Source organism: Columba livia, chromosome 1, assembly GCF_036013475.1.
Source record: "Columba livia isolate bColLiv1 breed racing homer chromosome 1, bColLiv1.pat.W.v2, whole genome shotgun sequence".
Lineage (NCBI taxonomy): Eukaryota > Metazoa > Chordata > Aves > Columbiformes > Columbidae > Columba > Columba livia.
This window is the reverse complement of record NC_088602.1, coordinates 51610660-51682748: the sequence shown is the minus strand read 5'-3', so window position 1 is coordinate 51682748 and position 72089 is coordinate 51610660. Positions and strand designations below refer to the sequence as shown.

Genomic DNA, 72089 nt, shown 5'->3' with positions numbered 1-72089 from the left:
GATAAGTGTGTACTTTAAAAGCTACATTAACTTTATGCTCTAAAATATATAACATAAGACACTGTTTTAATTTGTGGAATCTGGACTTTCATTAATATAATGTTTTGCATTCACTTTCCATTTTCATCCAATGAATTGATTGATACATGAATCTTCATTAATTTCTTCCTTCTCCTAGATTTCCTAAACATGCAAATTGATCCTACTTGCCAGACAAGCTTATTAAATGCCTCTGGCTTTCTGGAACTGTAAGACATTTGATCACAAAATGAAAACACTGGCATGTAACTGGCATTGTTCTTTCTGGTTTGGCTGGCTTTTGTACAACATTCACATTAGCTCTGTGCCTACAACCTCAAACTGAATAATATTAGAAATGCATGATGCATGGATGAAGTTCAAGGGAAAAGTGCCAAGCGAATATCAGACTTTTATGTCCTTTTCTGTCAAGCACATGTTCAAGTTGGATTCAGAATAGAGAACAGATAGACAAATGCTAAATATTCTCAATGCAAAATGAACTTTAGTGTCTTAAAAACTAATATTTTTAATGGCAAATCCAACATGGTCATCCAACTCAATCATTTTTTTAACATCTTGGTCTGGATAAGATATAATTTACTGTAATAGGTGGTCATTTCCAACAGTAATGAGAAATATAAAGAGTAATTTTAGAGCTCAGATACAAAGCCAGTCAGAAATGAAACATTCAGAAGGACAGACTGATTTATACACAATTTAATTTGCCACATCTCAAAAGTGGGACGGTTACCCTTCATTCTGTTCAGAGTTATATAAAAAAAGGCTTTTATTTAGTTCAACATGGTCACAAACAGTAAGAACCAATCTTTGGCCTTTAATTTCTCATGGAATGTTTAGATACTGTGCAGGAGTTTTTTGTGCAGTTATTGATAGTAGTAGTTAATTTGTTTATTTAAAGGCAATTGACCCCACCTTTTCTAAAAAATGCTTAGAAATTTATACATTGGCCGATTCAGTCTCTGAAAAGGATGCAGGTATATGTCAAGATATTATTCGAAATGTGTATGCTTTCCTTCTCCTCTTCTGGTGATGCATATTGTCTCCCTGAAACCCATGAGGATCCCTGTGCAGCAAGTAGTCAGTGCAGCCCACGGACAGCACCATGCTGGGGAGGATATCCACACCGCATCTCACGGAGGACATAGCCACAGAAGCAGGTGGATATGCCGCTCCACTGTGGGTCATGGAGGACTCACACTGGAGCAATTTTTCCCCAAAGGACTCTGTATCCCCTGACAGGAACCCTATACCAGAGCAGGGAAATAGTGCAAGGAGTAAGGAGAAGCAGATATGAAGTGTTATGAACTGATCACAAACCTCTTCCCCCATATCCCCTGCACTGCTTGATGATGGAGAGCAAAAGAAACTGGAACGAAGGAGTGAAGCTGAGCCTGGGAAGATGGCAGAGATGGGGGGCATGATGTTTTAGTTTTTGCCTCTATTTCTCACCATTTTGCTCTTTATTTAATTGGCAATAAATCAAATTAATGTTTTGCAAGTCAAACATGGTTTTGCCATGATGGTAATTATTGAGTGTTGCCCCTGTCTTTTTCTCAACCAATTAACTTTTCCATCCTTCTTTCTCGTTCTGTCCTCTTGAGCAGGAGGAGTGAGAGAGCAGCTGGATGAGTGTCTGGGGGCCAGCCAAGGTCAGTAGACCATGAATATATTCCTAACACTCAGTAAAGTATGACTCCAATGTCAAATTGAACTTCTATGCAGTAGTAATAATACTGAAAAACTAGAGTAATACCAAGGGAACGTACATCAGGAAAAGTGGCTACAATCATATTAACAGTTTAACAACATTTGATCTAGACTTCTTGTTGCTTAACAGATAGATAATAGTTTTATGGGTGCAAGAAAAATAACTTGAGGTCCTGAGCTTCAATTAAAATATATAAAGAAATGTGACAGGGAAAAGTATCGTTGATCAAATCCTCGATTACTGTATGTATAAAATTTTTCACTGTGATTGTTTAATGTCCTAAAGGATATTAACAGCAGTGTATACTTTCCAACAAGTGCTTTAAAATATCTCAGAAAGAGTAAATTAGCAGAGATCACACTATTAAGATGTTAGAGAAATAAAAGTTTTGAATGGATGCAGAACAGAGGATAATTTTAACTTCTACCTTCTTGTACTCTTTTCAGCCTCTTGGCAACTAAGATAGATTAAAACAAAGGAATTTTAAGTAGTTATGAGGAGCACCTCTCTCTCCCCCTGCCTCCCTCTTCCCTCTTCTCCCTCTCTCCCTCAGGTCACTATCTGAGTTACACTTCTCATTTTTTGATTTTTTCCTGATGTATAGATGTCTATTTTCAGTCTAACACCACCAACATTTTCCGGAATTTTAAGGTGCCATATATTTAAATGGGTTTTTAACCACATGATTCACCATCTGTTTCATAACTCATCTAAAAATACTTTTTTCTTGTCTGCTTCTCAATGTTTGCCTTCTTTTACACTATTTTATTGTAGCCATAAAGGAGATATATGTTATAATTTATTTGGGGTATACATAACAAAGTTGCTTTGGGATTTATCTAACTTTATTATTATATTTTGAATATGTGAATTATCTTTTTTCTTCCCAACTGTTATTGTATAAATTACAATAACTTTTTCAGCTCCCTTTGTTTTCAACTGTTCTATATTGGGTTTTGGGTTATTTTTTTAATTATTTTCAATTCTACTCTGGTTATTCTGAAAATACAGATGAGAGAGACTTCTTCATATTTGATAATTTACACAGAATTGAAATTTCCCTAGTCCATACACTTTTCTGTTTCATTTAAATTTAAAACAGCTTAATAACAGAACCCAGTATTGCTTTTGGGGCCTTAGCGAGTCAAAAGACCTATGACTATAGTAAGCACTTTGCCAGAGTACTTAGAATTAGATGTAGCTTTTAACAGGTTGGCATCGGAAGTTCTGAGTCAAGGGCACCCTGCCTTATGAATTTCTGTACTTCTACCATGTATTTAAAGCAGTTTTTGATGTGAGGGTAGTCACCCTCAGATAAGTAGTCAGAAAAAATTTGACAATGTGTTTATGACTCCCCCACTGAAGGTTTAACTTTGAAGTGCCCTGCAAAGTTTATGAGGTCTGCAGACACTCCTGCATACAACTGCTACGGTGTTGTCTTGAGGTAGTTGTGTACAGAAAGTAAAGTCAATGCTTCTTATACCATCATTCCAATAATACAACATTAATCTCAGCTAGAATAAATGAGAAAATTACAGTTCATACAACAAAAGTTCATTTTGCAAAGGTATTATATTTTTAAAGAGACTAGGCAGCAATTCCCAAAGGCCAGGCTAGCAACAACAGAGGCAAAAACAGTTGTCCCTTTGTGTAGACAATCTGCATGAGCAATTACTGTTACTGTAGAGTCAAATCTGTAAATCATAATTCATACATCTATTTTTGTCATAATTGTGAACCCAGCTCTAGCATGTAGTTGTGCATGCATTTTCATATTCTGAATTGACTGCCTGCTATTTTGAGAATCACCCACCCCAGATTTTCTCATCCAGCAGAACAGTTACTGTAATTAATGCAATGTTTTATGGTGTTATACTGTTATCCCAGCAATAAGATTCAGCATAATCTTACTATAATAATAAAAGAAAAACTTGAATCACTGTGATGATATTTGAGAATTCACAAATAATATTTTTGGTTACTACAGTGCTATGTGTTTCCTTACCTGTCAAAAATATAGCTGCCTCAAGAATTTTGTAAAGCTGATATTCATACTAACTCACATTTACATGCAAGAGCATTACACATTGAAATAACCCCCAGAGAGAAGACCTGCCATTCCTTCATGTACTTTCCCTGCTTGAAGAAGAAATCCACTTTTTTGGGTAGCTGGAAGAAAGTTGTGGCAAGGGGATAATAGTACCTAGTGAAGGATAAAGACATAAATAAAATAACAACCAAGGGGGACACGTAATTTCTTTCCATTCCAGACAACAAAGCACCTAGATATGCATCTGAAGTATTTTTATAAAAAATGAGTCAAATTTAGGTGTCCTGACTGCCTGAGAGTAAAGTTGACATCACATCTTTAGTTTTATATGCAATGCAAATTTATGTGTTCTGTGTGTCATGCTACAGCTGTTTATGTGCACTGGTTGATGAAGAAATTGTTTTGTTTTGCGTTGCTCCAGAAGCCTGCTACATTTTTTTTTCATGAAACTGGTGTTTATTCAAGGCCATTTTCTTAAAACTGAATTTTAACCTTTCCAAAATTATTCCCTATTATGGGTTATAATGCAGAAAAAAAAGCCAGGGAGGAAAGGTGGAGATGAGGGGAAGAGGTAGAAAGGAAAGCAAGGAGAGACAGATGGAGGAAGGAAGGAAGGAAGGAAGGAAGGAAGGAAGGAAGGAAGGAAGGAAGGAAGGAAGGAAGGAAGGAAGGAAGGAAGGAAGGAAGGAAGGAAGGAAGGAAAGAAGGAAGGAAGGAAGGAAGGAAGGAAGGAAGGAAGGAAGGAAAGAAGGAAGGAAGGAAGGAAGAAACTATTCTGGAAAATATTTGTATGAAAAATCATGCACTTTAAAATACTAAGGTATAGAAATAATAGTATGAACAGCTGCCTTTTATGATTGGGAGATATGGGAATGTATAATGCAGGTACATGTAAGGAATTGTGGAAGACAGCAGTGAAAAAAAAAAGAAAAGGAAAAGAAGATGTGAACAGCAGAATGGCAAAGCAGAAAAATAAAATATTTAGTTCAGCTTCCAGACTGACAGGAAATGCTACAACTACTATAGAAGGATGACATCATACTTTCAGAGAATTTTAGATCATACATTCAGTCTAGACATTTAAAATATGGAGCTTAATCTTTCCTAAACAGTAATGATGGCCTGGCAAGACTGATCTGGTATGTTTGAAAAATGCAGAAGGGTTCTGCTAAGGTGTCAGATGAGCTAGTATCCCAGAGAACATTGCAAAATTTAGATGATAACTTTAAGAATACTGTAGCAAGTGTGAGAAAATCTTTGTGAAAACTAGCTTTTTTTCTCCTTCTAGCAACAAAAAAAACCTAGTTCTTCTTGAGACACAAAATTATACAGACTAGGAATGAACTGGTGTTAAAATGCAGTTTCCTCATAGACACAGGACAGGATCTTCAATATAGTAGAGAGCAGTGTCTGAGGTTCATCTTGGTTATATATCTCCAGTGAAGAGTGCAATGAATATGGCATTTCTAATTCATTTTAATCATAAATTGATTTTTACAGTAAAAATAACTTTCAGAAAACATGTTTCTATAGAATATAAAGGTACAATAACTCCTCTAATGAAAAATCACCCATAATCAACAAGACTAAGGGACTATTTTAATATATTTTATAATAGATACCATTTAACCATTTTTAATGTAAATCTGCCAGTTTACTCAAAAAGTGCCACTCTCTCTCATGTACATATATGAAACTTGAGTTATATGTTATGTAGTTGCAATTACTTGATGAGCTAGGAGAGAAGGAAAGGGAAAGGAAATTTTTTGCTATTCCCTGCTAGAAAGTAAAATATCTCTCATTTGTAACTTCCTCAACATTATTATTAAGCGATTGTAAGTCATGTAATCTTCTTGTCAGTGTAATTTATATTCTTGGCTTTAGTTTAAGCTGAACACAGAAGAATAATTATTGGAGAAGAATTCTGGAAGAAACCCCATGGATTGGCAGGTAGGAAGCCTCCAGCTTTCTTGATCAAGATAATGCATTCTGCAAAATAAAATTAATGTATTTTACTTATAAAGAAGGAGAAGAGTATCTTCTATAGCCACTTATGAACACAATGACAAGAGGTTTGGACCAGCATGAAAAAGTCAGATGACAAAAATGTAAAAGTTAGTAATACTGGTAATGTCAGCAGTTTTGGAAGGTAGAAGAGCAGGTGATTAAAAATATAGTAGGACACAACTGAGATAAATAGCATAGTCTTAGGTGAACATTTGAGACATTGATACACAAATGAAGAGACTACAGCAATTATTTGCTAGAAAGCTGTCAGAATTACTACATAATTTGAGTCACAGAGTTTTTGCTGGACACAAATAGAAAACATTTTATAGTTGAAAAAAAATATGTTCTTACAGTGAAAATCTGACAGTTCTGACAGAAGTTTAAAGATAATTTTGGGGTAAAAATAACAAGTCAAAAAAAAGAGGACATAATGTACAAAGGGTGGCTAATTTTAGACTTTTCAGGCAAAAGGAGAAAGGAAATAAGGTTCCTAATATAATAAACTATCTAACAGAAAGATTTTGTCAATAAAAATAATTTTAAATACCAAAGTATTCATTAGAAACCCCCTCATTGAACACACAAACTCAATACAGTTGAATTCACTGTCTGATTTGAACTGTAATGGGAAGAAATATTTAAGGAGATGAATGAAGTATGATGTAGGCAAATATTGTAGTTTTTCTTTTAAGTGAGATTTGAGTGAAAACCTACAAATATATAGGAATTTAGATAGATGTTCTTATGAAATTACGTAATTAAGAACTGTGAGACAAAGAAGATATAAAGCACAAAAGGAAGAAATTGAATTTAGAAAAAAATAAACTTCTGTAAACTTACAAAACTGCTCAAGTTATTCTCAGAAATATAATAAAAAAATAAAGATAAGGTAGCTAACCAGTTAGTCTATACTAACTGCTCTGGAGAAAACTATCCAGATATTAATAAAATACAGAAAATATACGAAGAAAATATTATGAATGGATTACCTCAAAATCAGAAAGGAAACATGCAAAAAGTTGGAAAGAAAACAAAAGGGAACATAACTAAAGCAAAAAGAATAGCCACAGTGGTAAAATCAGTAAGATTATTGTGCAAGGTGCATTTTAATTAACAGGGATATAAAGAGCAGTGAGAAAAGAATCTATCAATGTATAGCATACCAGAGCATAGCAGAGCATAGCAGAGCATAGCATAGTGTAATTAAAAAAAAAAACAAGATAAAGGAACAGTAACAAACATTATTAAGTAGAAGCAGAGAACATACAAAAGACTGTGGCACCGTTGCTTTCTTTACTTTCATCTTCTCTAAATGAAGACTAATTTTGATCAGGTCTTTAAATATACTAAACAGGAAGCAGGGATCCTGCCTGGATTAGTAAAGAAGCAGATTTTTAAAAGGATATATATAAATGATAAGAATATTTTGTTTGTCAATATGACCTTATGAAACTGGCTCCTTACTTTTTAAGAAAAGCTAGCCAAAACTGTGTCTAAATGATTAGCAGTTCTCTTACTTTACTTTTAAAGGGCAAAGTAGATCTCGAAGGACTAGAGAAAACAAATATGCCCTTAGTAAAGACAAAAAAAAAAAAACAAAACCAAAACAGAGTACAAAGGGGAATTGTAAACTGGATAATTTGGAATGAGGCTTTTCTGTATCTTAAATGATTTGGAAATTTTACACTGTTAATATCTTGTTCTTCACATCATATTCTGTGTAAATGTAGTATAAATAGAAATATCCACATGAAAAAATGGTTTCAAAAGAAGAGTTATAACTATTCACTGCCAACAGATAAGACAACTGTATAACTTTCAAGAGATTTGCCTGGATTCAGTCAGTATTTACACCAGCAACAAATTATATTCCCTTCAAATTAGAAGTGTAGATGACATAAAGCTATGAGAATCACTTAGGTTTAGAAGATGAGACTGGAATTTAAAATTATCTTGATTGCCTGTGGAGATGGCATAACAACAAGACAAAAATTTGTACAGACATGTTAAAGTCTATACCTGCTTAAATAAAACAAAGTTTAAAAGTAAGGGAAAGGGAACCTGATTCAGATTTCCAGTGTATCACAGATTATTATAGATGACTAACTGTTCTCCACAGTTTCTTGGAAACGAGCTTGAAAAGGTCAGTTGAATTTGAAACAAGGACAACTGAGACCAGAGATTACAAAATGCTGATAACACAATTGACTGGAAAGGCCTGCTGATAGGCACTGTGACATTTTCTGATATTAAACAGATAAGACAACATCTGGTACTGTCATCCAGGTACTCCTGGCCCTTTCACAGTTCATGTGTTGAACTAGAACTTCCTTCCCAGACCTAGAGTTCTACAATTTGGTGTTCTCTCAGGCTGTTTTCTCTGGAAAAACAAGCTTGGTGGTTAAGGAATCAAACAAAAAAGGAAAATATCCACAACTATACCCTGCCTTCTGTCTCATGAAAAAAATTATTACTCAAGACAGATGAACCTCAAAAAACAATTTAATTATATTTACTGAAAAGAAAAATATACTGAAGGAGAGATCAAAGTGGAAGTCTTAGAAACAGTTCTTGCATCTTATTCCATTACCTATGAAAAGGATTTTTTTAAAACATATTAAAATGAAAAGTTTATAACTTAAGAGGGAAAAAGTAATCTGGACTAGCTTCACCCAAGTGTTTCACAAACTATGAAATTGTTTTGATTCTGCTCTCAGACAAAATGTATCTATTTTGCTGCTGGTTTATTATTATCATTGTTGTTGTTTTTGTTGTTATCTCCCTGTAACAGAATATCATTAACTAAACTGATGATTTTTAAGTGGGGCAGATTATTTAGCTAAGTAGAAGTATATTTAGTTTTATTTTTCTAAGTATCTAGATAGAAAATCAAGACAATGTTTTAAATTTGAGTCTAGAACTTCCTGATGGTAGTCAGACACTTGTAAAAGGCTTACAGAAGTAACTATAATATCTGCTATTTAAATAGTAGCTCAAGTTGTGCAGAACTGTAAATAAAACAAGTATACTTCTTAAGAGGCCATTAGTCCTTCTTGTACTGGTAAACTTGTTTTCTTATTGCTAGACAACAGAAATGTCATGTTCTGATCTAGAGAGAAAACATTTTCCCACTCTTGGAAAAATCTTGAGAGTTCTCAAATGTTTCTATGTAGTGTTGGCCAGAAAGTTTGGATAAATTCATTGCTGGTGTATTTCTCACTAACTGGTATGATTGTAATGAGGGAATGTTCAAAGTTTTCAAGGACAAAACAAAACAAAACAAAAAACAAACAAAACAAAACAAACAAAACAAACAAACAAACAAAATAAAAATAAAAAATTAAAAAAAGAAAGAAAGAAAGAAAAAGAAGAAAGAGACCTAACTCCAAAGTGGTTAGTCCCTCTCTTCCTCCAGTTTTACCCAGGGTTTACAACACCCATACTTGATGTGGAATAGCCTACTTATTTTCTAGTACATAATTAACTATTTTATGTACAAAGTTGGTGAAGCATTTGGAGAGGAAGCTGTATGAGCAGCTGCTAAAGTCACTTGTTTTGTTCAGCCTGGAGAAGAGGACATTTAGGGGAGACCTCATTGTGGTCTACATCTTCCTCACAAGAGTAGGTGCTGATCTCTTCTCTTTGGCAACCAGTGACAGAACCTGAGGGAATGGCAGGAAGATGTGCCAGGGGAGGTTTAGTTTGGACATTAGGAAACGTTTCTTCACCCAGAGGGTTGTGGAGCACTGGAACAGGCTCCCCAGGTCTGGCCTTCAAATCAAGCATGACTATCAGGCTGACAACTGCGTATACTTAGTATTACTGTCATCCGTTGGAGATTTGTCCTGGAAAGAAGTAACTGGTATGGTACAAAGCACAGCCAGGAAAAGAGCTAGCACTAGAGTAATCCAATAATAAAATAATTTTATAACTTAATATAATAAACCCATTTCTGAAGGAATAATCACAGACCAAGTTATACCACAGCATGAATCATAGGTAAGCTTTGTCACTATCATCCATAGGCCATCTTCCTTCTGTATTGCTCAGTTAATTTAGAAACTAGCATAGTTAAAATAATGTGGCAGAATTAACTGTAATCTTGGATTATAAAGACAAAAGGGTATTGAGAAGAGATATTTCACTTTAAAAGATGCATATAAACTTCACTGCTGTTTGGTCATTTTTAGAACTGTTTCTCTTTAAGAGGCAAAATTTTATATTTCATAGGAATGATACACCACCAAATCAAGACAAGGAAATGATAATGCTCTCATTTTAACTCTGAAAATTGGAACATGTTTATGATCATGAATGATATTTATTACAGAAAGTCTGATTTTTGCATTCCAAATTGAGCTAGCCTACTCTTCCACGCTAATTAACTTAAAATTTCGTAGCAGCAGGGCATGCTTCATTATATGTTAATTGCAGGACCTAACTTTGTGTGTGCTGACATAAAATACAATAAAAGAAAACTGTTAGGCTTGGCAATGAATATGTATGCCATTTAAAATATTTAGTAGTTAGCAATTTAGTGTGCATGTTCAGTAGAACCAGACAAATTTGAAAATCTGAACACAGACATCTGAATATGATAAAATGTCATAACAAGTAGACTCTGAATTTTTTCATTCAAAAGAGTACTGAGTATAATTATACCTATTAATCAGAGTAGACAGATATTTGGGGTTATGTTTGTTTGTTTTTTGGTATGACTGCATGCTTATAACCAAAACAGAGCAGTTACTGATGCCATAAATTTGCTGGATGATATAGGAAAAACTAAAGTAGAATTCAGCAAGAATCTATTTTGACATGAAGATTGGCCCAGATATGTCCACACTAACAGCTACATGAGGAAAGGAACCTTAGAGTCACAAGCATTTAACAAATGAAAAGCAAAGGGTTTTTCTAATCTTCTCTTCCTCCTCTCTCACAAATCACATCATTAAATCTCTGGGACAAATAACAGTACAAGGTTTCAAAAATTGTCAGTTCAAAAATTCAAAATCTGAATGTCCAGTCACGCAATTAAGCATAGAAGAGAGAAAAAGGTACACCCTAGGAGTCAAATGGTGTAATTACTGTTAGAAACTCAAATTTGAATACAATATTAATGTTACTACTACTATAAAAATTAATATTATTAACATTAAATAGTTGCACAAAATGAACTTTAAAAACACAGAAGCTTATTACCCTTTAATAATGAGAACACTTGGATCAGATTTTTTTAATGTAAGGACACTTCCACTTGTATATTTAGAACAAATCTTCAGAATATACTTAAAATGTGTCAACCATAGCTTCCAGTACATTTTCCAAAACATATGTAAGTGAGAATGTAATAGACTTAATGATATATTTGTTAATCAAACCGGTCTAAATGGATACATTATCAGTGGCTGTGAAACCTGAGCATATAACATGATATTAGTACATGCTGCCATTAAACAATGCAACCTGTATGTAGTCTTTGTAAAAAACTTGTTCCACAGATATGTGTAAAAGCCTAATTTAGTGTAGCCTGCAGAACATTCAGTAAGAAACTGACAGAGATAAGGGCCCAGTTGCATCCTTGTGTGAATGACATAACAGGGGTCTTCAGCACAAAGCGGGAGGAAAACCAGCTCAAGCCGTTGGAACCTTGGCCAAACCCAGAGTGCTAGGCCAAAGATAAGAAGTGCACGACAAGATAGACTGCAGCCTTCATCCAAAAGACCCCCGCCCGTGACCACCCGGAGACACAGGCGCAACAGGAAAGAGCCAAAGGTGAAGACTATAGATATAATTCCCTGGAACTCATTTTAATAAGAACGGTCTTTTCGAGGAAAAAGTTATGAATATGTATAGGTGTTCCTGGAATAACCATAAATATGTAATCCTTTACCACATTTAACCAAGCTTGCTGCTACTGGAAAGGTGTGCCACGGTGGAACGGAGACTCCCCAGCCGCCCAGCGCTGTTTTGCCCACTTGCCGCTTGCTGCAATAAATTCTAAGCAATTTATTCCGACGAGTGTGTGCTATTTATCGTGATCATCTATAACAGAGAACCAGAGTAAGGTAATAAAATTATCCTACATGATTTATAAAAATAATTTATTAAGAATAATAATCTATCAACTCTTAATGATACAATACAAAATTGATTTGTCAAAAAAAAAGTGTTATTATTTCCCTTTCACATGTCGTTCTAAAATTTACTGATTAGATTATTAGTTGGTCTTTCTTCAGAATATCTCAGAAGGGAAACTTCGTGGAAAATCAAAGAAGAAAAAAAAAGTTATTATTGCTAATTTTGTGGAGAAAAGCCAGCTATTAACTTTTATCTTTGAGATTTCCTGTGGAAAGTATGCTGTACTTGTTGCAGTAAGTACTGTGTTATAATTTTATGAAGTTCTGTTTTTTCCCAAATCAATCTTGATAGCAATGAACATTTTAAATGGATGTTTAGAACTTGCTCATTGAAACACATGAGTTGTTTACAGCTTCTTTATTTGAAATGAATCAATGCATAAAAACATATGCTTGTTTCCTCCCTCTGAATTAACTTTGAAGAAACCGTTGTCAAAACATTTCTAATTAACAATGTGTTATACATTTGAGCAGTAGTTTAATCAAGGGACTGGACTTTCTAAAAAAAAATAACAGTATTATGCATAATAGTAGGATGCAGTCTGGAAAAGTTCCATATTAGTTTATTTCAGAGACATGTTTGTTCATATGTACATAATAGTTCACAAATTTTAACTTATTTAGATTCTGGATGTGAAGGGAGATGAAGGAGGTGGAAGTTTTGATTTAGATCTGATTAAAGATTTTCTAGTCAGTCTAGTTCCTAATCGTTGTTCCTGGGGAGATGCACAAACATAGAAAAGCACCTGCAAGACAGTTAAAATACCTAAGGACATTGCAAGTGACTCTAGACATTCAGTTGCCAGCAGTGAAATTAAGCTTCAGCAGTAGGGCAGAGGTCCCAGAGGTCCTCTCTTGTACCTGCCAGGACTTTCAAATAACATCGAACTTCTCAAATGGAACTAGAGATGGCAATGGAAATGCACATCAAGTGGGCAATTGAATCAAGCTCAAGTTGTTTCTGAATCGCGAGATAAATACCACCATTAATGACCAAAGTCCTTCAAAGAGCTTTCTTATAACACATCTACTGCAAAATAATAATCTAAAAAATAGTATTAATCTACAAAGTCTATTTAATTCAAATAAACAATGAATGCCATCAGTAAAACCACATTAAAAAACAAACAAAAACCAAAACCAAACAAACAAACAACAAACAAACAAACAAACAAACAAAAAACCCACAACAATGTGTGTGTAGCAGAATATGAACTTACCAGCAAGAAAATATTGGTTTCAGGGGGTGGAAAACCAGCTTCCATCAAGTTGGTATATTTATAGAGCAATCATCTAAACCAGCTTCTATCAAGTTGGTAAATTTATAGAGCAATCATCTGACAAGATGTCAAAACATGAGAGGAATTCCTGGAAATGAACACACTTACAGTGTGGAAGAAGTTTAAATGAACTTTCAAATTGTATAAACAGCAAACTCAAGAATTTGCCATTTTTTTTTAATTGCAAATTAAAAAAAAAAAGAAAAAATAAGCTGTCCATACTGATCTTTTCCTTCTGTGTAACTGAACATTATACTTAAAATAAGTAAATATTGAAGTGGAAATGCCTAATAAGTTTTTAAATTGAAACATAAGAAGCAGCCCATTAGTAATACACATGCATGACATAAGAGATGCATTTTCACTTCAGTGTCTACCTTAATGAAATCACAGATTCTTATATATGATACATGATCAAGATATGCTGCAAGAAACACAAATATATCTGACTTCTCAGCCTTGGAGAGGCTGAATTCTAATTTTGGATGAGCCACTTCTCTGTGCCTATGCAGTAGTTCATGAATCTCTATTCACAAATCTATGAAGAAAATAATTTTCTACAGAGACAAGATCTAAATTTTCAAACTTAATGTGGTTCAAACAGCCCTGCTGTGTGAACTTCTTCTCTACTGTGTTCTTCTCCAGTGTATAACATTTTGGAATATGTATAACATTGGAATGATAAAAATTGGCTCCAGTTAGCAGTTTATATTTTTATTGAAGAATTTAAAATCTACAAACCTTATGTTAGTTATAAAGACATTTTTTTTTAACTTTCTGTTGTAAATGCTGAACCAGAAAGATTAATTCTAAGGACCACTATCCAACTTGTAAGCAGAATTAGTAAACTTACAAGTGCTTTAAAATCCTTTAAACACTTTAAAGACAACAGGGAAAAGTGTCTGGCACTGCCTGCAATGACAATTTCTGTTGTCTAGACTCTCAGCTAGTTTTCGATGTATTGATTTTAAGCTCTTCTTTAATCTAGTTAATGAGAATCTCTATTCTAAGACTTCTGGTCTGTATAGAACATATAGGCAGCATTATGTCTGCTTAATATATACTCAGTAATATATACTACCTCATTATCTTTCTCTGATAGTTCTCTTTCTAAAAGGAATTACACTTCACACTAAATAAGATTGACAGTGTGTATAAATAAAAGCTAAATTATATACATAATAGAGCAGGAATAATATAGCACTATTAAATTAATTAGATTTTCAGGTAATTATTATAATGTTAAGAGAACCAGTAGGAGCTTCTGCAAGGTAGTGAAGGACAGGAAACACTCACCTATTGTGAAATACAACTTTGAGGATCTTTAAATTCTTTTCTCCAAAATTCAAAAGTCTTTGGTTTAATTAAAAAAAAAAAAAAAAAAAAAAGAAAAGTACCCAGTGAGTAGGGGGATGAGTTTTGTTTCCCTGCTCTTCTATGTCATACATTTAAAATCAGTTTGTCATCTCCTTAGGTTTGAGCAAGGGACCACATGCCACTTAAAGGTACTTGTTCTTCTCTTTGATCAAAGTCAGGAATTCTTACTGAGTCCTGAACAGCGTCTCTAAAGAAAGTTAAAGCTTATGCATAGTTGTGAGAGGTTGTTGTTCCTATCAAAAGATCAAAAATATTTTGTCAAATTCTGTATTAAAAATAGATCTTTTCACATGTAATTGAATTTTCCAGTTTGCAAGACTTTGTTGAATATGCAGGTTTCAGCCTTGGCAGCAAAAGTTCAAATAAGAACAATGCAAGATAATGCATTCAAGAAACACCAAAACCAGATATTCTCTGTTCTTCAATAGTCTCAGATCTATTTTTTTTTAATATTATGGGATTTTTTTGTCTTTATATGCAGTATATTATTATGCTATTATATCAATCATTTTTTAGTTGAGAAGGCTGAAAGTTGCTTATGATAATGTTGTAAATTTCATAATTATCTATCTTAGAAAGTGTAAATATTAATTCTACATTAATAGATAGTATAATTGACAGGTATCTTATTAAAATAATAATTTAAATGTTAGGTTATAATATATAAGAAGTTATGGTGAACATTCTAACATTGAACTGAGGTCTGCACAAAAGCAACACCACTATTTCTTGCTTAATTTACATTAGTCACTGTCATAGTAGAAATGTATGCCATCAGTCATGGTTTAAACCAATTTCCAATTTAAAATATCTAAGAGGTTAGTATTTCGGTTTAAAAATCCAAGTAATTTTTCTATGAAGAATTCATATTAAACAACTTTTACATTTTTATCACTTGAATTATGCTATGAAATTGCAATGAGTCCTATTGGTGCTAATATATTTAATGTTTCCATTTCAAATCCTTAAATCACATTCTCAACACCATCAAAAAATCTGTTTCTTTATCTTCTTTTAGTAATTGAAAAAAATTTGTGCAGAGGGTAGAATACATGAAAAGTAAAGTGTTTCATGACATACTATGCTTGGCAAAAATCTCTGTAAGAAAACTGTCATGAATTTTGCTCTTTTTGTTGCTGTTGTAAACCTTTTACAAGAACTCTAACATTCTAGATCATGTACTATCTTCATCACCCTGCTGATGCCTTCCCAAGTGCTCATTTCTGCATGTTGGTGACAGTAAACCTCTCCAAGAGAATCAGTTAAGATCAAGTTATCATAAATTTATTTCCTGATAATAGAGTTCCTTAATTATTTTTTACTAGTACCCACTAGGCAATTTTACTGAGATACACTGGTTTTTATTAAAGTCTATTATATAGTCCTATGAAGATAATTAGTAGCAAATGCAGTGCCCTAGTTGTACTGAGCTACTTGTGACGTATGCATCTACAGACGCTGCAACTGCAGCTAATTTTCGGTAGCAGGATAGTAAAAAACAAGGTGTAAACAGAAATACATGTATGGGCAACTCTGGAACTCCAGAAAAAAAAAAAAAAAAAAAAAAAAAAGACCAGGCTTTTGATCTGGATGAAAAGCAGAAATCAAAACTTGTTTAGTTCCCCTCTATCAATTACAGGTGAAGGTGGAAGACCGTCTTTTTCAGTCCATGTAATACACTCTACAACAACATCAAATCCAATGGTTTGTTTGATATATCCAGGTTTTTATTCCACATATGCTGGAAGGACTATTTTATGCTCATTTTTAGAAGAGCTAAAAGGTGCATACTTTAACTGTTGATCCTGGCTCTGGATAGGCAATAATTCTTGTTTTGCTTAAAACACTCTTTTATTCTTGCTGCCCTTTAAGTCTAAGGCATTATCACTATCTAATAACTGTAAAAATATAAATATTTTGGACCAGATATCTATCTAACTTTTTTTGGAAGCACTTTTTAGGTTAATGATTGCTGACACTGCATTTGAGTACATGGAATGTTGATGGATCAACTTCATCTTGTGAGGAGAGCAGCAGGAAGATACTGTTAATGAAATCTCCTGCAGATAACCTTAACCAGAGTATTTTTGCTTAGATTTATGTGACCTGTAAAAAATCAATCATATCTAACACAGCTAGCATTACATTGCTTCTTTTTTTTAATGGATTTTCAAATTATTTCTGTTTGATCAACTATTTACTATTGGATTGTATGGTTTATCAGTTATGTTTTTATACCTGATAATATTCACCTATTTAAGTCACTAATAAACTAATAGTTCTGCTTTCCTCTTCTGATATCTTATTTGAACTATTTTTTTTTTTGTTCCCTCTAACTAAGGAATAGTTTTTTTTCTTTTTCAGTTCACAGCACTGAAGTGTGGTCTAAATAAGTCATTTTGCTTAAAGTAATTTTAAATACAATTTATATACATGCAACTACCTGCCCATAAACTTATCACAGCAAAAAGTGCCACAGACAAAATTATCTGCAGGACTGACTTTAAAAACATATATCTACTTATTCATATTTTCCTGTAAATAAAAATAATTTGTCTTGATTGATACTAGTACTACTTTTTTGTTATGCTATCAAGTGACGTTTTTTCCATAACTAAAATTTTAAAATATTAATAAATATGCAGAGATTCACATAATTTAGAGGAAGGTGTGAGGAACAGGATACTTCTCAACTTCTCATTAGTTTTCAGGTATCATTAACATTACTTTGATTGTATATGTAATTGGTAACCTGAAAAAACTGCATATGCTATTTATATTATTTAAGGTTTGCATAGTTTAGGTTATAGATTAAACATTTCCTGCTTTCCCAGTAACTATTCCTTTCCCTCAATATCTATGCCTTTTCTGTCCATTTAAAGTTAAAGAGGTTATCAAGGTTTACTGAGAGTTACAGTGTCACCTTAGAAGAAAGGAAAAGAAATAGAAAGGTTCCATCAAAGTAGGTACATTGAGAAATACTTCTGACAAGACCCAGGCAGAAACTGACAGCAACTGGATTATGCAATCAGTTTATGTAACTACGTAAAGAGATCTTCAAGAGTAGGTGAAGGTATTTTTGCATTTTTTTATTGTATAACATCTGTGGATATGATTTCACTGCAAGGCACAAGGAAAGCTTTTATGTTGCAACACAAGAAAATGAAGATAGGTCTGCAAAATGCAAACCATTTATCAGGAAAAATAATTTGTTCTTTGCTACCCAGTATACATTAAAAAGTAAGAGCAATCAGTGAACATGCTGACTGATATTTCTCATGGATAACAGATGTGCAGTGGATGGACCCTTAAGGTCAAAAATCAATAAGGGGTAAATGCTTCTCTCTGGGTTTTCTTTTGCTGTTGCTATCCCTCCAAAGTGGTGATAGTAAACCCATTCAAACAGTGTTCTGGCAGCATTCTGACATTTTAAAAGATCAAAAACTACTATGTTAGATGTCAAGGGAGGCCCAAGACTGCAATAATACCAAAAAAAGAAAGGAATAAAGTAAGAAGCAAGCATATGGCATGCAGTTGCATTTCTTGCTATTGATTCTGAAACTCCTGAAGTGGAACTTCTTTATCAGCAGCTACATAATCACCAAGTCAAAACGTTGTATCTCTGAAAATACAGTAAAACTACTGTGTCAATTTAATCAAAAAGTATTAGTTAGAGAAAGCTGGAGAATTACTTGACATTACATACTGATGGGTGTAAGATTGTCAAGTCTGATAGCTGACAAGCTGGTAAATTGCAAATTGCCAAGAATTGTAATCACATTCTGTGATTTTGTGAATTATTAGACCAACAGATTTTTGCCCACAGTCATACACGGAAGTAGAGATCTGCCTTGCTGGAAATGAAGACAAAACTGATATTAGCAAATATCTGCTCAGTATGTGGTAAATATGTAGTCAAAGCAGCAATTACATAATAGTAATAAGGCCTTATCCTGTAGAATGTGAAATGTTCTTAATGTTCAGTAATTTTGCATTATTAGCCCTATGCCATACAGTAACAGGACTCTAGGCCCTATTAAAATACCATATAGAAATGTATCAGAGATTCTGGGCTCCTGCACATAACTAACACTGAGCAATTGATCTGTGATCGCCTCATCTATACATGTAACCAATATCAGAGGAAATATGTTAGATATATTCTTCTATACATTGTTTTACTGATGAGAACATTACATGGAAGGATCATTGCCTGTATCCAGTTATTAGTACATTACACTTGGAGTCATCTATGCTCCTAGCAGACACAAAACATAAGAATGTTTGGGCTTTAACATTCTGTCAAAACTGTCAAGATATCAGGATATCAAAGATCATCTGTACTGTGCTAACAACTCATCATTGTGTCTAAATACCTGGAAATTATATTTAAAAATACTTTTTTTGGACCCATGTGAATATGTAGTAAAGGGTGTCATTTGTTAGAGCTTCCTAGCATACAGAGGAAACACTTATATTGCTATACTATTTACCAAATAATTATTTGTACACTGTCTCAGAAGTGAGCCAGTTCTACCGACTCCAGCTGGTGTTGCTATGTCTTTGTCTCCTACTTTGTCTCCTACTTTGTCTCCTACTCCTTCCTTTTGTAGTGATCACCACAATCAGTGGCACCTAAGTATATTCACAACAAAACTTTGAGACAATTTATAAATCTCTAAAGCCTTTCTATCATAGAACATACTTTCTCACAAATTATACACAAGACCAGATGCAATTTGAGTTGTCCTCTTTTCTTCTTTGGGATTCAAGGTGGTTTGGCTTCCAGGATAAAAGAAATATATTACCAGATTATAACAAAAGCAAAACAGTCTACAGCAAGACCAAGATTAAGGAAAGAAGAAGAAGAAAAAAAAAAAATAAAAGGCTTCACCTAACAATATATTTAAATAAGTCAATATGCCCCATTATTCAGTGTTCATAAAACCCAAATTTTAACACATCAGCATTCCACTAGAAAAGGTAACTCCTTCATCAAGATTTGTAGAGGAGGATGACTGATGTCATCCTGCATATGAAATAATGCTCATGTGGCTGTACTGTGCAGCATGTTGCTATACAGTGTACAGATGAGACCCAAAGGCAGAAAAGTCACCACACTTCATTGCCTTTCCATACAGAATTGCAGAGAGATTAATACATCTATAGTATCATAACTAATGATATTTTTTAAAGGATGCAATAGTTCAGTCCTTAAAAAGCATTTCAGTGTGACACGTTTTGACTTTGCCTTATTTTATGCATAGAAGAAACAGAAATTAGTGTTCGGGTCAAGAATGCTTTTATTAACTCCTTTTTTCAAGTAAATTCATTATAGAAAGTTTTTTCATCTGTTGGTATTATTTACTTACGCTTTCAGACTATCATTTTATCAGGACTGTTTTAAATGACAGTAATTTCTTAGATGCACTGAATATAAAGCCATGTTTGAAAAAATATTTTTGTGAAGTTTATAGCTAATTAGAATTCAGATTGCAAAGGGCAAATTTGCAGAAACGAAAGAGGGAAAAAATCTTTCATTCATCCTTATAAAAACCCATTTTATTCTGTTAGAAAAACAACGTGTCTCTCAAAGCTGGTTTATGTGAAGGAACTGAGGAAACTGATTGCTGCATCTGCTGCATACAAAATAATATTAAGGGCTAGGACATTTGTGTTAGACATTGAACTTTACAGACTGCAATATATTACTTCATCAACTTGTTTTATGACTGTAAAAGCCTAGACTCACCATAAACCTTTTTGGGACTTTACAGGAGAACTTACTTGGTCTTCATAGGTTACAGCTGCAATAGCAGGTAAAGCAGCTTGGTAGAAGCAGCCATAGACTGAAATATTTTGTCCTGAGAAGTCTACACTAGATACCTTTCATATTTTATCTATTTATGTATGCATTTATTTTTTCATATCAGAAGTAACTTTGGATTATTCCACAGACTCAATGCTCATTTATTTGTGGCTAGATTTGGTCCTGGATGTCTTGCAGAAGTAATCCAATTAATGAGTATAGTGTTCATTCCATGATGTAAACCAAGGACAGTAAGTGGTGTGATAAAGAGATTTGCTTCAAAACCACACTCCTGATTCTTACCAAAATACTATTGTAGACAGTTGCAGCTACTCATCAGTATTATCTTCAATTTAGCTCCAACATGATGTGAAATTTGTCATTAAAGAATGATTGGGTAAATAAGAAGATAATTTTTGACATAAAGATAACAAAAACAGAGATGAAATGGTGGTGTCTATGCCTGTTCAAATCTCATAGACCTTGTTTAATAATTGTTTTTACTTCTTTCATTCCCACGGTCCTTTAAGAGTAGTTGCTCCTGGTGCCTTTTACATTTAGATTTCTTCTGAACTCTGATGCTTTGTTGAGACACGTGTGCTCTCAAGTTAACAAACAAAATCTTGTTGTTTTTCTCTTAAAACCACTTTTTGAATGTCTGAATTTGACTTTGGATACAGATTCCTAGCATTTCAGTTTTTGCATATTTGTATATTTATATGTTCTCTTTACTGCTTATGCTTACTTTTTTTTTTTTTAATTTTGTTTTGTTTTGTTTTTTTCTGGAAGTACTTGTCAAAAGTGGAAATTACCTTGTAGACCAATTTAAGTCTGGCTTGCTATAAATTACTGTCTGTATAACAGTCATATATGCACATATTTTCTTACACGTGCACACAAACACTTATAGTGACCACAGATACATTATTTGTGCCTAATATATATGTATATAATAATTCAGCCTTTGTATATGGCAGCATGAAATCCTCTGTAATATCCAGTATAAAAATTATAAAGGAACCTGTATCCTCAGTGCCCTCCTTTTTTAATGCTATTTGGTGTTCTTTTGTTTGGAATGCTGTTATTACTTTTAAGGTGTGGATGTTGCCATCTTTATAAGAAAAGTCCTATCTATAATCTCATGTTTGAGACTATGAACTTAGGCAAAAGTCTCAGCTTTACTGCAACATTTCTTTCCAACTTCAAATCTATATATCAACCTAACTGTCTGTTTCATCTTTTCATAATCACAAGCTATATGAGGCAAGGAAAATTCTGGGTCAGTACTGTGACAGTATGAGATATTAATTTATAATGTATTGTAAATATCAATAATAATAGGCCATAGTATAACTTATGCCCTTCATAATTTCAAGTTTGGAGACCAATGACTTTCTTAAAGTCACAAAACTCTCAAAGATATAAGGGAGGTCCAATCTATACAGTGCCTGCCCTTGACAAAAAATTTGGTATCTTCTGAGTTACAGCACTGAATATACTGACATAATGATGGCAGCAGCAGATTATAAATATCTGTATTTATACATAGCTCTAAACTAAAAGAGCAATAGCTTGCTTGAGACATTTTCTTAAGATTTTTTTGTGCTGTCTTTAATTTATTCCTTTCCCCATTATGCTCCAGAGAACCCTGGGCTTGAAGCTTTAAAAAGTATGATTCCTCAACATGAAAACAGACAGTTCTTAATCATATTTTAGGTGTTGTGGTTTCCAGAAAGAGGAGCGTTGGCTGTACGCTTGTCCTGTTCCTTAGCAACAGACCAAGGGGAGCTCAGGGACTCCACTGGTGGGAGCCTGAGCTGCTCACGTGCTGCTCTCAATATCTCTCTCCACCTGGCACAGTCTACGGAAGGACCAAAAAATCAAAACAAGCTTTCCAAGGAAAGGTTCTGTATATACGATTTAATACTACTGCATACCAAATGTGTGATAACTGAGCACTTGGTTAAGCATTCAGTTGTTGGGAGGGGGAAAAAAAAGTGACAAATATATACATTAAGCTCTCAGCTATGCTAGTTAAATTTTCTTATAAGTTTTGCAGGGTTTCTTTAAAATACTTTCTTGCAGTGAAGATACTGAGTAAAATCTCCCTAGTTCCAAGGACAGAAAATTTTTATAATTTCAATTTTCTATACATCCCAATTTGTACAGCTGTAGGAAGTTCAGCTTTCCGTTCAAAATGTAATTAACTTGTCAAGCCTTATGGTACTTCATAGCCAATGGGAAGGACATCTTTAATGTAATGTAATAATTTAAACAGAAGTAAAAAGGTAATAAATTAATAAATACCCCTTCCCCAAGGTTTTAAACCACTTTAGATTGGATTAATCCCACCTAATTTAGGGTACACAGCTGTGGCCTTCAAGAAGGGTATGATCCTATTCTCTGTATACAGTAAATGGAAACAATAATTCTGATTCCACACCCTGCACCCCTGCAGCACTGTGGCTCCCATGGCAGTAGTGACCTGTCAGGGTCTGGGCAATATCTTTTTCTTTAAAATGTTAATTGGGCTGACAGACGTTTTGTTTTCATATACATGGTTTGCACTCTCTTTTGGTCATAACAGGATTTTAAGTGTGACAGTAGGCAGAGTTATCCTCTCAGAAGACCTTTCAATTTTTTTCTCCCCTTAGAGGGAAACATAACAGAACTATTTTTTCAAATGAGGTTCCACTACCCCTTCCCTAAGTGTGTGGGATTAATTTAGGACTCATTTCACGATATTTTGAACATGGAGGTGCCAAAACTGTTTTTCTGGTTCCAGGTTCAGGCTCAAATGAGACACCTCCCTCCCTCAAAGAAAAAATTCAAACCACAAAAGGCACCATTGCTGAATAATATAGAGCAATAAATCTGACATCTTCCTTCTATACCCATCCTTTCAAGATGCCAAGAGAAGTGGAGAACTGTAGCCTGATGCAAATGATGGATGAGCCAACTAGGAGAGGAGCACGGCTGGATCTCATCCTCACCAACAAGGAGGGTCTGGTTGAAGCAGTAAAGGTTGAGAGCTGCCTTGGTTGCAGCAACCATGAAATGGTGGTGTTCGAGATCTCATGTGGCAGGAACAGAATAGCAAGCAGAATTACAACCCTGGACTTCAGCAGGGCAAACTTTGGCTTTTTCATGCATTTGCTAGGGGAAATCCCATGGGCAAGGGTACTTGAAGGTAAAGAGGCCCAAGATAGTTGGTTAGCAGTCAGGGACTGCTTCTACCAAGCTCAAGATCAGAGCACCCTGACACGTAGGAAGTCAAGGAAGGGAGCCAGGAAACCTGCATGGTTAAACAGGCAACTGCTGGGCAACCTCAAGCGGAAGCGGAGAGTTTACAGATCATGGAAGGAGGGGCTGGCCACTTGGGGAGAATGTAGGGAGGCAACTAGGAAAGCTGAGGCCTCCTTAGAAGCAAAGCTTGTGAGAGGTGTCAAAGACAACAGAAAGAGTTTCTCCAAATACATGGCAGATAAAACTTATACTAGAGGCAATGTAAGCCCACTGATGAATGAGAAGGGTGCCCTGGTGACAACAGATACAGAGAAGTCAGAGTTACTGAATGCCTAGTCTCTGTCTACACTGCTGGAGTCTGTCCTGAGGAGCCCCGTACCCCTAAGTCCCCAGAGGAAGTCAGGATAATGAAAGAGTCTGCCTTGGTTGATGAGGACTGGGTTAGGGAGCAATTGAGCAATCTGAATATCCATAAATCCATGGGTCCAGATGGGATGCACCTGCAGGTGCTGAGAGAGCTGACTGAGGTTATTGCTAGACCACTCTCCATCACCTTTGCCAAGTCATGGGAAACAGGAGAGGTGCCTGAGGACTAGAGGAAAGCAAATGTCACTACAGTCTTAAAAAGGGCAAGAAGGAAGACCTGGGTAACTACAGACTGGTCAGCCTCACCTCCATCCCTGGGAAACTCACGGAACAACTTATCCTTCTTGCCATCTCAAGGCATATGAAGGATAAGAGGGTCATCAGTCAGCATGGCTTCACCAAGCGGAAGTCATGCTTAACCAACCTCATAGCCTCTTATGAGGACATAACAAGGTGGATAGATGATGGCAAAGCAGTGGATGTGGTCTGTCTTGATTTCAGTAAAGCATTTGACACAGTCTCCCACAACATCCTTTCTGCTAAACCGAGGAAGTGTGGTTTGAATGATCACATAGTGAGGTGGACTGTGAAGTGGCTGAAGGAAAGAAGCCAGAGAATAGTGGTCAATGGGGCAGAGTTTAGTTGGAGGCCTGTATCTAGTGGAGTTCCTCAAGGGTCGGTACTGAGACCAGTACTATTCAATTTATTCACCAAAGACTTGTATGAGGGAATAGAGTGCACTGTCAGGAAGTTTGCTGATGACACCAAGCTGGGAGGAGTGGCTGACATGTCAGAAGGCTGTGCTGCCATCCAGCGAGACCTGGACAGGCTGGAGAGTTGGGCAGGGAAAAACGTAATGAAATATAACAAGGCCAAGTGTAGACTCTTGCATCTGGGCAGGAACAACACCAGGTTCCAGTATAAGGTGGGGAATGACCTATTAGAGAGCATTGTAGGGGAAAGGGACCTGGGGGTCCTGGTGGACAGCAGGATGACCATGAGCCAGCACTGTGCCCCTGTAGCCAGGAAGGCCAATGGCATCCTGGGGTGTATTAGAAGGGGGGTGGTTAGTAGGTCCAGAGAGGTTCTCCTCCCCCTCTACTCTGCCTTGGTGAGACCACATCTGGAATATTGTGTCCAGTTCTAGGCCCCTCAGTTCAAGAAGGACAGGGAACTGCTGGAGACAGTCCAGCACAGAGCCACGAAGATGATTAAGGGAGTGGAGCATCGCCCTTATGAGGAAAGGCTGAGGGAGCTGGGCCTCTTTAGCTTGGAGAAGAGGAGACTGAGGGGTGACCTCATTCATGTTTATCAATACGTAAAGGGTGAGTGTCATGAGGATGGAGCCAGGCTCTTCTCGGTGACTAGCAACGGTAAGACAAGGGGTAATGGGTTCAAACTGGAACACAGGAGGTTCCACTTAAATTTGAGAAGAAACTTCTTTACAGTGAGGGTGACAGAGCACTGGAACAGGCTGCCCAGGGAGGTTGTGGAGTCTCCTTCCCTGGAGACATTCAAAACCTGCCTGGACACATTCCTGTGCGATCTGCTCTGGGTGAACTTGCTTTAGCAGGTGGGTTGGACTAGAAGACCTCCAGAGGTCATTTCCAACTCCAATCATTCTATGATTCTGTGATTCTGTGGTCATTTAAACATTAACATCTAAGTCATTTAAACATTAAGGTATTTTTAAAGAGCTGAAATTATATTATTTAAATGTAAACAACCTTTGTCAAGGCTATTCAATCTGCTGACCCACGTGTGTCTGGAACCAGCATGTAGTTTTCATAGGTGGTCCTCTGTCAAAACAAATCACCACATACTGTATTTCCAGGGACATTTTTAAAAATTTTCTATCATACCTAGGCTTCGAAAATACATGTAAAAAAAAAAAAAAAATCATTATGTTGAGTTCCATGCGGTTCTTTATTTCACTTTGATTAGGACATGAAATGCCCTTATGATGCCTTGAAAATGTTTACTTTTACCACAACTGTTGTTACTGAATTGTTTTCTAAAATAAAGGACATTTGACTTGTCCATAATTGAACAGCTGTGTTGGAAATTTTTATTTTTTCTGTCTATTGAAGATTAGTTAAAACAGAAATCATTCTGCAGTATGAATGACCAGGTAGAATTACCACAGAAAGATGGCAGTAATATAGAACTAAAGAAAGCCTTTTTGTAAAAGAATTACCTTTCTATAAAATGTTTCAAGTTCAGAGACTAGAAAACAGAAAATGTTTTCCCTGCTATTACCTTACAGTAGTCCAATATGTTAGTTACTATCTACCTTAATAAGTAGTAGCAACAAAATGAGTTAGAAATTCAGGGGGATTTCCTTCTGCAGATTAGTTGGCTACCCAGAGGCAGAAAGAACAAATAAAAGAATAATTGCTTTACATAGAATTTTATTACTTGTTTTTAGTGCTTTGATTAAACCACAATATAAGTAAGCAGGTTTTACCTAAGTACATTAATTCTGTAATTTTATTCGGATATTAATCACTTCTTGTCTTAATCTACTACCTAATGATGTTATGAAGTTTTACAAAGCTGGCACATTTTGCCATAAAGGTGTTTGCATTTAAGTAGCATGTAAAATGACTCCTCTGCTCCATTCTCTCCACATGAGACTACTGTGTGTTTAATTAATTAAACTTTATAAAGCATTCCCATTCTTTGGATGAACTGAACAATGACAAGTGACAGTATTAAATAGCAGAATTTAACAAAATTTATCAATAAAATGTACTTTAAAAAGAAGTCTCTTTACTATGGTTTCTGCAAAAATTTTGCAGTTGTAGAGTACAAAATTCCATTCAGTTGGCAAAATATTATTCTAATACAAGGTACTAGCTCTAAACTAGTGAAATCATTTCAGGCTTAATCATGTAGTGAGCTGAGTGTAAAATACACTGTGTTTAATATGGAGATAACACTAGCAGCTCTACACAATTAATTTTATTTCAAAAAGTGGGATTTTGTTATGAATTTAATAGAAAAAAATAGCATTCTAATTATTATTATATGAGTCTAGAAAAAAATTAGTTTTGAACTTCCAAGCTCACAGAATGCTCCTAACCCCATTAAAAAAGTAGGAAAAAATAAAAATGTCACATTAACTCCCAGTGACATCAGTGAGAAATGAGAGTGCTTAGTTCCTCGCAGAAATTCTCTACATTTTGATACATTTTCAAGCAGCTTAACAGAAAAAGAAAGAAAAAAGAAAGAACAAACAAACAAACAAACAAACAAACAAAAGCCCACCACAACAGTGAGAATCTGTTTTTTACTACATGAGGTTTGCTCAAGAAAAGTGCATAGATTTTTGTGGTGTCACTGTTTACTGCAGGGTGACAATAAACCATGTCAGATGCTCTCTGTTAACCTCTGCCCTCCCCACTAAGGACAGGTAATAGGAAGAAAAGGGAGAGAGACTTACAAGTTGGAAAAGTTAAAAATGCTTTATTAATGCTACCAATAAATAGATAAATTAATACAAATATACAAAACCAATCCTGAATTTCCCAGGATTGCACAGTGACAGCCCACACACTGGAGCTGGTGTTGCTCCAGTGATTGCAGGACAGGTACCCAGAAGTCCTGGGCTGGACTCTGCAATAAACCGGACCTGGATTTAGGGATGCAGGGCCTGGAACCAGGCCTTGGATGGCAGGTAAGACAGGCAGGGTCCTCTTCATATGCCGATCATAGTCAAAGAGAGTGAGACCCTCATGATCTCCCACTTTTATAGGGTGTATGACATGTACGGGATGGAATACTTAGTTGGTCAATTTTAGTCACCTGTTTTGTTCACCGCTCCTTGAAAATACACCCCTCTCACTTACAGGACATGCAAAATGTATCAGTAACCTGGCTGCCATAGCAATAAGTCTAAACCTGGGCCTCTTCTGCATACCATTGCTACTGTTATCAGCTCCTGAGTGGACAGTGTTTGAAAAAGCATACAACCAAATTCAGAAAAGTGCAGTTACTTAGAGGAGCTTAGCTGAAAGGAAAATTCACTGAAAGAGAACTGGTCTTGCTTTTAACAAAATCAGGACATGTGGTCATCCCATTTGCTTCTGTATGTTGTCTCTTGAAGATCATTTTGTGTGCCCATGCTTCTTTGACAGACTTTCCATTTTCTCAGGTAGGCTTCCCTTCACAAAGTTATTTTGCTTTGCAAATACCATGACTCCAGGTCATCACAGTGCCTCATAAGCAGCTTTCCCAAGTGGCATACCATGTTTTGTACACCTTATTCATGACCATCTCTCTCTGGTGATGTCAGCATTTCTGGACAATGTTTTCTTAAACACCTGAATTTTCTCTTTATCTCAGTTTATAAATGATCTGTCATTGTAAAATCAGAATACTTTCCAGCTGCCTCTTATACACTGACCCTTCTGCACTTTCCTGTGTGTTTCTAATGTCTTAGAGGAAGAAATTCTGCTGCAGAATAGTTGATAAGATGCTGTAGGACATCCATACTTTGTATAAACTGACTCAATTATCTGCTTTATCTGTTCCCTAATATATTAACCAATTCACTTAGTGAAATAATTTTAAAAGACACTCTATCTTTGAATTATCTTAAACATACTTAATTTTAGTATAATGAGTTTATAATACGAATATAATCAATATTAAGAATGGGTGGGTGTTTTCAGGAATGTGGACTAAGTCTCCCTCAATGCTTAGAGAACAGGAGGAGAAAATATCTTCAGCCTACAGTTGCTTAAAACTAAATGTTGGAGTTCTCCTGCATTCTAAAACTAAACTGTTTCTAAGTGTGCTTTTTGACAAATGATCCTGCAGATTTCCCACCCACAGATGCTTAACACACAAAGGCAGCTACTGTGAAAAATTCCAAAATGCAAACTTGGAAGAATGCTGTGAAATAAAGTCAAAGCTAAAAACATTACCTGGATTTGAGTGTGAAAATGCCTACATTTCTTAAAGAGATCAAGACGGCACTTGATGTAAGATCTGTACAGAGGACACGTATCATGACTTCTCTGATCCGTTCTCTCTGAAGTCTTTTATTTTAACAAGTCTCCATGAATGAGTAAATCAGCATTCCAGCAGGACTTTACTATTGTGTCCTCTTGGGAATCCCTGCTTTGTAAGCTGCCCTCTCTTTTGTAATTTCTTCCTCAATTTCCATACACAGATTGGCTTAGAAAGAGTAGAAGACATTGTTAATGAAATATATTGTGTCATTGTAACAGGAAACTAAAAATATTCTATCACGGAAAGAGAAAGCTAGGTATTTTACATTATATACATTTGTTGTTTCGAATTAAGCTTCTGAAAATCATCAGAAACCTGAAGTTCAATTTCTTTCTTTCCTTCTTTTTCATTCACTTTTTCTTGTACTTCCTTTTCTTTCATTTGTCTTTTTTTGTTTGTTTTAATCTATGATAAGAATTACCAGTATGAAAGGGTTCAGGGGCAGTGTAAGGTTAAGACATTGATGGGTTACGGTCTGGATGAGCTTATGTTGGGATAGGAGCAGCTTTGGGTTGAACTTCCAGAGAAATGATAACATTCTGGGACTGTATTTGATCCCTATCAACATAGTCCACATTTTTCCCACCAAAAGATGTGTAATGTAAAAAATGAGTTTCTACATCCCTCTTCTACTCCTTCACTGGAAAGTAATCAAGAGAGCAGGAAAAACTAAATGCAGTGGAGTAAGCATTGATACAGTACCTCCCAAACAGTCATAAGTAGATGTTCTAAATCAGTCAGGAGGATTTTTAAATTTGGTGAAACAGCTTTATAAAAGGATAAGCTGAGATCAAAGAGTTTGGCTTTTCAAAAATCAGTTTTGGTTCTTATGCAGAAACAAATGAAGCAAGATAGAATAACAAATGGAAAACTACAAATGGAGAACTACAGTTACCATAAGTACCATAAATTATACAATTTAACAAAGGTCAAGAATATGCAATTTATTTTCCAGAGAATCAAAACATACAGCAGATATCAAATATGTTAAATACTCTGCTTATTTAGTCCTAGTATAGCAAAGAGAATTAACAAAAAATTAGTTGCTCCACACATTTTTTTATCTGAGGTTTACAATACTGTGAAGTGACAAGAAATTTACTTCAGAGTTTCTTAAACTATGAAATTCTATCCTTATACATATATGTAATTTACTTTTCAGTAATGCTGAAGGGTTAGGAGTTAGATTTCACATAAACATGTTCTAATTTAGTTATTTATATGGCAAAACAATAATTATTTATGAAATTACAACAGTCATATACAATAGCAAAAACAAATGCTGTAAAAAAAGCAATAGGTTGCTTTTCTACATAACCTAAAATGTGAGGTTCTTTTAGTATTTTTGTATTCATGTTTATCTAGTGGGTGTCTTTCTTGCAATACTCAAAAAAACCTGCACTAAGCATATTCAAAGATGATTCTCATGAAATTAGAAAACTGACATAATGAAGTCTGAACGTCTTAAATCCCCCCCCAAAAAATGACCATTTGTATAAACTGTGAGAAGTTGAAAATATCAAATGCATAATTTTAAAGTGTTTTGTAGTTGCTGTTGTTATTTTTTTAATAATCTTGATTTTTTCTTTTCATTGAGGAGTTAGTTGGAATGTTTTGCCTCATTGTCCTAATCCAGCAAGGGATACCTAATTTTTCACCCCACTCAACAGATGAATCATACACACCTGAGCGCTTAGATACTAAGACTGTAGAACAATTTGCTGCAAAATGGAGTATTTCTGAAATACTTCACAGTGTTAAATTCTTCTCAGTGTGTATGTGTGTGTAGGTAGGTAGTGTCCTGTATACAACATTGACACTTGAGAGGCGCTTTTAGCATGTCAAAAATTGTCTTGACTGTGTGTCAGACATGGAAAATGGTTTCCAAAGTAATTTCCTCTAGACATAATCACTGTCTCCAAGAAAAGTAAAAAAACCTACAGCACACCTGAAAGTCTTTTTAAAATCTGACAGGAATAAATGACATCAGAAAATAACTGACAAACATCATCACAACTTTTCTGTTCTCATTTTCTACAGAAGCTAAAAGCCTAAAGTGTGTTTATTATTTCTAAGGATGAATTTAAGAGTCATATTTACAATGACTTGGAACTTAGTAAATGCCCCAGAGAAATAAAGGTGAGGATCACATCGTATTTCTTTTTACTCTCTACTTTCAACTGCAGTTCAGCTTGAATAGACACATCTTTGTCAAAGTAAAGTCTCAACAATGTGCTGCATGCAATAGCAATGGCAACATAGCAACTCCCTTTAGTCTTGAACTGCTGAGCTATAAAAATCTAAACTATCCTGTACTACCCTAATCAATTGTACTTGTTTCCAACATTATCAAATAATTATATTATTTCTCATCTTCTTTGTTCATGAGGAAAATAGTACAGGCACGTGCTATGGTATAGGTATAATTCCATACAACACAGTGCGTAGAGCAAAGAAACCTGAAAAAAAAAAAAAAAAAAGAAAGAAAAAAAATAAAAATTGTCACAGGAGCATCATGATCTTGTCTTCGTCAAGAGTTGGGTAACTCTTGACAGGTCAGACCAAACACACCAAAAAACCTCCAAAAACATGTGGGTTGCGACATATGTTTATGACAGGCAACAACCTATCATGAAAAGGTGGTTGAAACAAAATGATGCCTCCCTGCATATGTAAGGAAGGGACTTGTTGGTCTGATGTACCTCCACATATACTGGAATGGGCAGATGAACCTGACACCCAGTCACAACAGACTACATGACTGAAAGAGGGCGGTGACAGTGCCTAAAATGATCTGAATATTAATTGTGAAGCTTGATGACGTAAGTCCATTTTTCTAATTTAATTCCGCTCAAATTCGCTCACTGGAGTATCCCAGAGAGGAGTTGAGTTTACCTATAACATTTGTTATTTTCTGTGTTTTTCATGGAAGACATTCCAAAGCCTGTGGTCCCTGGGAATCTCTGAGTAACTGTTACCCTCTTCCATTTCAGTTTTGTGTTCAGATTCATATCCTGGAGATACAAAGCTTCCTGAATGTTGTTCTGGTTTTATATGGAATAGAGTTAATTTTTGTTCTAGTAGCTGGTGTAGTGTTGTGTTTTAGTTTCAGTATGAGAAGAATGTTGATAATACACTGAAGTTTTGGTTGTTGCTGGGTAGTCAAGGTCTTTTTAGCTTCTGATGCTCTACCAGGTGCACAAGAAGATGGGAGGGAGCAAAGTCAGGACAGCTGACCCAAGATGGACCAAGGGGTCTTCTTTAGAATATGACATCATACTCAGTATATAAATTGAAGTTGACCAAGGGGCAAATACCACTGCTTAGGAACTAATGACCTGTTGGTCTTGTGAGAGATGAGCAAATGCATTATGCATCACCTGGTTTGTATATTCTATTATTATTACCTCTTCCTTTGCTGTGCTGTTAAAGTCACCCCTTGACTTTTGGGGTTTTTGCTGATTCTCTCCTTCATCCTACTTTGGATAGGAGGATGAGCGTGCAGCTGCATGGTCCTAGTTGCCAGCTGGGCTTAAGACACAACAAAGTGTATACTATCTTAAACTACAGAAGGACACTACAATAACCACATTTCTGATTTAGACACCATCTTGGTGTCTAAACTTAAGTGGGGACAATTTGAGCTTCAGTTTTCAAAACAGCATAAGCCTTCTTGAACTGTTGAACAATTACTTGTGCTTAGTTTAACGAAGGTGTGCTGCATCTGGCAAACATAATGTCATGAAATTTTTTACTGGAGTTTAAGTAAATTCTTAAGTTCTCCATCTAGTGTCTGTATTTATAACTTATTTCTGAGTGTTTTTGTTAACTTTTAATAATTTTATTAATGTAGTTAATCTATTTTTCTAATCCAGACAGTATATTGAAAATCTTCCTAAAAACAGGTGGACAACCAGCATACATCTGTGTGGGCCATCTATGCTGCACAACTCCATCCCTTCTCCCGCCTGTAATCTCACAGTGGTACCATGTCTCATTATCTTCAATCACATCTGTTGACATTTGCATTCCAAAAATCAAAAATGCTTCAACACTAGAGGAAAAGGAGGCTTAGATTATGGATATTACAGCAGGTGCTGGGAAGCCCACTGAGAGAAAACAGTGTCAAACATATGCAACATGAACACACAGCTTGCTGTTGCTTTGAGAAAGGCAATTTTATGGCAAAGCAAGGGCACAGGGGAATCCATTCAAGAACAAATAAGTGAAAGAGAAACAAAACACAAAGTAACATAGGCAACCCCAAAAATAGGAAAATGGCCAAATGTACATTTTTACCATCTGGCCAAGAGCAAGGTACCTGATGCCTTTACACATGGGATATTGGCAAAATGAAGAATGAACATGATATTTTATGCAGTAAGTAGAAAATACAGTTCCATTATTCAAGGTTTTAACATCACAGTGAAAAGAAAAAGATAAACGATTCTTACTGCTACCTGCAGTAAGTGAGATAGAGGTCAACTGATTTAGTCAGAAAATTTTCTGAGCTTCTTGAAATGCACAAATATGTTGGTGTTATTTGTTTTGTTTCTTTATAGAAACTAGGCTGATTAAAAGTGCATTGCAAATACAGAAAAACTCATAACTTCTAGTACATAAGAGCCTAAATTATGCCATCAGCTGTTTGCAATTAAAGGGACAACTCAACCGATTGGGTCAAGTGTTTTATGTATTTATAATTTATTTTCTATACAAGAAGAATTTAAGTGTTGAAAATGTAACATATAAAATGTGGTATGGTTACAATACTGTAGAAAATGATTATAATATTATGCTTGTCCAAAAGTAATGTTCTAAAGGAAAGTAAAACCAGAAAAAAAGGAATCTCAAATTCCATTTTCTGGTCTTAGCAGACTTCATACCGTACCTACTGAATTGGGCAGTGCAAGTGAAATACAACACATCTGAATGACACAACAAAAACTTTGTGAATAGTTACCATGATCATGTTGAGCTTAGACACAAACCTTTCTGTGTTTGCAGAACTTCATGTATGAAGCTTATATATGCTATTTGACTGAGGTGATATTTGGATTATTCATGTGCTGGGACCATTAAACTTTAATATTCTGTAGTTTTATAAAAGTATTTTGGTTTATAAACTAATTTTATACATATGTTAAGAAAGGATGCAGGACATAAAAATGTGAGAAAGTTCTGTTATATTGTAAACATAAAATTTATGAGGAGATGCTAGCTGAGCTATCAGTTGAATGAGCTTTAGAAAGATGTCAGTAAGTAATGCTTCATCTCAGAAGGTGAACTGGAAATTGGTGGGATTCTACCAGCAGCTCTAAAAGTGCAGAAGCTCAAGCCTTGAAGCACAGACAAATCAGAAATGTGAAAAGCAAGGCTTGAAGAGGGGAAGTATAGTCATTCACAGAACCAGGCACCCAGGAAGCTTACACCCATAGCAACAACATATCAACTGTGCTCACAGCTGGAAAATTCAGATGAAGAACAGACATGGACGTGTCTAACATCTGCTCAGCATGTTGGAATCTACAGGAAGAAGAAGCAGTGAGTATTAGTAGTGGGAGCTCTCCTCTGTAAGCAACTGAGGCAACCGTATATGTGCCTGAAGTGGCTGAATTTCTCTATATTAAAACAAACAAATAAACAAAAAACTCAAACACACAAAAAACCAAACAAAACCACAATCAACACCACAAACAAATACACATGAAAACAAACAAAACCCAACAACAACAAAACAGAACAAAACAAATAAACAAACCAACAAAAACACGAAGAAACACTCGAGGACAGTTAAGTGCTGGGATAGAATGCCTGGAGAAGGTGACCTCATCACTCTCTATAACTACCTGAAGGGAAGTTATAGCCAGGTGGGGATTGGTCTCTTCTCCCAGTCAGTCAGCAATAGGACAATGGGGCATGGGCTTAAACTCTGTCAGGGGAAATTTAGGCTGGATATTAGAAAGAAATTCTTTACAGAGAGAGTGGTCACGCATTGGAATGGCCTGCGCAGGGAGGTGGTGGACTCAACGTCCCTGGAGGTTATTAAACTGAGATTGAGTTTTGTTTAACTCTGATTTCTGTGGTTTTGTTGAAACATCAACTTAAATGATGGGTAGTGAGGTAAGCCATCTAATTCTTCTTACATCTCTAGATCTGTCATTAACAGCATCCTCCCCCCCCCAACATTCTGTATCATGCATTATCAATCTAATACTGAAATGTTTCCTTTTGCTCCTCATTCGATAAAACATCGATGCCTGAAATTGTTGAATTTAAGACACTGTTCTCTTTTAGCCTATAAAAAGTCTCAGGTCCTTCCTCTTTGCAGAATTTTTTCAAACATACATTGTGTTTCTTATTCTGGATGTCCCTCATTGTGATCATCATACATCACCAGCAGGGTTGAAAACTAGAACATCTAGTGTTGAATGTGTGATTATTTTTACTTAAAATTTATTTACTTAAGTTGTAGCAGCATCTTCACATTATTATCTCTAGAAGCTCAGATCCTCTATAGGCCAGCTTCTAGCTAAAGATATTTTGTTATGCCCATTGAGCAGGATATCATGCTTGAACTTTATTGGAATATGCTTTGCTTATTCTATTTTCTTTTTGTTTGAAATAGTTGTTCTGCTCTGGAGTGTACAGTGTTAACTACTGATTTTAGGATGGGGTTTTAATATTATTTTTTTAATTTTCTTTTTCAGAGAGAGTTCCCATTCCAAAGTACCCAATTCAGATTTCAGGTAAACTGATTTTATACTATACTGTGGGTACCAATATGTTTCATCATTATCTACAAGATTAGTTTCATAGCAACTAATGTAACTCAGAGGGCAAATACTATAAGATTACTAAAAACAGATTAAAATGAAGAACAAAACTAAAGACATAAAAGAAATAAACAGTACCATGAGGTACTGTAAAGGTTTTATTGTCGCTTGTGGATATGTTAATGTTACTATGGGAACATCAGTTTTTGCATTTGATGTGATTCAACTGTAACAAGTGTTGACTGAAAAAAATAATAATAAAAAAGTGATTCTTTTTTCCTTGAAAAGTAGAAAGTCATTTCTGTTTTACATCATCCAATATATTATATGAAAAAATGTGCAGAACCTAGAGAAAGAACGAGAAATTATGTCCTTATATGTCGTGTGGGATTGTCCAATAAAACAAATCACAGGCTTTATGTGGACTTCATTTCAATAGCTAAAAGATTTTAAATCGCCCAGTGGGTGTATTTCTACCAAGGATCTATTAACCATATAAAAAAAGTCTGCAGAATCTGCACTTAAAGCTAGAAAACAATTGGGTTTTGTTTTTGTTTTTGTTTTTTTTAGAAGTAGCTTACATTCTCTCAGCTTAAATGATATCAGGCCAAAATTTTGAATGCTACATTGCAGCAGCAACACATATCAGGATATTATTTGCTCATATTTTAATAACTCAGATTTTTCCTAACCCAACTCATGGTTATTTTGTATATGTAGAGACTCAATTGTATTTACATTATACATTATATCTGAGAATCTTTGAAAATGGTATCTAAGTTACATACCACTCAAACTGCACTTAATGTGCCTCACAATGACAACTCTTTCCAGTCTTATATCCCTTGGACAACCCTTTCTCTCCAGTCTGTGCGGTGACAGGAACCAAATATCTCTGCCTACCATGGGCAGACTTGTCACTGGTTCTGATAAGATTTGTCAGACTGGCTGCAGCAGCTGCAAGAAGAAAAGGCTATTTACCCAACAGTAAGTGCCTGCTGCATCTGCACAATATCACAGCAGCAGAAACCTGATGTTCTGATCCAGGTAAGATGAGCAAGCTTGTTGCTTGAACAGCTCTTCTGAAAGAAAGACAAAGTGCAAAATTCTGACAGCCACCAAAAAGAACACTGTGTTGATATCTAAAGGGGATTGATGAGATTTTATTTGAGAAACAGTGGCTTTGCCTGTGTAAATGTAGATACAAAACTATGAAAAATCTCAGACCTCCTTCTTTCAACACTGTGCCTAAGTTCTGACTTCTGTCACCAAATCTCACATTTTCACTACCCACAGATTTATTTTAATATTTACTATTCCTCAGCACTTCCTTTTATGAAATAAATGAGCAGTGGAAGCACAGAAATGTATATGTGAAGGCAGAACATCAGAATCTCGGTACTACTGCAATGAAATTTATGCAACGGTGACATCCAGGTGAATCTTCCTTTTAATTTTAACTGAAAAGATTGGATCTAATGTTTAGTTCCAGTATATGGTGATAGATTGTAAAAATTATGAAGAAACTCAATAGAGGCAAACTGGAAAAACACTTCAGCAAACTAATAACCTCATTTTCTTAGTAATGTCCCCACCACTTCCCAGTTAGATAGAGATATCAACATTTTTGAAATGTACAAGACACGCAGAATATGTCCATAACAGTGTCAAGCAATAAATTGTACATTTTTACTTATAGAATGATTTCTTAGTAATTATTAAGCAACTGCCTCCTTGAAAATTACCATTTTTGAGACTGGCTTCTCTAGAGCTACTGCCAGTGCCATCTGCTGTGGTCAGATCAGAGGACGAAATACACTAAAGTCAGTGTTTCTTGTGTCATTTCTCAATACAGAAAGATTCTCTTCTCACTCAGACTTCACAGTGCAGATCCCTCTAGATTTTATTTAGTGTCTGACCCTTTCATGTTGGTAGCATAGCTTTCCACATCACTGGACTGACATACATCCTGTAATGAATTGACTATGATTCTGAGTTTGGTTAAACAGTAGAAAGCACTGAAACCTTTAGTAAACAATTGCTGCTGCAGAATAACATACTGTACCTACTGCCAGAAACAGAGACGCAATTTTCTGACTGATTTGAAAAGATATGAGAGAAAACACTGAAAGCCTGTCACTTCTGCACATTTTTTCCTTAATTGTTCATGTACAGTTTAACATCTACATAAACCTTCCAGTGTGCCTCAGTGATCAGAGCTAAATTGTTTAATTTACTTCCTTTTTAAGTAGAGCAGCACGCTTGATATTTTTGTGAAAGAAAATAGTTCCTCCTGCAGTTTATGTAAGACTTCTTATCTTAGCAAACTAAATATATTCTCTAAATACTTTCTTCTTTCATACAGTGAAACTGCTGCCTCTGTGATTTTCTCTTTGTGCAAAATTGAATTTCACATTTGCTGCTGTAGCAATCTCTCTAATAAGGTAGTGGTTGTGCTTAAAAACTTAATGTGCTGTGTTTATGCTATGTAGCTGCCTTTTCATGGTATTTACAGAAATTTATCATTCCAAACTCAGATCAGTAGAAAAGCACTTTTCCTGTCAAAATGTCTGAATTGGGGCACGTTTCACAGACTCCAACATCTTATCACTCTCTGACCTCACAGAGAATGCTAAGAAGTTTCTAATGTATAGGTAATTGTGAAGTAGAAATGGAATATTTCCTCAAGGAGTGTCTAGAAGGGAACACTAGTAGTTAAAATATGGCTTTTGAAAAGGTTATGTGCATCAAAATAGAGAATGTCAATTTTTTTTGCAAATATCCTCTAAAAATGAATTAAGTATTTTACATGTTTACAGATACAGGATTGCATTAAATTCTCTAGTTCATGCAAAACCTAAAATAATGTTTTAAATTTAATTTGTTCCTTGAGATTCATTCAGTATTGCATTTTCACTTATTTTTTTCTTCCAGGCAACAGATGATGTTTTCTTTGTCAAGTTTATTTCAGCCCATTCATAAACCTTGTACGACGATGCTGTACAGTAAGTATACAGCATCAGCTGATATCAGTCCCCATTTGGGTCTTCACAATAATCAAATATTTGCTGCAGCATGTCACCGGTATGTCCCTTATGGTGTTTTTGAAATGGATATGTGAAGGTAGGGTTGCATAAAGACACGGATTTTATATAGACATTGTATCACCTGGACACTACTCTGCATTTAAAGAACCTCTGTGGACCCAATTAAGTCAACTTTGTGAGATACAAAGGGAAAACCTTGGGCAGAAATATGATACATAGCCATCATGAGTATTGGTATGTCTTACAGAAGTAATCCTATCAAATTCAACAGTTTTGTCTTGTCTGTCCATGTAAAAGGCTGACAACCTTAACAAGAAGCTACTAGGAAAGTGTCCTTATACTTTGTCATAGACAAAAAGAATAAACTGTCTTTTTGTCCTGGATACTTGAGATAAATAACAGAAAGAGTAGCTGCAGTTTGAATAGAACTGTAACAATCTACTTATAGATGATCAAGGAGACAAAGATTTTTCACTAACTCTAATATCACTTGTCACTTTTTTTGTTCTTTTCTTTTTTTTTTTTTTTTTGTCTCCCAGTGCAAGAACATGCTTTAATACATATAAATCCACAACATTGTAGGCATTCTGAGAGAGGAGGAATGAAGTGCATGTCCTCACTGTTACAGACCATGCTTAGATTATGTATTTGAAGTTCTCTAATGAAGGTAGTTAATAAGGTTAATGAAAAAAAGAGAGAATGACAGTCTTTTCCAGTGAATCATTCAGAAATAAAGGCTGATAAATGTGCCTTAAATTTCTTTATTGAAAGCTTGTTTTTCTTCATCGAATAGGTAAGAAAGCAAGGAGTGCCCTCTAGAAGGCACCTACTGCCAGTGTTACTAGTTAGAGTTAGGCATTGTGACTGTGGCCCAAATACACATTTTGAAAATCACGCTCTTCCTCAAGGGATAAAGATGATTCTAATGGAAAATATAATCATACATTTCACAAAAAGTATTCTGATTGTAATAGGACTAAGTGGATCATGGTTATACACAACAAGAATTCAGCTTACTTCATCCTGACAAACTGAGAGGTTGTGGCAATTTCTATATAAATATATCTAAAGGCAGGGAGGGGGGAAGAGGCAGGACTGATCTTCCACAGAATATAAGAAATGCTAGGAATAAAATCATGTGAAAAACAAAGACAGTAGGCAATACAGACAGGAAGCAATTGAAAGAATTGACTGTGCTGCCAAAATATTAACAAACTAAAACAACAAAAAAAAAAGCCCAAAAATAATAATGCTGTATAATAAAATGTTATCTCTATTTTGAAGCAAAGAAAGTGGCAAATTAGTGTTACATGGTTGTGTAGGCAGTCCATGTAGGTTTGATCCTGATCTTTCATTCATTTATTGTGCATGACTGAAAATAAATGATGCAAAAGAGCTGTAGCCTGCTATTACAAAAAGGAAGCATCTTTTGATGTTGCTTTTGCTGAAAGCTTTAGTTTAAAGGTTTCTGTAGAAATAATGCATGTGGAAATCATCTAATCATTTTAGCCTTCATGGCAGAAAGTTGTCATACAAATAGCATTTTCATTGCACACTTTCTTTGAAACCACTTAGCTATCACAATGTAACAATTATTTAGTACTCCAAAATAGCATTTGCACATTTTTAGGATTTCACAGTTAGGATGAACATTTTATGTTTATTGGCTTAGGAAATCCCAGATTAACTGCAGATTAGTTTCTCCCTTTTCTCATTTTGAAGTGAACTCTAATGTTAGCCTCAATTGCTGTAGTTTGGAAGCAGCAGTACAGTCTGAAGAAATGGCGCTAATATTCAGAAAGCAGTTAATGATTCATGTCAATGGGTTTCACAGTTATTACATTGCTTGATGATGTACTGAATGACTTCAGAGCACAAAACATCAGGGCCCAATAAAAAAAATTGTCTAGTTTTTAAACTACTGGGTTTTGATAAAAAAAATAAATACGACCTATCAAACAAATAGTTTAATCCTTCCCTAACATTATTTGCCCTAGAAAAAGAAAATAGAAATATAAAAGACAAGTAATTTAGAATTAGAGACATATAATGTCATTAAGTAGTAGCTTATCATTCAGGTCCTTTTCTCCATTATGCCAATGCCATCCTCTTAATTTTTGAAGGCATTAAAGTGGTGAAGGTGAAGGCATGGAAGAATCTAGGTGAATGGTGAAGTGGTGAAGGAATGGAAGATCTGTTCACTGGTATCTTGACCATATCTGCAGTTTTCTTGGCATAAAAAGAAGATATTTGTCTAACAAAAAAACAGAAAAATTGCAGATAAAATATAATTATTTTTCTGCGTTGACTACAGAGGAAGTCACAGTTTATTAGCTTAGATATAAAATCCCTGTAGATGTCTAAGGAGAGATAGCATCCCACTCTATGTATGAATGCAGGTCTGGTTCTGTATTACTCTGACTAGATATGTGCACATCTTAATTTTGCTACGTCACAATTGCTGACAAAATGTCATAGTTCAAATTGCCTACCTGTCTTACATTAGAAATTTTGTCTAAAATATTTCTAAAGGTTTCTACTAAAATCTTCCACATCAGCTATTAACACTTGCATTTCTGTAATAAAAACTTAGCTCCACTGAGGACAGGGACAGAGAAAAGCATGTGGATAGAAGGAAAGTGGTATACCATTTTCATTTTGCATTTTGGACTTAGTAGGGTAATGCTTGAAGTCCTATAAACTTTCTTTGTTACAAAACAGTAAAAAACCCATAAAATATGGCAACTTTCAAAAAAAAAAAAAAAGAAAAGAAAATTATGATGGCTTTCTTATAGAAATAAAGCACTGATTAGAATAGAGTTTGCTGTCACCATACACACTTAACAGAGTTTGTCTTCTGGAATTTTTGTTAAAGACAAGAAATCATTAACTACATTAATATTAAATGCTGCTCTATCACAGGGCAGATGTCTATGTGCATGCTTCAATGCATTGTGAACAATGTGACAAATGCAATTGCCTTTCATGATGTGGAGATGCTTGCTATGCAGAAATCCGAATACATAGCATTTCCCAAAATTTTACAAGAACAGTTTGCTTCATAGGTGGCAACATTTTTTGACTTAGTTTCCCTACATTCCATCTCTGTTCTATTTACTACACACAGCTACATATATTTCATTAAATTCAGCCTAGGATCCCATTATTTTCTGTTGAGAATTAATTCCTTTGAAAAGTAAATGTCTATGTCTTAAAGTTGTTCTTACATCTTTGTTTATTCAAAAGCGAAGTTTTGCTTTTTACTATATTTTTTGTTTATTATTTCAGTTTAATATTTTTCTGAGTAAGTGTAGAGAAGAAACTACAATTAATCTCACTGTAAACCAGACTTATAAAGCATGTCAGATGAATGCTTATAGCCTAAAAGAGTCTTTTTGCCCCTTGAATAGTAAGGATTCAAGAACAAATATATATATGAGGTAGATGTGTAGATACATGTAGATGTGGATGTGCAATCGTCTGCTGCTAAATCTTGCTTTTTTTGCTAGACATGGAAGAAGCAAGTGAGAAAAAAAAAAAAAAAGAAAATATGAAATATATAATGGGATATATAGGATGTCCACTGTCCCTCCTCTTTCATCTGAGACAAAGAATGAGCTCTAAGACAGTAATAAAATTAGTGTTCAGTTATGTTCCGAGAACACACAGAAGACAGAAGATTTATATCCTCACAAGTAAAATTTACCTTTACAATGAAATCTTCAGCCTATAATACTCAATCAAAATGGAAACTCCCTTGTAAGGGAAGAGTTAGGTACTAATCTGCCAAATCAACACAGCATGAACTATACTTCAAGTACAACAATGCCACTTATTTTCCTGCAGAATATCAAAAACACACACAAAGCCATCTCTGCAGGGAACTGTACTTCATTTTTCTGTGAGCTGACAAGGTGTATCCAGACAAGATACCCTCTTATAAGTAATGTGGGAAATTGATGAATATGTGAATATGAAAAGAGTAACACGCTGATCTGCAGATGCTCAACTAAGATATAAAAATACATACTACATGAACAATACCTACTATATGAATATTTGACTTACACATGAGGCTGGCTGCATTTCTGAATTAGAGTGAAATACAAAAATGCATTTTGTATGTCTGATCAGTACATTTCTACAGTACAAAGGCTCTTGAATTCTTTTACAATATTTCCCTCTGGTAAAAATGCAGCTACTGAAGATGGTAATTAGGGCAAGGATCTACAAGATGAGGCAGAACACTAAGCGAAGTAAAGGTTTTCAATTTCAGAGACAAAATGATGTTAAAATATGTACAGAAATTTCAGAGAGAGAAAATGCTTTTGTTTTTGTTTTGTTTTGTTTTATAAAATAATTGATACTAAGGAAATACAGATACTTTCCAAAATGCTCAGGTTTCTGAGCCCATTCTGAGGAAACTGGAAGTTACTAGCTGCTGGCCCCTGTAGGAAATGGGATCATCAGTTATAAACTTAATTTCTCTATTATTCAATTCAATTTTGTAATGCCTATTATGAAGGAAAATTTATAAAGGGGGGGGATTAAAAGTTTTTTTTATATCTTCTTCATTTTCAGTGAAAAACAAATCAATTGATAGGATATATTTTCAAAGGACATTTTGACCTTTTATGTAACCCAGTCTTCTGACATGTCACATAAAATGCTTATATATGTGATAGGCCTGGTTAACAAAACAAACAAAAGTATTTAAATGTTGAGTCTGAAATTATTTGGATAGAATTTTTAATTGATACAGTGAAAAAAGTAAATGAAATTAATGATATGAAAAGACAATTCTGAAGTCCTAGACATCAACATCTTATCTTGAAATGTTTTAAAAAACAAATTGGAAAAGGATGGTGTAGATCTCTGAAGTAGGACAGGAGATCATGGCAGGTATTTTTGTGAAAGTGCCAACACTTTCCCAGAGCACAAATTTAACAAGCTTGATTTTACAGTGGAGAAGATAATCAACATATAAATGGGGTAATAAAAAACAGTTCAGGGAACAGAACAGCAAATCTTTGGTCAAAGACAAAAAAAAAAAAAAAAAAAAAAAGAAGCAATTTCATTAGACTTATATTTCGAAGCTATTATTGACAATAGCATGCAAATGAGCCTCAGCTTAATGATATAAAGTGCTGGACTCACCCACTTAGCCATACAGAAATCCTCTCCCCAGTATTCTGCATGAGTACTCAATCATTATTTCTTGGAGAACGTACTGACAGAAAATAATATGAGAATCTATTACCACTTATCTCCCCATCCAGAATCCACATAATGTGTTTTACCAATTTATAATTGCCTAGTTATATATTTGGCCACTTTTTCTGGTTGTGAATGATGATTTAGATTAAAGACTGTAAAAACACTACAGTGAGAATTAGGAACTTGAATCTCAAATGATTTGCAATTTAGTGGCTTGAATCCTTTAAAAACACCCAAACAAAGTGTAGTATAAAAATGTGTATTAAATAACACAGTTTTTTACAGTGGGCAATATTCTGATTCTCATCTGAATATTTTCACACTTTGTAACTCCATTAATTTTAATAGAAATATTAATCTAGTTTAATTTGGAGAAAAAAACTACATTTCTTGCATCAGAACATTATGTCATATTGAGTAAGTCTACTTATATGATTAATAGTAGAGAAAATGCAAAATGCCAGAATCACAGTGTAAAATTAGAGATTATTTTAATTCTGAAGATCTGGAAACAAAAAAAAAAAAAATATAAGGACCTTTGAAGGAGACGGAGTCAGGTATTGTGTTGGATATTTGTCATGGTATAAGCAATGTGAATGCAATTGGTCATAGATGGAATCCACTATCAGGTGGCCCAAGTTTTCATGTTACACATCTTTTACTAAACACTCTCTCCTGATATTGCAAAAAGAATAAATTTGTGACTTTGACATAAGTGATCCTTTCAGTTCTGACTGCTGTTGCCATTTGATTGAGTGCAGTTATATCTTAGTTTGCAGTTAAATTATAGTGCCTTCCTAGTAACATTGTAGCAATGGTATAGCAACTTCAATATACAGTTCTACACCAGATTGATGTTAAACAGTGGACTGGTCTTGATCAAACAAGTAGAAACGTTAAACTCTTCTAATTCTACCAGGAACAAGACCTTCAAGGGAAGATACAAAACCATGGATATGGTCGAAATCTAAATGGTAATTTAAAGCAGATCTATTATGAACGCAAGACAAGTAGAGTTTAAAATAATTGTGTCATTTTTTTGTCAGGGATTGGCTCAAGGAGCGTGGACATGAGTCCACCGAGCAACTGTACGAGCAGAGCCCATTTTAGTTGACATAAGTAGGCCCTAGTTAGCTTGGATATTAGGCCATGGGGAAGGGGAAAATGGAAAAGTACTGACTAAGGCAGGGTCTGCATATCCTTGAAGAGAGGAATGGGGTGTGTTCCTGAAGAGATAAGGGTCAGAGGAATGGGGTCTGTTCTTGAAGAAGATAAGGGTCAGAGGAATGCGGACTGTGCATAGTTAACTAATCCCAAGTAGGTGGTATAAGTAAATATAACCATTTTAGTGCTAAGCCTGTTAGGTAGAGACAAGTATGCATAATTATTGTGTTTGGTATAAATACACGCTATTTCGGGCAATAAAGTTGAAGCACGCTTTATCACTCACATTGAGTCGGTCTGCATGTTTTCCTCAGCTGCGTACTCGCATTTTTTTAAATGTCACTATATTTATTGGGTATTTGAACTTAAGTATTCTAGCACCTAATTCTTAAACTGTAGAATTGGATTGAACATGCCTATGTAAGGGATTAAACAATAATTATGAGATATCTTAAAATGTTTTGTAATAGTAGCCATAGTAGTGTGTGCTGTACATTTAGAGAGAAATTAAATACAAAATTAATATGCAGGTCCATACAAATATTTTTTGACAATATGTTCTCATTGATAGTGGAAAGACTTAATTCATTTGCATGTTTCAGTTGTTGGAACTTCAGGACTACTGGATCTCCTTTGCTATTCTTCACTTTTCACTTAATTCTCATATCCTTATAAATTTTTTAATATGATACAACTTTCAGGTTCTCTTGCTAAAGCAAATGGAATTTTGACTTTCCGTTTGTAATGAAAACATTTATTCTTGTCTAGTTGGATGTTGAGACCTGTGTGGTTTGGCAGAGGAAACCAGTTTGAATACATTTTATCAGATTTGACCAGTCAGTACTGAAAATTCATGCATGAACCCCTCCTGACTAGGTTTCCAGACCTATTTTCTTACAACACCTTGTGCTGTACTCTGACATTTCAAAAAAGAATCTCAGAAGGACGTCAGTTTTCTAATGCAGATATTTTTCTGACGTGTAGAACAGTACCTGTGAATTAAATACAAGTGTCAGTTAAATAAGAAATGGTAGTCAAGTTTTTAAAGGTTTACCTTATAGATCCTGTCATATCACATGCACAACAGATATGCTGCTGGACAGTGGTGTCAAGCACTGTAACAATGCATCATCAGTATATACTTCTGGTGTTGATAAATGTTATCCTCATGATGAGGAATCATGTGTGCAGATGTCCCTTCTTTGTTTACTGTTGTGAGATAACAGAAAACAGAGGCACAAACAATTGGTTAAGAATGTTGTCTGTCTACTAACAGTTAAACAAGCTCCTTGTTGAAAATTATTAGGAAAATAATTTATCATTCTGCAACTCTGTTTGGGAATTTGATGTGTGTATCATACCTTCTGTGTAGCTGCAGAAATATATTATTTATTCTGAGGAAACTTTAAGGAAAGGTGTTGTCATTCTGAGGAATCTGCTAAATATTGTTTTCTCCTATGTGACAAAATCAGTAATAGGAGATTATGCCGTATGGTGATGTCAAATTACTTAAAGAAAAGCTGACATATCTGAATTTTAAACCAAACCTTTCCTTAAGGTTACTTGCATCTTGCATTTTCTTTAAAGACACAACTGGATTTCAAAAAATTTTTGTATTAATATAAAGCTTCTCAGGAATCTTTAGAAGTGGCTTCTGATTCGTTCTTTTTGCTTGTAGAATTGAAAGAATTTTTTCTCATGAGGAATGCTAGTCTGTAAAACAGTAAATGATGCATTTCTGTAACATAAGGCCTGGGTCAGATTCAGGGTTGTTTTTTTTTTAAATATAAGTTTGGAATTTGGGTCTTAAACACTTACCACAAGTGAAGAACAAAAAAGATTAAAAATTGCTTTAAAGATTAAATGCTCTAGTACAACACATCCTGTATTATGTATTAAAATTGTAAGTATATTTCCTATAAATATCTTTGCCACTATGGCAAGAAGTCTTTCTGTCACTAACAGCTTCAACAAAGTTAGAAACTTTTGGCTCTGTGATGTGATTAAGGCTTCAGGAATGAGTTCCTTTCAGTCTTTTGAGCTTTACAGTTTACACCTGTGCAAAGGTAACCAGCAAAGGGCCTGGCTCCTGACAAGATTCTGCCCCGAAGTGAAGCAAAACAAGACATGAGTAATTGCTTAACAGGGCAAGAGAAATTCCTGGATGTGACAGATAACAAGGAGAACAAACCTACAGGTAGCTCCATGAACAACTACTGGATCTCACAGCTGGTTAAGGGCAAGGTGTCCAAGAGACAAATGAGCCTCAAAAATAATCAGAGAGGAGCACAGGGGACTCCTGGAGGAGCAGAGTCTTGCAAGGCCAGCACTGCCTAGGTAAAAATCAGTAAAACTAGTATCATAGAATCACAGAATGTTAGGGAATGTAAGGGACCTCAAAAGATCATCTAGTCCAATCCCCCTGCCAGAGCAGGAACACCTAGATGAGGTTACACAGGAAGGCATCCAGGAGGGTTTTGAATGTCTCCAGAGAAGGAGACTCCACAACCTCCTTGGGCAGCCTATTCCAGTGTTCTGTTACCCTCACTGTGAAGAAGTTTCCTCTCATATTTAAGTGGAATCTCCTGTGTTCCAGTTGGTAACCATTGCTCCTTGTCTTATCATTGGTTGTCACCGAGAAGAGCCTGGCTCCATCTTCCTGACACTCACCCTTTACATATTGATAAACATGAATGAGGTCACCCCTCAGTCTCCTCCAAGCTAAAGACACCCAGCTCCCTCAGCCTTTCCTCGTAAGAGAGATGCTCCACTCCCTTCATCATCTTCATGACTCTGTGCTGGACTCTCTCAAGCAGTTTCCTGTCTGTCTTGAACTGAGGGACCCAGAACTGGACACAATAATCCAGATACAGTCTCAGCAGGACAGAGTAGAGGGGGAGGAGAACCTCTCTGGACCTACTAAGCCCCCCTTCCAATACACCCCAGGATGCCACTGGCCTTCTTGGCCACAGGGGCACAGTGCTTGCTCATGGTCATCCTGTTGTCCACCAGGACCCCCAGGTCCCTTTCAACTACACTGCTCTCTAAAGGTAAGGATGAGATTCCCTGGGCAACCACACTAGAAACAGCAAATTTGGGTGTGGTTGTAGCAAAGCTGATACAAATGAGGAAAATGTCATTTGGGGCATTCTGTTTATTGGGGAGGATATTAGGGTAGAAAAAGGGAGGTATGAAGAATGTAAAAAGGATCATCAGGAAAAAGGATAATAAAGTACTAAAATGTTGTAAGCAGGAATAGGAGTACTTGTTGGGTAGCTCAGTGCTTGATAAACATATTTGGAGAAGAACTTTGAATCACACCAGTTGTTCTGACCGTACCATCTGAGTCAAATCTCCTTCTGTGGTCAGAAGGACAGGTTGCTTGCCTTCTCTGGTGAGGAAACATCCAACAAACAGAGCAAGCATCCTGCTATTGTCACACTGACACTGGTGTCTGTTCCTGATCTAGTGGCATCAGCATGAGTTACAGAGGTTCAGAGGTACTAGACAAAGGTAGAATAGAGTCAAACACTCAAAAGTTTTTATGATCAGTATCACTGATTGTAGCTAGGGATTTGTTCTCCTTACAGCTATGGACTTTTTATTAAGTTTTCGCACCCAGGGATATATTGTGGTTCTCTGTTTCCGTATCACTGAAGCTTTTGGAAGGAGAGCAATCATGTTTAAATGATACAGGAAATGACCAATTAAAACCAGAAAGAACAAAATTAAGAGAGGTTTATTTTACTGGATTTTCACAGATGTAGCTGCTCATATACAAGCATCTTGGGAGTACATGGAATTTGAAGACTTTATTGAATCACCACATATCTAAGGTCAGGCAAGAGCAGAAATATCTTTTGTGTTTATTACAGGTCAAGATGTTAACATCCATTGAGTATAGTCTAGTTCTACAGTTGTAAGAAAAATTAAATTTTGAAACACTATAAGAAGAAATGTAATCTTAAGGTCTCTGAATCAGAGGCAGATAACTATTGTAAAGGAAAGTCAGGAAGTTCAGCTAAAGTTACAGCAGATTATATACATCATATAATTACTTTCTTCATTAGCTTTCTTATGACAATGTATTTCATCACTTTCCCATATTAAAGGTCATATAAGTTTTGAAATGTTTTCAATTCTAGCAAGTTTTACTCAATTCATTAATGTGATCCTTTGCTATCTATATTTTGTAGTATCTACAACTTTGAATCAGACAGTGGAAGGCAGGCACATCTATCACACAAGCTTATCAAGGCATTCATGATCAAATACTTTCTGATCATTGTAAGCATAAGTTAAGCTGTAGAAAACAAACAAACAAACCAACCAAAACAAAACCCAACTGTCCAGATTTTGTCTATGCTAGCAATATTTTTTCAGAGTAGGTACATATAATTTGACTGGGGCATCAGCAGTTGTTCCTCATGTGCCACATACACACCATGTGCAGTTCAGAAGGTTTATTTCAGAGTTATTTTGATCTGTTACTCTGGCCTGAATTTCCCCTCTGTGAATGTTGTTCAGACCTCTTCAGTTCCTTTTCCACTGGGCACTGGACTGAACTTGGTGAGTACCTACAGCGGAGCTTTGGGTTTAGTTTTTTTTTAAAATGGAATCTAGTTCACACACATAAAATGTGCTCTGTCAGCTGGACTGATAAACTATGGCAGGAAGATTCATGTCGAAACCATACTACTGCTCCAAAACAAAATGTTACAGACCCACAGATCATAGAAGAAATGATATAACATCCCAACATACTTTTCTAGGGATATATGATCCCTCAAGAAAATGTCAAAAGTATAAGCATAGATGTGAAAAACATCGTAAATATTTATTTCCAACTTCATCAATACAATTATCTCAGATTTCTAGGTTGTGGTTTTGGGTAGGTTTTTTTGTTTGGCTTTGGTTTGGTTTTTGCTGGTTTATTTTTATTTTGTTTTTCCTAATGATATACAAGATTTCATATTCTTCATTTTAATCTTATTTATACAGCATTGCCTTTCTACAGGAGTAATTTATATTATTTTTCTTAGAAAGTTTCTTTTTTTTTTTTTTTTTTTCATAATTGGAGAAAGATTAGTTAGAAAATTACCAGGTAGTACTGGGCAAAAGAAGCAGGCAACTCCCTCCTCCCACAGCAATCCAGTTATATCATTTAAATGCAGCAAAAAAAATAGTAATATTGTGATTACAACATTTAATATCAAGCATAATGCTGGCAATCAGCTAGTGTTTCTCCTGTGTTTCTGTCATTCTCTTTGAATTGAATGGTGGTTGTTGACATTTCAGTAACAAGTCCTATTAGATAAATTTGTTGTATCCTATGCTAATTCATTAATCTCTTTATAAATGCCACTTAGCCCGTATTTATCTCATTAATACACAAAGCTTATAAACTATGGGTTAAATCTTGTGACACTAGTTCAAATCTGCAGTAATCCCATTTATTAAAATGATATTAAACTTAGATTATAATTGAAAACTGACAGAATTCCTTTTCCATTTCTTGGATTAAAAACATGAAGAACACTAAGTTTATGACTGGGAGTTCCTCTATACCATTGTGAAAGTGACTTAACAAAGAGATTAGATTCAGGATTCTTCTACACTCTTTCTAGTCTTATGATCTTAGATGCTTGACTCTATAATTAGGGGATTTCAAAAGAGCATGTGAAAAGTGTTTTCTCCTGTAGCACTTTGTTTTTCTGTAGCCGTGCAATTCAAGGGTACTTTATGAAAATAAACATGAGTTAACGTGGTCCTCAGTTGACTCTATCTCTGAACAAATTCCAAGTAAAGCCTTAATCAATGAAAACTTTGCATTTACCTCAATGAAAACCACTTATTTTCTTCCAGGACATAATAGGACATTAGTTCATTGAACTGATTGATGTTGGTTTTAAAAAGTAACCTTAGCATAGTAAGGCTTACCTGAAATTAAGCCTAACACAAAACAAGTTTATAATGTTTAATTCATTTGTGTTTGTTTCTTAAGATACAATATTTTTAGCATTTTCCCCTAAGCCTTTCTAAGTTTAAATAACAAACCATTAAAAAATACATAAATAAAATCTCATAGCTTTCAGAGAACAATTACCTGTTCAGGAAGCTCTTGGTAATCAAAACTTGGTTTCCCATACTAAATAGTTTATGCTTTTATCCTCCTCAGTTCTGTGTACCTGAGAACCCATTTAAAGTCATCCATGAGTCATTTATTTTTCTTCATATTAAAAATGAAAGCTGTTTTTACACAACTACTGCAACAAGTCATCCATTCTACAATCTACAATCTGCTATAGAACTGCTACACCAAAGTGCTGATGGAACCTTTTTCTTCCAGCATCCTTGGCAATTTTCTGTCATTTGCCATCAAGTCCTTTTCTCATATTTAGTCAACAGTTTAGTACAGCTGACTAGATCAAGTGTCCATTCTCTGTTTCTTCCCTGCGCACTACTTTCTTCTCTTACTTACTCTCATATCTGCATATTTCTCTTGGCTATGGTCATTAACTGCAAAATCATTGGTTTTATTTGTTCCTTTGCTGTCAGAAAGATTCTTAAAAATCATCGTAGCCTCCTCAGTGGTTCAAGCAGTTTACTCTGAAGCATTTTTACCAACACAACTAATTGGCATGTATTCTTTGAAGGTAAATTTAAAAACACATTAAAAATGACTAAAAGTTTCACAGACTGATTTCTGAGTAAAAGAAGAGCTATTGCCCAAATTTTTCATTCTATCAAAAAAAAAAAAAAAAAGTAATATTAAGTTTTGTTAAAAAGGTTTGGTTTGTTTTTTTCCAGTTTCCCTTCATTATCCTTTTTTTATAGCACAATTTCAACTGTGGAAAATAAGAAAGAAAGAAAAACAAACAAACAAACAAACAAAAAAAAGAAAAAAATTGAAATTAAGGAAAGAATAATAATTAAACAAAATGTATTACTGTTATACTTCTTATTTCAGTTTGAAGTTTCCATGTCAAAAGTAGATACTCATGCAAGATAAATTTGTCAGTTTTGAACAGCATCATTATGCACTTCAAGTGGGACCACTTTTCATATTCCCTTTTTTATTTATAGCCAAAGCTATGAAATCAGAAAAGGAAGGTATCTCATTTTAAACACGTCTGATTGTAGCAAAGTTATAATTTTTTACCAATTTATTAAATATAGTCCTGATTATAAGAAAGACACTTTGAAGAAAAGCAGTTAGTATCACAGTAAAAGCAGTAGTATTTCCCAAGAACAAAGCACAAGGAAGGAAATGAACAAACAGAGGTTTTCATTCCTCTCAAGATGAGAACAGGAGTTTGACAGGCCATCGTGCAAGCAGACAGGAAAAGCATGCAGAGGAGAATGGCATCATCCTCTCAGCTGGAACTGCTAAAAAGATGTCTTGGAGTGACACAGCATGACTGCAGAGCTTAAACTGTCTATTTGGACTGCCTAAGACAAAACAGAAAGCTGAAAAAAACGTTTCTTCCCCACAACTGATACTCAAACCATGCCTTTTGACCAGATTATATTAAAACAAGATTACTAGCTTGGGTGTGTCAGAAATCTGGTTTTGCACAAAGGCTTTGTACCAAGTGTGTGGTTAACTAAAAGACTTATTCTTAAAAAGCAGGCTCTAAGACATATTTTTCAGTTCCAGCTTCTTATTAAAATCAGTCTTAACTTGTAACCTTAGTAACTGTTATTTCTGACCCCCCCCCCTTTTTTTTTTCACAAATCTTTTTCAAAGACTGTTTTTTTTCTCCTAGGTATGTGTAAAAATTTTTGGCTCTTCCAGCTAGAGCCTTTTTCATCAGGCTTTCACATGGGGAAAATTTCACTTTGGAAAATATATGTTATTTCTGCTTCGTCAGGCTGAGAAACAGATTGACTTGACAGAAACCCATTCTATATTACTGAAGAGCCATCAGTGTGGAGGCAAATATTCAAAACAAAATAAAAATATGACTGATTCTGGTCTTGATATCAATTTCTGATAGTCAGTAACCTTATACACTAAGGTTGTAGAAGGTGTTCAGATTCGTTTAACACTTGCAGAGATGTTTTACTTTGGAAAATACACATTTGAAAAAAAAAAAAAACAAACAAACAACCAAATTCATTTCAAACTTTTAATTATTTTTTTCCCCAAAACCTTATTTAGGATAAACTACCATCAAACCTGTCAACCTCTGACAAACTTCTAATTGTTTTTCATAATTCAGTAACTACTTAGGAAATATTAACAAAGGATAATGAAGTAACTGCTTATCATTACCATAACAGTAATACAGATGAATTAGTAACTACTGAATTCTAGTCTTTTTTAGATATCAGTTAACACTTAAGCAGTTTTCCTAAACCACAGTTCTGGAGATAAGCAAGCAGCATGCTTAGGAAACTTCAATATGCTAGATGAATTTCAAAATGAGGATTCTTAAATTATTTAGATGCTTCAACTAGGGCTAAAGCAGTATAGAAAACTTTACTTTGATGACAAACTCTGCCTCTTATGTACCTAAGTCCTCTGATGAACTTAATACCTAATCTAGAAATATCTAAGATGGATTTATTCACTAAGTAACGATTTGAAAGGAATAAATTATTCAGTTGAAGAAAATGTTGATTTGTGTAAAATTGATTATCATGTGTCAGGTAAAGTTATATCCATATATGAAGGACAAGCATCATGCATTATTTATCATTCAGTTTTCACTGAATAAAAAATACATCTTTTCTAATGAAAATAAAATTTCAAAGAAATAGAGGTTGCTACACATTTCAGGTAATATAGACAAGAATTTCTGCAGGGTTTTTTTAAATAGGATCTTGGAATTTAAAGGGGTCACACTTCCAATGTTAAACAAGAATTAAAAATATCATAGCATCATAGAATGATAGTTTATGTTGGAAGAGACCTTTGAAGGCCATTTAGTCAAACACTCCTGTAATGAGCAGGGACATCTTCAACTACATCAGGTTGCTCAGAACCCCGTCCAACGTGGCCTTGAATGTTTCCAAAGACAGAGCATCTGCCATCTCTCCTGGCAACCTGTTCCAGTATTTTGCGACCATCATTGTAAAAAATTTCTTCCTCATGTCAAGCCTAATCTCCCCTCTTTTGGCTTAAAACCATTACCTCTTGTCCTGTCATAACAGGCCTTGCTAAAAAGTCTGTTCCCATCTTTCTTATAGGCCTCTTTTAAGTACTGAAAGGCCCGATGAGGTCTCCGTGGAGCCTTTTCCTCTCCAGGCTGAACAACCCCAACTCTCTCAGCTTGTCATCATAGGAAAGGTGTTCCTTCCCTCTGATCATTTTTGTGGCCCTGCCCTAGACCTGCTCTAATATGTGCGTGTCTTCTTGTACATAGGGCTACAGAGGTGGATTCAGCACTCCAGGTGGGGTCTCACCAGAGTGGAGCAGAGGGGCAGAATTACCTCCCTTGACCTGCTGGCCATGTTCCTTTTGATGTAAATCGAGTTAGTCTTCGCTTTCTGGTCTGCAAGCACACATTGCTGGCTCATGTCCAGTCTTTCATTAATTTACATTTCTGAAACAGACAACTTTTATTCTTTTAATCAGTTCAAATGAAACACATTTCTCCAATGTCAAAAATACAGTTTGATTTTTTTTTTCCAAATACTTGTCAGTAATGTTTTGTTGTCATAAATATGCATGCAAGAACACTACTGTTATTATGATTTTATTAGGAGATAATATTAATATTAGGTGGGCAATGTAGGTTTAGTGTGGTAGCAATAGCATCCATAGAAGAATAAGCTTTGTTTCTGAAATGAGGGCTTTCTTCTCCACCCAAGTAAGCTCTCCATGGTTATACTTTAGATATAGAACTATTATTTAAAATTTTGAGTCAAAGCTAACCTAAAATTACATACAAAGTGAAACTGATAAATGTCATGAGTGTCACCTGACATGACTTGTTATGTGCCTAACATCTTTGATTAATAATTTTGTTGAAGTCGAGTATATCCAATATTGCTGTCAAATATACCACTATATAACATTTTGCATCCAAAAAAGGAAGTTATGGAATGGAGTAATTAAATGAAATATTAGAGTAAGGGTGTTAATAACAACAAAGCTTTATAGGGGAAACATAAATTATAATGACCACTGTTTGGAGATGTTTCCTGCAAAACTGACAATGGCTTCTACTAGTTGCAAGTTAACACTATCTTAAAGTCTGTTTGAAAGGACAAGTTATTAATTTTCCACACATGAGTCTTCCAGTTATGATGGCAAAATAGAACTGAGGCCATTGTATTAAAAATAGGCATATCTGCTGGAAAATAATAACTTTAAAGACATACCTTCATAGCCCTTTGAATCTATGCTCTTTGGAACCACTTTTAGTATGCATACATAGCTTCACAACCAATATATTAGTCCATATATCAGTCCATAACACCTTTCAAATGTCAAAAGTTTAGAAGTAAAAAAGGATAATCAAACTCTTCCTTATGTTGATTAACACTTTTCTCATCAAATGCACTAAAGTGGGTTTTAATCTGTATTCTGTTTGAGACGTTAAAGAAGTGAGTAAGTTATCTTTCTTTTAATACAGAGCAAGAAGATAACCATGGTTCCAACACATGATTTAGCATGATTTTTGACAACGCGTTGCCTTCATATTCTGAGTCATCTTCCTTGTGTCTCCCTTCCGTTAGCATGAGAAGTATTTGATATGCTGAAAAAGTTATTTATAATCAGTGATTAAAAGCATTTATTTAAAAGAAAAAAAAATACGAAATAAGATGAAATTCAGTTACAATATGTAATGAGTTCCCTTTGAAACAGAATGAGACAACAATCCCTCCCACACCTACTTTTCTTCCTTTTGGCAAACTTTACAAAAAAATGTGCAGAAGGCTACTTCTGCTTATAGATAAAGTTGTAAAACTATGTTCAGTTGTAGTGACCTCTTTCATTTAAAAAAAAAAAAAATATATATATATATAGCTTTCCCTTGAAGTACAATTCCTTTTTTTTTTTTTTTCCCAGAACTCAATTTATTACTTCATCTGGTGAGCTATGTCCAGGTGCTCCTCTTACAATTTTATTGTATTATTCATGTATAAACCTAAGCTGAATTGTAATGTTTATACATTATATGAAGAACATGTGTCACAGTCTGCCGATGCGGAAGTGCAGAAAACTATATGAAGGAAAGATCAGTGACGCAGGACAAAGAATATGCTGATGCAGGAAACTAATTATTATGGAATTAATTCCTTTGGTGTAAAAACTGCCTGGATACTTGCTTATGGTACTCGTACACAGATATTTCTACTGAAGTCACAAGAGTAAATTCTGAAGAGAGGGGTATTGCAAGAGCAAGAATTTGCCTGAATTTTATTTGAGTCAGGATTTTGGTGTTTGAGTTAGGATACTTAACCAGGCTGTCTCTTTCTCAACACTACCTAACCTTAACGGATTTAAAATTTTATCTTTCTGCTGAGGCTTAAAGTTCCTTAAACATTTAATGTTAAGATTCTGATCATGTTCAGGAGCATCTAGGTTGGGAGGATGTAGGGAAGGTGGTGACACACGTCCCTCCTAAAATGCATGACATACTCAGGCAGACAGATAGCCTGCTAAGTTCTGAGAGGAGCCCAGCCATGCCCAGATAATATTAGATTATTAATGTCAAATCCTAGTTCTCTTTAGCCCATTGTTTTAACAACTAGGATATTCTGTATTTTTCACAGAAGTATAAGATTTCTCCATGAGCCAGTGAAAAACCAATACTAAAAACTTCAAGTGTTTTCCTTACAAAATGAATTATTTTTTTATTTTCCCTGAGCAAGTCCTAGATCAGCATCTGACATTAGAAGAACATCCCGATTTTTCCTGGAACAAAACTGATAATTGCTTAGTAAGTCCTCTGTAAGAATACCAATTTGGGAAGGAAAGAGGGAAATTGAGTTTTGAAGAATCTCTGCTTGAACCTTCTCTCCTTTGCATTAGTGAATTAGTTTAGACTATTCCCATTCATAGTTCTTTTCTTCTTTTACAAAAACATCTAAAATTATTTTTAACAGCTTTGCAGTTTGTTTTCAGGCTGAAAGGCAGCCAAAATTAATTAGCTGTAACGAAAACTAAACTCCAGCTTGTAAAATATTATAAAATTGTTCAAAAGTTCCTATACAAACTTATCAAGTTATCTGTGATGTATTATCAATAAACCACACTTTTAAAACAATAGTCAATTTAAGAATTTTTTTCTGAGTTAGCAATAGAAAAACATTATCCTTCATGCAGGTTTTATTATGACAGCTCTGCACTAAGACAGAATAGAGGTGGATACTGGAAATGTCATACAATATTGCAGAATGAGATGTTTCTACCATTGTTGAAAGATTAGACTAGCAATGAAGCATTGTGGTTTTGATTTGTGGCTGAACATTTTTATATTGACACAAATTTCAATGGACTTCTGAAGATAATTGATAAAGATCACAGATTATACTGGTTTGATGTAGTTTTTCCTGTTTTCTATTAACTCCAAGAATACATAGATTAAGAACATGGGCACAGTAAGAAGAGTAGTTTTCTAACATTCTCTTCCCTTTGAAATATATAACAGTTTTTTTAAAAATTCTTAAAATTTTTACAGATTGATAATAGTTTACTATGCTAAATTTAAGTTAGATTTTAATTCCTGCACATCAATTAGGAAAAAAAAAAAATGTTAGGAAAGCATGACATTTATTGTTTACAGATTTCCAGTATCTAAGAATGTTGTGAGTCATGACTAATAGCTGATATCAATGTTTGGTGATCTGTTCTTTGTGAATAATTTCCTTTTTAACATAAAAAATGTTTATGTTAAATGTGGATGAATTTTAAATACTTTTCCAAAGTCTGGAATCTGAGTCCCTGAGCTGAGATACTTTGGTTCTCCCATAAATTGTAATGCTGGATTTTAGTGTCTCTTGCCTTTAGTTCTTCATACACACAAGCATGTTCTTTCCTCTGATCCAAGACAATTCCTGCTAGCATTTTTTTCCTCTACAAAAGAAAATATCTAAGTCAATGCATCAGAAAAAAGACTATATATATAAATGCCCACAGAAATTATTTAAAACAACAAAGAAGTATTTCACTAAAATCATTCAGAGGAGTAACAGAAATTCAGACTCAATGTTAGTATGACTAGTGTGTGGACAAAGCAGTGTTAAGACTGAATTGGTCCTCAGAGAACATACAAATGATTCAGCCTACCCTATTAGATGTTGTCTAGTCTAGGTTTTAAAAATATCACTAACATGCACTACTAATGCCTTAAAAGCTCTATTATTTTGGGAAAAAAAAAAAAAAAAAAAAGTTAACGAACCGTGTGTTCTGTCCAGTGCCATTATATATAAACTTCTTACAAAACAAAAATCTCTTACACATAATCTTTCAAGATAGTGTGTATTCCACCTGATTCTCAGCTTGTCTGTAATAAACATAGCTGTACATGCCAATATAGACAACAGCAAGAAAATTTTCATTTCTAGTTCACCCAGACACATATTTTTAAAATAGTTTTTAAATATGGACAGTGTTACAAGATTATTTCTATAGTTTTTTCTTACCTTCACTGACAAGAGTAAAATAGATAGTACAAGCTCGTCTTACCATAATAAAGCTGTAAACTGAGATATGGTTATGGTGACACATCTTTTTCAAAATATGTATAAAATGCCAAATTATATGATTAAAGATTATGACATTTTGAAATATCACTTTATGTCTTAGGAATCTCGTTTTTACAAAGTGTTTAAAACGGAACTTTCACTTCACTCCCAATTCTAGTTCAGTGATATTATGAAATTTTAGTTTAATCCAGACAGATTTTTTTGAATAGTTGTTTATTCATTTCCAGTATTGATTGTTCATAACCATATAATGTTTCAAACATTTTTAATAAGAAATATAGTCTGTCTGACTTCTGATATTTATGGAAAAAAATTAAAATCTATGTCCATGTTTTTTTTTCTTAAAATGTTACACATTTTATTACTTAATGTGCCATGTGATACCTTTAGAATTTCCAAACTAAAACCAGAAAGGAAAATCCTCAAACTGCGTTTTGCTTTTCACTTTTCTTGTAAGCCAAATGAAAGTATTACTACAGGCTCATTTCAGCCTTAGATGTGTTTTGTCAACTAGTAATTGAATCACATTTCCAAATATTCAGCAGTCATATGCATTTAATTACTAGAGCTGCAAAATTTATGTTTAGACAAAATCTCCATAACTCTTACTGGGATGTTTTGAAGACCATGTAGACTGTGAGTTATGGGATAGGATTTTTAACAGCACTCGTTTTCCACTTATGACTTGCAAGAGATGGATAGTAAAGCCATATGATTAGTTCATGTAGATAACTTACATAGTTGTATGCATAGTTGCATTTGTTTATTTATTAACAGTTGTAAATGTACTACACTTTAATATTTGCTCTCTGGGATCTGAAAATTCTTTATTTTATGCACTAGAAGCTAGTATGGAAGGAGATTCTAGCAGAAAAGGTGATTAAGGGGTGATGATGTACTGTTTATTTAACTATTATTGTTTGAGGGCTGAACCAAAAATTAAAATAAATACTAGCATGGTGTCTTATGTATAAGATATGGCCCAATTCCTTTGGGACAATTCTAATTTGTTTTCAACATTCAGATTTTTGTGCAGGACAAATTACATTTTCATCAGAAAAAGGTAATTTTGCAGTAGTGGATTTGGAATGCATGGCCCTTTCTCTCACCCCACTATTAATGAGATATAGTAGGGAGTTCAAGGCATGATGTGCTGAACAGCATAGTAAAACTATTGATTAAGTTTACCACAGTCTGTAAATGTCTTGATGTGGTGAAGCTTTTCAATAGTATTCCTGCTGCCTGATTTGTAACACTGAGAGTCACAAGTAATCCTTTCTGTCTTTCTGAAATGATACTCTCGTGGCAGACAGGCAAATAGCTTTAGTGTATTTTGTCAAGGTCAGTGGAAAAAGTAACTGCCAGAGTGTTAGTGAGGATTTCTTTCTGAGTTGCCTTTTGGCACTGGTGGTTGCTGGAGGGATTCATGCTTGCCTGTACTTCATTTCAGCTGCTAGTACTGATTTGACAGCTCTTGACCTGTGGGTAATATGTGGTCCATCATCTTCCTACTTTTCTTAGTCAATTTCTGTGCTGTTTTCCTTTTTTTTTTTTTCTTTTTTTTGACAGTATAGCCTTCTATCAAATATCATGTTTCAATGGTAACAGAATATTGCTGTATGACAGATATCTTTTCACATATTTTACATCAGCTGTGTTTGAAACCCTTCTAGCTTGTCAACAAGATAAAAATGAATCTTTTTTTTTTTTATCATGATTTTGTTAGAAAATGCCGATAAGACAAAATTAAAACTTCACTGGTTGATGTTAGTTTTCAAACTCTTTGGACATAAATAATTAAAAAAAAAAAAAAAAAGGTAGGAATTGATATTTAGATACTTAGTTCAAAAATTGGGTTTGATTTAAAACTTTAATTTGAGAAAATTATAAGAAACACTTAACACTGGAAATCCTCTTTCTCAAATTTAGCAGATGCATACTCACTCAGCGCTTACAGAAATGCATATTTCAATACAATATGTACACACTCCTGGCAGTACTAAATTCACACTAGGCCAAAGGAGCCTGAGGTTAGGGGAGCTAATAGGTTCATATCACCAGCTTTGTATATTTGCATTTGAGCCATGTATACCTTCATTTGAGTGACACAATCTCAGTCAAGGTCAAATGAAAAACAGATGATGTATGGGCTGAGAGTTCCAATTTCTTTTAAATATACTCTTTGATTATTATCAGGGATGGTCACTGCCATATCAACTCGATTGCTATTATTTATAGAGTTTAAGTGCTAGAGATTAGGCACCCAGATCACATGGAGTTTCCTACTCTGTAACACCTAACCCTAGTGTCCAAATTACAGAATGGTTTGAGTTGGAAGGGACCTTTAAAGATCATCTAGTTCAGCCCCCTTGACATGGTCAAAGACATCTTTCCCTAGGTCAAACTGCTCGAGCTCTGTCCAGCCTCACTCTGAATACTTCCAACAATGGAGCATCTACCACCTCTCTGGACAACCTGTGTTGTGTTCATTACCTTCATTGTAAAAAAAATTTCTTCCTTATAACTACTCTAAATCTGCCCCCTTTTAGTTTAAAACCGTTACCCCTTGAGTTATCACTACAGGCCTTACTAAAGGGTGCAGGCCTTACTAAAGGCCTGTCCCCATCTTTCTTACAAGCCCACTTTAAGTATTGAAAGTCTGCAATAAGGACTCCGCAAAGCCATCTCTTCTCTAGATAAAACACCCCAACTCTCTCAGCCTGTCCTCATAGGAGAGGTATTCCATCCCTCTGATCATCTTGGTGACCCTCCTCTGGATCATCTCCAACAGGTCCATATCTTTCTTCTACTGGGACCTCCAGAGTTGGACCCTACTCCCGATAGGGTCTCATCAGAGCAGAGCAGAGGAGCAGAATCATCTCCCTTAACCCGCTGGCCATGCTCCTTTTGATGCAGCCCAAGATACAATTGGCCTTCTGGGTTGCAAGCACTCATTTCCAGCTCACATGCAATCTTTCATCCACCAGTACCCTTAAGTTCTTCTCTGCAGTACTCTCCAATTCCCTCTTAATCCTTTCATCCCCTAGTTTGTATTGATACTGGTGGTTGCCCCAAACTGAGTGCAAGACCTTGCACTTGGCCTTGTTGAACCTCATGAGGTTCTCACAGGCCCATTTTTCACACCTGTCAGGGCCCTTCTGGATGCCACCCCTTCCCTCTAGCAAATCAGCTGCACCAGTAAGCTTGGTGTCATCTCCAAGCTTGCATTCAACCCTACCATCTATATTATTAAGAAGTCAGGCAACAGACCCCTGAGTGACACCACTCATTTGTACATTGAGCTGTAGACTGCAACACTTTTGATGCAGCCAACCAGCCATTTGCCTACCCATCAAACAGCCCATCTATCAAACCAATAACCCTTCAATTTAGCAGCAAAAATATTGTTTGGGACTGCATCAAAGGCCTTACAGAAAACCAGGTAGATGATATCCATAGCTCTTCCCTTCTCCCCTGATACAGTCACTCCATCATGGAAGAACACTAGATCACTCAGACAACTCTAGAACTCAGTCTTATTCTTAAAGTAATGATAATTCGAATTCCACATCATGACTGAGTGCTCAATACAGGTATAAGATAGGAATGAGTACTTGAGAACAGTCTAAGATACAACCCAACAGTGAGACAACATTTGTCTTGGATAGTATTCTGGCAAAGGTACTGGTAAGAGTAATTAACACTACCTGAATAAAAGTTCAGTGATTAGGAGATGGGAGGAAAAAAAAAAAAAAAAAAAAAAAAGAAAAAAAGAAAAAAAGACTCGCTTTTCTCTTCTTTCTTGGTTGTTCTTACACTGAACCTTTATCTTTCTCTGTAAAACATGACGCCTCAGAAAATGCTTAAAGTTTCTTTCTTTAATTGATTTATTTCTTCTTGTAACAAATATACTAAAGTAAATTATATATTATCTCAGGTATTTTTCTGTCTGCAATAATATATAACAGACTATTCTCTGTCCCCTCTAATTCCCAGGATTTGTGGCCAATAAGAGGAATACAGAAGAGAGCAGAGGCCTTCTCATACAAGTTCAGAAGAATCTGTTATTTCTCTCTGCACAGCAAAGAAATAGTTGTAGAAGAGGTAGCCAAGCTGAGGAATTATAGTTTGTTTGTTTTCTGAAAAAAAAAGAAATTTATATACCGAGTGAAAACCATTTCAAATCACTTTGTATAACACAGATTTTCCACATAGTGACTCACTTTATTTTTGTTTTTTAGTTTAGTTTATGAGTTTGATAAAAATATAGGAAAAAATATTTCTTTTCCAGAAATACAGATAGAAGAACTTTGTCTCCAAAGTAAAAGTGTTACATTTTTATTTTCCCTGTGCATAGAGATATTTGATTTTAAAACATCTAAAGATACAATCTATGTGCAAATATGAAAGTGCATGTAGAAGTTACACACCTACACTACTTCCATACGGTGTCAACGGACAAGAAGAAAAACTGCTTTATTTCCTTCTTCTCTGATAAAATATTACACAAATTGAGAAGGAATTGAATTATAAGTAATGAAAGCTCATTTCATATAAGCAATATAATTTTATCCAAGTCATTGATGTTGTGAGATATATATATTTAAGAAAAGGATTTCAGAGGAACATTGGGTTCAGACACCTAAATCAAGTGAACAGATCCTCTAGAATTACGTGAAAGTATTTATCTCTCTCCACTATTTGGGATATTTAAGAAATTACTTTGGGAAGATTTACTCTGTTTGGACTGAAAAGCTTCTCACAAGTTAGGGAAAACTCAGATAGAATGTATTTCCAGCAACCATCTCCAAAGCTTTAGACTTGGGAACTAAAGCATTTCCTATCTTGCTTTGCCTTAAAAGCAGGAAATGACAAACTAGTTCTTTCTCAGTAAGATCAGAAGAAAGACTAAGCAGGACCAGAGATATATTTTATGTTACTACTGATTTATTGTAATTGTCTAAGCAACTTTCAAAAATAGGTGTGAACTCATTTGGACCCAAAGAAACAATTTTTCCCTTTTCTAAACTTGAAATTTTGTAAATGACTGTATTAATTTAAATTTCTTCCTTAGTTGTCAATAAAAATGGTAAAAGATTGTATTTTCACTGTTGTTGAGAATTATTGGTATATTTTTAAAAATTATTTTTCTGTTTAGTTTTCAATTCTTTGTATACACTCTTCAAGTATCTTTCCTCCTTGAATTAAACTCCATATTGGGAGGTAGTAGCTTTTATTTCTGCAGTATCTTTGCACCAAAGTATAATTTTAAGAGATAGGTTTATGTTTCTATGTTTGTATGCGGATTTATTATAATAAGCACCTGAGAAAGCCCCATGTGGTTAAAGTTGCAGAATTCTATCATATATAACTACATGTTTTCACACAGTGTGAATCCTCTCAAATGTTCCCTCTGAAGAGAGTATTCCAGGCCTGTAAATTTCGTAGTTACCTAAAGAAACACTCAAAGAATTTAAAAGTTCCTTCAGCAGGTTTGAGTGTGAAACAGGAAAGCAGTATCATATATAAGTTTAAAAGAACTATACAATCATGAGTTGTATATTCATACTGATTTACTGTAAAATGCCATAGGAAATTTTGTCAAAATACAGAAGAAGACATCATTTGTTCATTTCTTCTAGCATAACTTGAAACTACTATTCTGTATCTTTCCTAGGACTTTCTGACTACCATTTCTTGTGTGCAGCTCCTTCACTGTGATCAAAACTACAATCCTCTGTTGGAAAAGCTTTTCTTGATGAATGTTCTGTGATAAATACATTTGTTTTGTAATTTGCTTGCTGATTTTTTTTAAATATATCTTCTTTGAATCTTGATTATCGACAAAGAAGTATTAAGTATATTATGTCTTATCTACTGTTTGACAAATAATCCTATAAATAACTTTGTAGGCCATACACAAACATTGGTCTTCACATATTTGAAACCAAATAATATAGTTAACACAAAGATGAATGGTCAGCTATAAGTAAATATGTTATTACTACTGGTAATAAAAAATATTTAGTGATGTTTAAAGTCAAGATCCTCTAAAGGACTCTGTCGTGGTTTAACATATGCTCAAGACCACTCATTTTGATTTCAGCTGTGTAAGCTTATTTGCACATACAAACTCACAATTCTGAGTAAGAAATTGGAACATGTATGTCTGATCATAGTGGTTTGAATACAAAGTAGCACAAATCTGCTACATTGAACAAGTTTCAAAATCGTTCTCTAAGTCTGAGATGGATATTTGAATGGTAAAGTTTTACATTTAAAATTTCACAGCTACATTTAGTCATGCTCCTTTCTTATGGTTAGAAATTTGCTGCAGATCACTAAAAAGCCCCAAAAGATGTTATATATGTTACACTCCTAATGGTGGAGCTATAGGACTTCATGACCTTGTCTTTGCTCTAACATGCCCTCTCTACAAGGTTCAGTTTTAGAAGTGTTGCTAGATTGAATGTACATCTAGAAAAAGCAGCAGAAAATGAGCAGGAATTTTAATACTGTAAAAATAATAGATTTTGCATTTTGGGTCATTGCTAAGATTAAGTACAGCCAGATGAACATTACAGACTGCCCTTTTATCACTTGTCCATTTAACATTGTGATATATTTGCAGAGTGTAAATGCTAGGGTAGTTAGGCTTTTTTAGATTGGTAAAAAAACTTTCCTATTTCTTGTGAAATTACAGTTGGGATTTATCTCATCTAATTTAAGTGCTGAAAAGTTAAACATATACATCTTAATCAGTCATCTTACATTTCTTTTATATTCAATGGAGAGAAACAGACAGCCCACTGTACAATTTCTGTGTCCCAATTTAGACACCTTTCTCAGAAGAAGATGCACCTCACTGTAGAGCTATTTCTTTGACAAAACATTCGGACTGAGAAATATAACTTCTAGATTGTTATGTTATAGACAAATCACCTCATTAAATGATTGTTTTATCTCATGTGGATGACATATGCATCAAATATTGGTTAACACACAGAAAGGATGAATGACTAAGTGACTAAGTTAATAAAGATAGCATCTAGTTGTTATCTGTTGAAAGATATAAACAATAGCAGTAGATATCAAGTTACAGGAAATAGTGTTTATTTGCTAGACATAATTTGATGCTTGCCTTGTTTACAAACAAACTGTTTAGTAGTTATTTCTTAAGCTTCCTGATTTCCCTCACTATTATGAGCTAGCAGCCAAACTCTTTTTTCTACAAAAACATAGAGAAAAACGTATGAGGATGATGAGAGATAATCAACTAAGATAAAAAGAAAATATTTTACATTTCATAAAAAATCCATCAGAAACACAAAAGGCCACAACACATACTGTAGATAGTGTTTGTTAGATGTATAAGAGTTCCTTAGCTTACATAAAAGCATACAAATACGTGTCCATACACTTACCTGCACACATAAAGTGAGTCTATTCACTCAAGTTTGCTCTGATACTAATATACAAGAAGGAAAGAGTTGAGTGAAGACAATTTGCCATTTGCCACAAAGAGTTTTTTCAAAGTACATTTAAAAAAACAAAATCAACCAAACAACAACAACAACAACAAACTAGTGAATCCTTTTTATAGAAGGATAAGGAAACCCCCTCAAGAAGAGGCAATAATTAAGAGTCAACAATAAAAAAGCCCTAGGTGTCTCTGGCTAACAAGGCACATCCATGCTATTAAACATAGTGAATGAACTCAGGCAGACTCAAGACTGCTGGTTGCCTACACCACTTGACTGCTGTCTCACTCCCTCACTCTGTTTTGGACAACACTACCTGGCTCCCTTCAGGATAAAGGGACAGCGTATTTAGGAGGCCCCGTGCAGCATCTATCTCACCGAGCTACTGCCAGCTGGTCCTGAGCCATGAATCAATCCTTAGACACTCTAGTTAACAATCTCTCTGTAGCCCAGGAGACAGTGTCACCACTTTTCTTCTGTCTGATACTAAGAGGCCTTGAAATGGTATGTCCTAACTGAATGGCTCGATCATCTAACTGTGGTCTTTACAGAGACTTTATAGAGACTTTAATGACCTTCCACTTGAATAAATTACAATCTGGATCTGAAACTGAACAAGAATCTACTTCTTTAGATAAGTGGTTAGTGTGATTTCAAAGGCATCTTCCACATTCCTGCTGAAGAAGTCATCCATTAACAGTTGTTTTTTTGGAGCCTCTTTGTCCCCATCCCTCACTCCCCAGAGTATTCTTTTGATGAAGAAAATAGTCTTCAGTAAAAGTTTTACATAAAATATGTATTTCAATTAATAGTTTCTGCTTTGGTAAATCTGTGTAATACTATGAAAGAAAAATTCATTTAAAAATATCCCAGAAACTCTAGAAAAAGGTCTGACTGGTCACTATATTATTGAAATTCATTATATATTTATAAAAGGTCAGACTCAGTAATATATATATTCACTTTTTTCATGATAGGCATTAAGCTTTAAAGAGAAAAGAAGTACTGTCATTTCCAATGTTATTAACTTATCTCCAGTTTGATGGTCAATTATGCAAACACTTTTTTTTCTCAGGAGGAAATCTGAGTAAATAACAAAACTAATGATGGTCCATAGGCATTTTCCTATGGCACTTTTTTCTATTCATGAACCAAAGAATGCTGCTTTGTTTCTGCTAGGAAGTGGTTAGAAAGATGCCAGTGTCATCAGACCTGGAATAGACACTGCAATGGTGATGGTAGTAACAGGGTGCCTGACCGATCTGTCAGTGTTTTCCCGTTGGCCAGAAAAAACACCTTTGTATCTCCCCCACCTCAGTCCTCCTCACTACTGAAGCAGATCATCTGCTTGCATGGTATGGGCAGAAAACTGGGTTTGTATTATGAACCAAATAATAATTGACCATAATAAATTATTTAAGATGAGACCATCAAGGGAAAGGCTGCTGACAGGTACCTTGACAGCAATGACTACGTGAGTTGTGTTGTCTGTTTCCTGCTCTTATTTGCCAGTTCTAGCCATTTCCCTCGCCATATCTGGCAGTTCTGCACACACTGTTCAGTTAGCTTAAGCGCAGGTCAGAGTTTCAACAGCAGCCTAATCATTTGCCTGTGACATTGGTCACATCTGTAGAAATAAAAGGCCAAAAAGCAGGTTATCTGTCTAATGGTCAGGATCTAAGTTGTCTAAACTATTTTGGATTAGAAGAAACATCTTCAGTTGGTAGATCTATCTACAGCTCTTCATTTAAGATCTCTGCTACCTAATGTCACATCGTTGATGGGACCAGTACAAAACAGCACTTACCCCAAACACAAACACGTATTACTACCCAAAACTGATTTCCTAGTTGAAGAAGAGTTAAGGGTTTGTTTTAACAGTGGGAAGGGAAAACAAAATTGCATGTGTGGGGAGTTTAAATGTGAAGGAATCAGTAGCAAAACACAGAAAAATATCTCAGGGAGGAAAAGAGAATAATTTTCTTGAACAAAATAAAGTGACAAGACCAAGAACATTTTTTATTGAAATGTTGAGTGCAAATGCTTGAGTCTTTGAGAAAAAATTAATCTTGTATCCAGGACTTTGTACATTATTTGGAAGCTTCAGAGAGAAGAATTCTGAACTCTTCATCAACTTTGTGGAAACAGCTGTAGTGTCCTAATTATTGTCAATGGTTAAAAAAACAAACCAAAACAATGCTTCATATGCCACTAATAAAATATCTACAGTTCACAGCAGATGCTGAAATTTTTCTATAATTCATCCAGGCTAAAATGTATGGTTTAACAAAAGATTGGCTGAATATTATGTCTAACTTAGGATACATTTAGATCTATCTGAATAGATTTAAAATATAGTCATTCGTTCAGCCCACAGTAGAGCACAAAAATGACATGGAAATGAACTGAAGATCCAAGTATTGACAGAGTGACTAGTAGTACCTGATCCACAAGAAAAAGACTAAAACTTGAAGGCATTCCCAGTCACTGTTAATGATGATTCAACGGCATTTGAAAAACTACTGTGAGAGGTCATAGGCAAAAGTGAAATTTGCCAATATGAAACTAACCCCACAAGGTTTTAGCAACACTATTGCAAGTCTATCTAACTAGCAAATCTATTTTAAATGGTAGGTAGTTACCTCAAATTGCAGCAAAAAAAATGTAACTACAGGTTTTCCTCTGGACAAATTTCATTAACCAATTAACAAATTAAGCAGAATGACAAGAAAATGCTAAGTTGAAGATAACATCCTGCAGTATTCACTGTGAAATCAACCTGCAGGCAAAACTCATGTTTGATTTAAAAGATAATTTGGTCTGAATAAAGACTGAAAATTTGCACTGTTAATATGGCTCCAGAATCATGTCGGAGACATAACTTTACCGAAATATTACTATTGATTAAAAATATGTATTTTTTAAACTCTAGAATCAAATTAAATGCTTCCAAACCCTTTGATGCGTCAAAAATTGAGTGTCTTCTGCAGGAAATTTTTACTACTGCATTATGTGCAAAAATAAGAGAAAATCGCATCATAATACACATGTGAATGTAGGTGTTTGACTCTGAAACAAAACAACTTATTGACTTGAAGAGAAATTTTACCTCTATGGTTATGGAAAAAAGCAACGTGAAGTCTACAAATGTAATGAAAGAAGTTTTTTTCCTTTATAACAAACAGCCTAAGGGAAATGAACTCTGCTTTACCTGTATGTAACTCAGTAGAAACTGAGGAGCACTTTGTATTTGAACTTAGTTTGAAGTAGTATTCTGTTATTCTTTACACTATGTTTCTATCACATTGACAGGAAAATGTGTGAATCTTCAAGTGGCTGAATACGTCTATGTTCCTGTGGCTAACCTTATCTAAAGAATGTGCAGCCTGGCAGACAAAATGCTTACTTCGTGATTCAAAAGATATTGGATTTCAATCCTAGTAAAGTAATAGTTTTATTAAAATTCATATTAACTTTACTCACATAAGTATAATTATAGATATATTAGTCCGTAGTAATGAAAATAAATCAAAAGCAGCTGGCTTGCGTAAGATGTTTTATCTAAAGAAAAGACTTGTACAAAAAATACTATTATTCAAGCAAACTCCAGTTTGGTACATGTAGAACAAGACTAGATACAAAATACAGAGGTGATTATAGCCAAAGCCCTAAAAAAGGAAAAGAAACAAACAAAACAAAACAAAACAAAAAAATAAAAACAAACACCTTTTATTTTACATTGAACTCTGCAGTAATTACCCAGAAAATGAAATAAAAAAGAAAAATTGTTGTATTGTGAACTTTACATTTTTATATGCTAAGAAACCTAATGAGATTGGGCTGGCCAGGAGGTTAAGTAAATAAGGTCCTGATAATGTAGCTATTTGACTATTTATAATCAATTTTGAGTATTAGTCTTTGAAAGTGGGAGGAACAGGATTAATTTTACATAATCTGTTCACATGTGATTCCTTTATTTTAAGGAACAATCCTTTCTTCCTAAACAGACTATGTTAATTAAAAAATTTTGAATACAAGTAAAGTTCATCAATGAGCTGAAATGTCAATACCTATCCTGAATGACTGAAAAGTGATTTGATATTTACTCATTAAGGATTCGGTTATATTGTATAATCAAATAAATTCACCAGGCTTCAATACTACGTCCATACAGTGAAAATACCTGTCACTGGTTAAGTTGTGGTTTAAATTGTGAGTTAAATTCTACTGTGATCTACTGATTATAGTGGATTGAATTTGTTTAGAGGAAAATATTGTGGCCAATATGACAGCCTGATAGAGGCAAGGCTGTTACAGCTTCATGCCCTGAGGTGCAACCTCCAGTTAGGTTGATCATGTGTTCCTAGCAGGAACATGCATGCAGAGCACAGGTATACAGTACATACATACGCCTGTAAATGTCAGGCCACACAGATCACAGACAAGCACACAGAGCAATCACATGAACACAGGCAGTACCAACGGCCTCATCCTGCTTCGTTCTCTGACTGAGCAAGACAGAGATCCTATAGTAAGGTTAGGCATATATGGATGGATGGATGGATGGATGGATGGATGGATGGATGGATGGATGGATGAAACCCTCCAGCAGCTGGGCTTGGACACTCAGCCCAACCAGTAGCTGTCACTGGATCCCAGTCTTCTCAATTGCTGGGTCCTGGATATATAAACCTCCAAGGCCACAAACCCACTCCAGGTGCTCATACACTACATCTCAATCGTATTCAGAACCACACACACACCACGCCATGCACCGAGAACCAGCCGGGACTCTTTAGATCTCCAATGGACAGGACCCCTATGCTCTCACCTTAGAGACAAACAAATCAGCATGTCTTGACCCTAGCCAGCTCCTCCCATGCCCTGGGTCCCAAAGAAATGCACATTTCCCCAGCTCCCAGGCACTGCCAGTTTCTGGTGCCATGGACATACATACCCTTATGACCTTGGTCCCAACCCAGTTGCTGGCACTTGGTTTCATTTACTCTTGTCCCTCCTGCTCACTGGACCTGTCCAGCAGCTGGTACCCAGTCCCTCACTTGCTCCTGATGCTGCACACAAGCCCTCTAATCCCTGGTCTGACTCCAGTGGCTGGCATCCAGACCCCAGTACATACATATGCCCACAAAACAGAGAGTCCCTCACCCAGGAATGAGTTAGAAAAGAATTAAAGAAGACAGGACAGACTGTGCTGATCAGGCACAGGGCATAGCCAGACAAGCATACCAAACATCAAACTATTTGCACATGATCAGTCTTTTTTATCCTCTTATTCCTCTACTTTCCATATTTGTTCCTCCCCACATTACCTAAATCCATTCCTTTCCTTGCCTTTGATGCCTCCCCTAATCACCCATAATTAGACTTGAGCAATCCTGAAATGCTCTGCATACCATGATGTGTCCCATTATCTTAGGCAGTAACTATCATCAGTTAAAAAGGTGTCCTGGAGAGCTGTTCCCCTTAAGCCATCTTAGATGGTTTCAGGCTTGTGCACTGGAGCTGAGGGTCTCCTGGGACAGGCATGGAAGGAGCATAAACAGGGTATCCTTTCCTCTGAGTCCTTAATTTGGGTTCCTACCTGCCATTGGACCCTTCTGTGGTCCTCTGTGCTTGTGGAGATAGGCCTTTGAAGGAAAGATGGACTCTGTGGTGGTCTGGTAGAAGATAA

At 35.1% G+C, this 72089-nt stretch overlaps 1 long non-coding RNA gene across 1 annotated transcript; it reads left to right on the top strand.

The window, feature by feature from the left end:
- The first annotated feature begins 11561 nt into the window (after window positions 1–11561).
- Window positions 11562–64753, top strand: LOC110361212 (uncharacterized). Its single transcript, XR_010471333.1, has 4 exons — window positions 11562–11878; window positions 35758–35796; window positions 38758–38828; window positions 62913–64753. It is a non-coding gene; the product is annotated as an uncharacterized LOC110361212 (long non-coding RNA).
- The last annotated feature ends 7336 nt before the right edge of the window (window positions 64754–72089 follow it).